Source organism: Rousettus aegyptiacus, unplaced genomic scaffold (assembly GCF_014176215.1).
Source record: "Rousettus aegyptiacus isolate mRouAeg1 unplaced genomic scaffold, mRouAeg1.p scaffold_m13_p_1, whole genome shotgun sequence".
In the NCBI taxonomy this organism is placed as follows: domain Eukaryota; kingdom Metazoa; phylum Chordata; class Mammalia; order Chiroptera; family Pteropodidae; genus Rousettus; species Rousettus aegyptiacus.
Window position 1 is genome coordinate 78,722,383 of NW_023416284.1, and position 72,089 is coordinate 78,794,471.

The window sequence follows — 72,089 nt, forward strand, 5'->3', positions numbered from 1 at the left end:
TTGCAAATATATTTTCCCATGGAGATGGTTGCCTCTTTACCTTGCTGACAATTTCTTTTGCTGAGCAGAAGCTTTTAAGTTTGATATGGTCCCAATCATTTATTGTAACTTTTACTTCCCTTGCTTTTGAGGTCAAGTTCATTAAATCTTCTTTAAGTCCGAGGTCCATGAGTTTAATTTCTATCTTTTCTTCTATGCACTTTATTGTTTCAGGTCTTATATTCAGGTCCATAATTCATTTTGAGTTAATTTTGGTGTGTGGTGATAGACAACAGTCTACTTTCACTTTTTTGCAGGTGACTTTCCAGTTTTCCCAGCACCATTTATTGAAGCGGCTTTCCTTTCTCCATTGTATGTTTTTGACTTTTTTGTTGAAAATTATTTGCCCATCTAAATAGGGTTTATTTCTGGACTCTCAAGTCTGTTCCACTATTCCATGTGTCTGTTTTGCTGCCAAAACCATGCCATTTTGATTACCGTCGCTTTGTAGTATAATTTGAAGTTGGGTAGAGTGATGCCTCCAGGCTCGTTCTTTTTTCTCAGGATGGCTTTGGCAATTTGGGGTCTTTTGTGCTTCCATACAAATCTGATAATTTTTTTAAAGAATGCCAATGGGACTTTGATGGAGATTGCATTAAATCTCTATGATGCTTTAGGTAACACAGTCATTTTAACTATGTTGATTCTTCCAATCCAAGAACATGGAATATTTTTCTATTTCTTTGTATCTTCTTTGATTTCTTTTAACAGGGTCTTATAATTTTCATTATATAGGTCCTTTACATGTTTCATTAGATTTATTCGTATTTTATTCTTTTTTTGCAATTGCAAAGGGAATTATTTTTTTCCACTTCTTTTTTTGACACTTCATTATTACAGTATAGGAACACTATGGATTTTTGAACACTTATTTTGTATCCAGAAATTTTATTGTATTTGCTCATTGTTTCTAGTAGTATTCTTATGGAGTGTTTAGAGTTTTTTTATATAGAAAATTATGTCATCTGCAGATAGTGACAGTTTGACTTCTTTGATTCCTATTTGGATGCTTTTTATATCTTTCTTTCGTCTGATTGCACTTGCTAGGATCTCCAATGTTATATTGAATAACAGTGGCGATAGTAGACAGCCTTGCCTTGTTTCTGATCTTAGAGGGAAAGTTTTTAGTTTTTCACCATTAAGTATAATGTTGGTTAAGGGTTGTCATAGATGGCCTTTATTATGTTAAGATACTTTCCTTCTATACTGATTTTGTTAAGTGTTTTGATCATAGATGGATGCCATATCTTGTCGAAGGCTTTTTCTGCATCTATTGACATGATCATATGTTTTTAATTTTTTAATCTGTTAATCAATTTGCATATGTTGAATCATCCCTGTACTTCTGGGATGAAGTCCACTTGATAGTGGTGTATAATCTTTTTAATATGTTGCTGTATTCGGTTTGCTAGTATCTTATTTAGGATTTTTGCATCTGTGTTTGTGAGAGATATTGGCCTACAGTTTTCTTTTATTGTGTTACCTTTACCAAGTTTTGATATCAGAGTAATATTGGACTCATAAAACGAGTTGAGAAGTTTGCCTCCTCTTAAATTTTTTGGAAGAATTTGAGGAGAATAGGTATTAAATCTTCTTTGAATGTTTGGTAGATTCATTTGTGAAGCCATCTGGTCCTGGACTTTTACTTTTCGGTATGTTTTTGGTGATTTTTTCAATTTCCATACTGATGATTGGTCTATTTAGATTTTCCAGTTCTTCTTGATTCAGTCTAGGAAGGTTCTATTTTTCCAAGTACTGCTCTATTTCTTCTAGGTTACTAATTTAGCGTTACATACTTTTTCATAGTATTTTTGAATGATCCTTTATATTTCTGTGGTATTAGTCATAATTTCCCCTCTTTCATTCCTGATTTTGTTTATTTGTGTTCTTTCTCTTTTCTTCTTTAGTGAGTCTAGCTAGGGATTTGTCAATTTTATTAACCTTTTCAAAGAACCGGTTCTTTGTTCCATTTACTTTTTTTCTATTTTTTTATTTGTTTTCAATTTCATTTATTTCTGCTCTAATTTTGATAATTTTTTTCCTTCTGCCAACTTTAGGTTTCATTTATTCTTCCTTTTCTAGTTTTTAAAGATGAAATGTTAGGTTGTTTATTTTGACTCATTTTTGTTTTTGGAGGTAGTCTTTTCCTCTTATGACTGCTTTTGCTGTGTCCCAAAAGTTTTGATATTTTACTATCATTATTATTCATTTCTGTGCATCTCTTTATCTCTTTATCTCTCTCTCTCTCTTTTTTTATTTCTTCTCTGACCTAGTTATTCTTCAGTAGCATGTTGTTTAATCTTCATGTATATGTGGTTCTTCCTGATTTCTTTCTGTGGTTGATCTCTAGTTTCAATGCATTATGAGCAGATTATATGGTTGGTATGATTTCAACCCTCTTAAATTAGTTGAGGCTATCTCCGTGTTCCAGTATGTGGTAGATTCTAGAAAATGTTTCATGTGCACTAGAGAAGAATGTATAAGCAATTGTTTGGGGATAAAAGGCTCTGTAAATGTTAATTATGTCCAGTTAGTCTAACGTGTCATTTAAAGATATTATTTCCTTATTGATCTTCTGTTTGGATGATCTGTCCATATCTGACTCTGGGGTATTTAGGTCCCCTACTAAGGTAGTGTTTGGTCTGTTTCTCCCTTTAGTTCTGTTAGTAACTGCTTTACACATTTTGGAGCTCCCTGATTGGGAGCATAGGTGTTAATTAAGTGTTATGTCTTCTTGGTGCATGATTTCCTTTATCATTATGAAGTGTCCCTCAGTATCTTTCTTTACGTTTTTTATTTTGAAATCTATTTTGTCTGATATTAGTACCACTGCTTTTCTCTGAATGTCATTTGCTTGAAATATCATTTTCCATCCTTTCACTTTGAGTCTATTTTTGTCTTTGGAGCTGAAGTGTGTCTCCTGAAGACAGCATATGGTTGTGTTTTTGTTTTTGTTTTTTGTTTTTGTTTTTGTTTTGTTTTGATCCATTTTGCTACTCTGTGTCTTTTCATTTATATTCAGGGTGATTATTGAAATGTGTGGTCTTATAGCCATTACATCTTTTGCTCTCTGGTAGCAGTGTTTCTATTGCTTCCTTGTCCTTGTGTTACTGTTTTCTTTATTTTTGTTGGCTTTTGTGGATTTTGCTTCTGGTTCTTCTTGTTTTATGTTACACACTTCAGTCCTGAATCTTTGGCGTGTGGTTACTATTACGAATATGTAGAAGATAGTTATATATATACAAATATATGTATATCTATACATATAGATATACATATATATGTATATATATATGCGTATATATATGTATATACACACACACACACACACACATATATATAGTTTTATATATATATATAAAAAACTATATTTTTTTTCTGCACGTGCCTTATCTCCATTCCTCTCTATGAATTTGGATCTTTGAATCGTCCCCTTTTCAGTCATTGTTATCTTAATTTGTCCTATGTATGCTGAACCTTCATTACTATTTTGCTATAGCAATTCTCTTCTTATTTTTAAAGATATAATACCCTATTTCTAGTAAGGGTCATACTCCTCAGCTTCTATCAGCCTGCTAGTCACCTTACTCCTAATTATATATTTTTATTTTTTATCATTATGTTTTAGGTGAGCTGAACCCTTTCAGTATTTCCTGTATTGCAGGCCTCATAGTGGAAAATTCCAATTTTTTGTATGGCTGGAAAGGTCTTAATTTCTCCTTCTTATCTAAAGGAGAGCTTAGTCAAATATATTATTCTATGTTGGTCGTTCTGTTTACTTAATAGTTTAGATATTTACTTCCATTGCTTTCTGGCTTGTGAGGCTTGTGCTGAGAAGTCCGATGATAACCTAATGGGTTTTCCTTTATAAGCTACTGTTTTCTTTTCCCTGGCTGCCCTGAGCATTTTGTATTAGTCTTTGATTTCTGATAATTTTAATACAATGTGTCTTGGTGAAGGCCTTTTTTGGATTGAGGTAATTGGATGTTCTGTTGACTTTTCGAATTTCAAGCTCCAGCTCATTCCTTAGATTCATGAAATTCTCGTCAACTATTTGTCTGAAAATGCTTTCTAGTCCCTGTGCCTTTTCCTCACCTTCAATAATTCCCATTATTCTTGTTTCCTTTCCTGATAGTATCATCTAGTTCTTGAATTTCTCTTTTATTATTTTTCATTCTTTGGTTTCTCTCTTCTTTCTTCTGATTTAGTTCTAGATTTCTGTCTTCGATATCATTGATTCTTTTCTCCATTTGGTTGACTCTATTTCCCAAGCTTGCTATTTCATTTTTCAACTCTTGCAGTGTGTTTTTATCTCCAGATCTATTTTGTTGTCTTCGAGGATTTCAATCTCCTTCCTCTGCTCATCTTGTTGTTTTTCAATTTCTGAAATTGTTTATATGACTCATTTTGGAACTCACTGAGTTCTTTCAGAAGTACCATCCTTAAGTATCTGTCATTTCAGTTGCATATTTCTAAGTCTTTAAGCTTATTTCTGGAGATTTTTCTCTTTCTTTCTGAGATGCCTTGTCACCTTGGTTGTTCATAGTATTTAATGGACTATTTCTCCACCGGGGCATTGATGGAAGTGTATTCTGATTTTTTTTTTTTTCAGAAAGAAGATTTATTATATAAAGGTCTCTCTTTAGCCTACTGCAAAGAAGGTGCTTTTCTTTTGTTTTCCAGTAGGTGGCATCTAAGCCTCATGCTTTATAAAAAGCCTTACGAATGCCTTTTTATTTTCTAATAGATATTTAATCATGGTCACTACCCTCAATTTCAGTCCTTGTCAGTGTTAGCAATAGTTTCGGTAGCATTTGGTCACAGTCCCCTGGGGTTCTGCTGTATTCAGTCTTAGAGTGTATGGTAGGAGAGGCCCTCTGGATTAGGGGATGGGTGCCGCGACTCAGTCTCCATTTTGCAACCGAGGCTGGTAAAAATCAACGGTTGTTTCTCTACTGTCCCACTTCTCTGCTTTCTGCCCTGATGATGAGCCCTGCCGCTAGCTGCATGGAACTCATAATTCTCCCAGTCAGAGCTGATCAGGGAACTCACCGCAGGAACTCACGCACTTTCTTCCCTTACCTTCCTCCTCTAGGAAGCTCTGGTGGCTGCTAGATACAACTTCTTTATTTCTCCCAGTTCACTATCCAACCCTCAGGCTTCTGACTTGTGGTAGTTTTTATGTGCAGATTTCATGCTCATATGTGCTGCTGTGCAGTTTGGGTGGTTTTTGTTGAGTTTTAGAAAATCAGCTTATTGTTTCAAGGGGAGAGATCTGTGGACATCTCTCACTCCACCATGTTTCTGAAGAAAAAAAAAAAAACAGTAATTACTTTAAATATAAGTGGATTAAATCCGCCAATCAAAAGATGAAACTCAGACACAGGTTTTTTTCTCCGCAAATTCTTACCCTCACTTCTCTTTTCTCCACGCAACTCTGTCTCCCTTCATTGCTAAATAGATATATTTTAAATTGTCTGTTCAGACCATGATACATCTTATTTTTCTGAGAAATGCCTATCTGCTATAAGGACTAACCTGTGGCAGCTATCTATGGTTTTACTATAATCCTTGGCTGTAGGTGATTGGGAAAGAGATGAGCAATGCCTGACCAGTGTTGTACACCCAAAAGTCTATCCCTTGGAGTATTTTATTTGAGATGAGTTGAGACAATAGTTGAGAGCTATGTCAAATGAAGTGCAGAATGATAACATAATGGTTAATAAATTTTTGTTATCCAGGTTTGTCCTGGTTCCCACACTATTTGATGTCTGATGGGATTTTTATTAACTAATTTGCAATAATTTGTTTAACTAGCAGCTAGATGCTCTAATCTCATATATTAGAAGCCTGACTTTCAGACATTTACCAGCAAAAAAAAAAAACCCTGTACACTGTGAGTTTATATATAGAATGTATAAATAACTTCTATAAGTCAATAAGAAAAAGAAACATTAATGGAAATATGGCCAAAAGATTTGATCAGGATGATGATAAGGTGGTTATATTCAATTTGCAAAAATTTATCAAGATGGATCCTGTGATTTATGTATTTTGTTTCTATAGACTGTACTTAAATACAAAAATGTTCTTTCAAGAGTTATTAGTACTTTCTAATGGACTTTAAATATTTAGAATCATTTAAAATTATATAACCTAACTCATTTAAAAAATTATCATTATAAACATAAAGAATACTTCAGTGAAACTTGGAGCTTTATATATCACCTCCTAGTGAAAATTAATTTAGGAGAGTTATAAGATTTATGCTGTTTATTCTAAATGCACAATTCAGAACCAAGCCAGATATGCTCTAAAGTAACCCTTACATAAGCCTTGTAGCTCATAATTTTTAAAAACTAATTTTCTCCTTTTAGTGGCAGGACTTGTGGGTTGCTTTGATCAAGAGAATATGGCAAAGATAATGAAATGTCACTTCTGTGATTATGTTGCATTTTATCAGATTCTACTTTGCTAGTAAACATGTTCTGAGATTTTCTTCATTCCTGGCTTTGAAAAAGTAAGTGCCCATGTTGGGAAGTCCATGTGTTATGAAGCTGAGTGTGGCCTCTAAATGCTGAAAGTCTCCAGCCAAAAGCCAGAAAGAAGGTGGGACCTCAATCCTAAAGTAGGAAAGAAATGAATTCTGTCAACAACTGGACTGAGCTTGTATGCAGACCCTTCTCCAGCCAAGCCTCCAGGTAAGAAAATAATCCTAGCCAACACTGTAAAAGGAAACTTTAGAAGACAGCTAAGCTGTGCCCAGTCTTGTGGCCTACAGAAAATATGAGATAATAGGTATGTTTTGTTCTAAGCTGCTACATTTGTAATATTTGTTATAAAGAAATATATGACTAATGTAAAACCCAACTTCAAGTTTGTATTTACTGGTTCATTAGCCTTGAGAACTCTAAGTACTTTATCTTCTTGTTTTTTTTAGTGTCGAATTAAATAAAATGATACAATACTATATATATATATATATATTCTTTTATATTTAAACCCTCCACCAAAAAGTTTACAATAGTGATATAATAGTTACTGCTAATGCGCTAAAATAACCACTGATGAATTAAATAATATATATTTATCATGAACATTTAAGCCAATTAAAAATCGAAAACCTGGTATATAACCCCTTGGTGACATGACGAATTTTTTTTCACATCCTTATTACCTAAGCAAGAATTTTTCATTTTTCTCTGCCATGCCTATGTTTGAGCAATGAGCCAAATTCTGGCTTTAGCTTATTTAAATAGCTACATTATAGATACATATTGAAAGTGACAATTAATGCTCTGTACAGAAAAAAATCATTTATTAATGAATTATTTTAAAAAATTTTACTGTTATTGCTAGTTTACTTTTCTAAATAAAAATAAGATGTATATTTCTTAGATGTGAACCAAAGTCTGAAATGGAGTTCAAGTCATGGAGACATGAACTTAGTCATATTTCAGGTACGGCTTTAGATGAACCACAGCTTCCGGACTGCAGTTCTTGAAAATGGAATTGTTCTCTGTAACTGTATCTTCCTATATTGAAGGAAAGCCCTCAGGACATTAGGTAGACTTCTAGAGTAAAGTACTGACTAATTCCAGACTTTTCTGTAGCACTTCCTGCTGGTGGATGCATATATGTCCTCAGGTGCACAGCTGAATTAATTACACCCATCCATTCCTGGCAACCCATCATCACTTGAACATGCTAAGCCCCTCTCTTGTTTGAATAATTTTTACCCCTCATCTGTATACTCTACTACTATTCTGTTTTCCTTCCCACATGCATCCATTTTAATGTGTTTGATGTGTGTTAAACCACAGACTCTACGTTTCTTCCTTTTTGCACTACATACCACAATAAACAGCACTGTGATGAGCTTGCACCCTTAATCACAACAAAATTCAGTACAAATTTGATTAAGCATTTGACAAATAGGAATTGGTGGAAACTTCTTTAATATTATAAAATATATGTGCAAAAGTTCTAAAGCAATGATCTTAATGGGAGAAATTAAAGGCATCTTTTTAAATATAAAAACAGGCAAAATACCAAATTCATCTAATACTACTTAATACTATATACTGGTGAATTCCAGTGCAATGTGAGAAAAAAAGTACAATGGTAGGAACTGGAAAAAAAAGAAGCGGAAACATCTGTATTTATAAATTATAAAACATTACTCATCATCGATAAAGAACTAGTCTAATATGTAAAGTATTTTTTAACAATGAGGTAAAAAAATCTAAAAGCTAAGAAAAAAAGTGGACAAAAATCATAGGTACAGTCTAAGGGGAATATGCACATATTTATAGTAAGTGGAATTAAAACAAAACTATTGCTTCTCTCTTATCAGATATTCAACACCTGACACTCATTCTGTTGAGGATATAAGAAAATAGTAATTTTCATTTATTAGTGATGGGAGCCCTAAATTACACAATCCATATAAAGAGGAAATTTGGCAAAACAGTGTTCATTTATCTTTTAATTTATAAATCCCATTTGAAAAATGTAACTAAATGTAAAGTTCTAAATTATGAAACAACATATGCACAAGAATTATTCGCTGTGGTAATAGTAAAACATCAGAAGCATCTTAAATGTTCAATAGTAAATTGTTGGAATAAGCCAATGAAGCACTATGTAGAGAGAAAACAAATGAGGAAAACAATGTGAACTGAAATGAATTGAATTTTACAACATAGTATTAGAATAAAAATTTCATATATAGTAAGCAACTTTTTTGTGTAACAAAAATAGTGTAATTTTTTTCTATTTTTTAAAGAAACCTAAAAAGAATACACAATTTAATAAAAATGATTTCCTATAGGGCGGAGATGCAGAGGAAGTGTTCAGAATAGACATAAATTTTCTATCAATATGTGTTTACATAGTTTTAACTTTTGAAATATAAAAATTTTCTTCATGTTAAAAAATAAAATTGAGGATGTAAAAATAAAATCTTAAAACTAAATAAAACAGAGAAAGAAATGAATCTATCAAATTAATAAAATAAATATAAAGAAAAATAATTGCTCAAGTATGATTTGAACTCCTTACTCTGACTATACTCAACTAATAGGATACATTTTGAAGATAAAAGGAACTACAAAGAAAATCAGAATTTTGTTATTGATAATGGTATTGGAGTAATAATTCTAAATCCACATTTTGATAGATCTAAATTAAAAATATGTTGACATAGTTAGGGTCACTATTCTCACTGTAAAAAGGGAGGATAAAATATTTAAAAATATGAAATGAGAAAGGGAAGAAGAACCTAGTGATGTTGGATTAGAATTGAAAATATCGGTTTAATCACGAAGTGTTTTTTTTAAAAAAATACTACTCATTTCTAACCACGGAAAGGGAGCCAATAATACTTTAGTACCGATGGGCACACCTAGTCCTAAATTCTTGCTTTCAAAATACCATTCCATGCTTAAGGAATGAAGGGCTCCGGGAGATTAACTGACTCCAGAAAAAGTAGTAGGTAAGCCTGGAATTTTATTGCTAGAAAGCAAGAGAATGCTCAAAAGTTACTGAGGACATGCAAAAACAGCTTGAACTGATTCCCGCTAGCTAAATTTGCGATATTTTGAGCAAAAAGAATAAAATAATAGGCTATAACACATTAAGTAAAAGGTATTCTTCAAATTGTGTCTATATCAATGCCAAAAGGGGGAGATGGTGAGAAAAGAAAACCTCTTCTTTAAAGAAATATGCCAGCCAACAAATACAGAAGACAGATAGAATAAGAGAATAAATCGCTATTTTGTAATCATAATATATATAATTATTGTTAGGCAAGGATAATCAATGGATAGTTTCTTCATTAGGAGAAATGTTGTTGTGAAATATAGTCTCAAAATTTAACACAGAGATTTTTATTTTCAAAATGGGGAGAGGTATCTTCACAATGGGGAGATATGTTTGTCATCACATGTAGTAGATGCTATTGGTGCTCCACCAAATTATGCACTTTTTTCCCCCTAAAAATACTTAACTTGAATCTATGAAGAACCAATCAGACAAATTCAAATTGTGGGAGATGACTGAACTAGATTGTTAAAAATAATGCCTGTAATGGATGACCAAAAGAAACAAAAAAACATTGGGGAACTATTCTAGATTATAGAAAACTAAAAATTGTGCTAACAAAACACTGTATTTAATCTTTTGGATTTTAAAAAACAAACTTTAAGAGATATTTTAGGAATAGTTGGGGATATTAAAAACTGACTTAATAATAGATACTTTTATATCAAAGTTGAACAGCATGGATGACAAAATGGTATTGAGATTGTGTGAGAAAAGGTTTCTTAGGAGAAACATGCTGAAACTTAATGGGAGGTGTTATGATGTCTGCAGCTTTTAAAGGTTTCAGGAAAAATTATACATAGATAATATGTAATATATATACAGATATATATATATTTCCAAATGTATGGGTTAATTGAAACAAACAGAAATAAAATTATAAATTTTTAACAATTAGTGAATGGTATACAAATATTTACTATATTATTCTTTCAATTCCTCTCTAGTATCGGAAAATGTCACATAAAAAGTTTGGGAGGGGGAAGCTGGAATAATTTGACCAATAAATAAATATTGATAGTGCTGGATATAACCTCAACAATAAAATAAATGTGCATGAATACATATTGGTATATTAAATGAAGGAACAAATAAGTAAATGGAGGAAAAGGGATAACTAACAATGCAGAAGGGACAAATCACTATTAGGACCCCCCAGTAATAATTTTTGCAGAAAATTAACTGCTAAAATTTGTAGGCAAAATTTTTAACACCAATGAGATATTTGCATGGCATTCAAGTATCTCTAATAAAATATTTATTAATTACTGTGATGTTTTTAACCAATGTCCACAAACTTTTTGATATTCCTTTTTCTAAGAGATAGATAGATTGTAATTCCCATGTCATTGAGAATGGATTGGATTTAGTGACTCATTTATAACAAACTAAATATAGAAAGAAAAAAATAGTAATATCTGTGAGGAAACTTGTTGTCACCAGCTGAATCAAATGACCAAGGTTCATGTTACAAGCAATAATACATAATGAATGTAACTCACCTAATCTGACGCAATGAGAAGGCCATATCACTATGTGATATTCTTCCCCGTTGGACAAACCCAAAATGAGGGAAATTTTACAAAATATCTGTCCAGTGCTGTTCAAAAGTGTCAAGGTTATGAGAAACAAAGAAAAAGTAGGAGCAATCACAGACAGGAGGAGATGAAGACAACTAAATAACTAAATGTAATATGACATCCTGGACTGGATTCTAGAACAGAAAAAGAAATTGGTGAAAACATGGATACCTAATGTTAATTTCTGTTTTGATAACTAAACAATGGTTATATATGTTGTTAACATTAAAGAGAGCTGAGTAAAGGACATACAGAAACTCTGGACTTTTCTTTTAACTCCTCTTGAAAGTCTAAAATTATTTCAAAATAAGAGTTTTTTTAATTGGGAAAAATTTTAGTATAAAATATGAGTAAAATCATGTAGACCAGCGGCTTTTAAGAGGAGTGATGTTTCAGTTCTTTCATGTTAATTGGCCTACACCAGTGTTTCTTCTTTTATTTTCGTATTTTTTTTCCAAATTTATAAAATTATATACATTTTCCAATTTTTTATAATACTCATGTTAAATTTCTATTGTTTTTATAACTATTTCCCCCTGTCATTCTTTATTTCTTTACATCTTCTATTTCTATTTTTTTAACCATCATGCTAGGTGTCCACTTCTCTTATTAACCTTTAGAATGAAAGTTTTTGATTTGTCAAATCTCTGTATTGTTACTTTTTCTATTTCACTGATTTATTTTTGTCTTTATTATTACATTTTTCTCATTTATTATTGTTCTTTAATATTATCATTAATAATATAGCCTATAGATCAGTATGCATTTTTAAAATAGCATATTAAATAATATATCATATTTAACTTATAGCATATTAAATAAATATTTAAAATTATTAATTATTAAAAGAGCAATTTCCCAAAAGATGAGAAAATGTAATAATGCAAACATGAGAAAGGCTATACCTTTCCTCATGTTTTGGGAAGTTTTTCCTTTGATCTTCTAACATCTTAATTGGAAACTTAATTCATAGATTTTCAGACTTAGTTGTTTCCTAAAAAATATTGTATAGATTATTTGTGAAGGACCTTGTAACTGCAATATTTCTATTACAGAATTCAAAACAGCTCCTATTTTTGCTTTCTCAAAAAAAAAAAAAAAGTTTTTTTAAGCAACCTGGATTCTTGGCAATCTCTTTACACTGTCAGGTTATATGTTATTCTGCCTGACCTCTCTACTCATATATTATAATACCTCCATAGAAGGTTCCATTTCTGTCTCTTTTTGAATTGTTTTTTTAAAAAGGAGGGCCATTAACTTTCTCTTGAGTCTCCTCACCAAACTCCATATGAGTTTCTAAGATACAAGTCTTTATTTTTTTATTCTTAGATAGTTCTGGCCATCTTGAAATAGTATTTGGTATTAATATTGAAATATAGGACATGGGTCTCTCCCAGATCTTTTAAAATAGAGGTCTCCTTCATATGCCTGTGACACTGATGAACTGATAGTGTTCTATGAGGGAGGAGTAAGACATTTAGAAACTACCCCTGGGCAGCTCTACTAATCATCTGTCACAGAGAAAGTATTGAAAGAATGAAAGAAACTGACTTTTCCCACTCAAATGTCCCTGTAATCTTTTTTCTCCAATGTCATTAAGTATTTAATAAATATTAAATAGAAGTTAACTTTTAAATAGAAATTTAAATAGTGAAATTTCTACAAAGTGAAACAAGCTTTGAGTCATTAATCATTTAGAAGAATAAACATAAGACACACAAAGAAAATGCATATTTCTCTAGAACATTGACCACCAGCTAGAACTGAATTGTCCAAAAGCTCTGTTTTAAATCAAGTGAATCTGAGTGGGTGTTCTTTAACAGCAAAGTGAGGGTATTAAAAGAAAGAGAAATAAAGAAAAAGAAGAGAGAAAGAGAGAGAGAGAGAGAGAGAGAGAGAGAGAGAGAGAGAAGAAAGAGGCCTCCTTGAAAATTCATTATATTGATACAATCCCAGCAGAATCCTAATAATGAGTTTATGGAGTGAAACCTTTTAGCAGACTCTGAACATTTTTTTTCGTGTAATTTTTTTCAATTTTATTTCTGAAGGGTTTAAGATCAAGCACAACTCTTGTGGACAATAAAGCATAACTAAATAGATTCAGATGAAGTAAATTAATTACTGCCTAAATTTCAATGAACAATTAACTCCTTTTTAAAATTTTATTTTTTAATTAGAGTCAACATGCAATATTATTTTCTATTAATTTCAGGTTTACAACATAGTGATTGGACATTTATATAATTTATTTGGTGATCCCCCAATTAGTCTAGTACCCACCTGTCATGGTACATAGGTATTACCACATTATTGACTATATTTCCTATGCTATAATATGCATTCCTTTGACTATTTTGTAACTACCAATTTGTATTTCTTAATCCCTTTACTTTTTTCACCCAGTCCCTCAAATCCCTTCCCAACTGGCAATCACCAGTTTATTCACCACTGTATCTGTGAGTCTGTTTTCATTTTGTTTATTTTTGTTCCTTGAATTCCACACATAAGTGAAATTAATGCATTTGTCTTTCTCTGTCTGACTTATTTGACTTAGCATGATACCCTCTAGCTCTATCCATATCATTGCAAATAGTAAGATTTTATTTTATTTTTTTATGGCTGAGTAATATTCTATTGTATATATGTACTACCTCTTCTTTACCTATTCCTCTATTAATATGCACTTAGGTTGCTTCCATACCTTGATTATTGTAAATAGTGCTGCATTCAACATAGGGGTGCATATGTCTTTTCTTTTTTATTAAAATTATTGGGATGATGTTGTTAGTAAAATAAAACACATCTCAAGTTTATAATTCAATAATATATCATATGTATATTGCACTGTATGTTTACCGCCCAAAGTTAAATTTTCTTCCATCACCAAATATTTGACCCTCTTACCCCTATTTACCTCCCTTCACCCCTCTGATAATCACTAATCCACTGTAGGTGTTCATGAGTCTCTGTTTCTTTGTTGTTTGTTTGTTGCTTCTGTCTTTTTGAATTAGTGTTTTGGATTTCCTCAGATAAATAACCAGAAGTAGAATTGCTGGGTAGTAAAGTAGTTCTATTTCTAATTTCCTGAGGAACCTCCAAACTTTTTCACAGTGGTTGTAATAATTTGCAATTCCTTGTCTCCACATCCTTGCCAATGTTTGCTTTTTGATTTTTTGATGATAACCATTTTGACAGGTGTGAGCTGATACTTTATTGTGGTTTTAAGTTGCATTTTTGCATTTCTCTGATCATTAGTGATGTTGAACATCTCTTCATTTGTCTGTTGGCCATAGGTATGTCCTCTTGGGAGAAATGTCTATTCTAATCTTCTCCCCATTTTTTAATTGAATTGTTTGCTTTTTGGTGCTGAGGTGTATGAGTTCTTTATAATTTTGGATATTAATTCCCTTATCAGATGTATCATTGGCAAATATCTTTTCCCATTTATTAGGTTGTCTTCTAATTTTGTTGATGATTTCCTTTAGTTTTCAAAACTTTTTAGTTTGATATAGTCCCCCCTCCCTTTTTAAAAACATTTTCTTATATATCCACTTTTCCCCTTACAAAGTCCTCACAAGTTCTCAAAATATTAAAATTAATAATTTTTGAGAGACTGAAATAGTACCTCAAATTTGAATGTACATTAAACTAGTTAATGCACAAATCCATCTTGTTAAAGAAAAATGTCCAATGAAAGCCCCAAAACCAAGCACCTTCCTCAATAGCTTGTACAGTTCTTGCCATTCTGAATCTTGACAGTAGTACCTATTTTTTTTTAACCAAAGAAAACTACAATATATCTCAAGGTTTGTTTTTTATTCTCTCTTCATTCCTTCTCTTCCTATTGGTGTATATCACAGCACTGTAACATTTGAATGTCATCATTTGCCAACATTTTACAAATGACTGTGAATGAGAATTTTCTCAGAGTATTTAAAATAATGAGTAGTGCTTCTAATTCATGGATTCAAGAGTAGTCTTCTATGAACAGGTAGAAGAGTTTGTTTCTTTATTTATATAATGTAAAAAAAGCTCTTATACATCTATGTATGAACAGAATAAGATTGTATAATTTAGTCATTTATTCAACAAGTATTTGTTGTCTTTATTATATTCCAGGTGTTACGACATAATACACGTCCCACACTCTTAATGGAGATAAAGTCTAGCACTGCATATTTCTCTATAGATTTTTCAGGGTTTCATAGCAAAAATGAGTAAGGTGCAGTGGCTCAGAGGAAGGCCAAGGATTACCTAAGGAACAACTACGTCATATTCTTACAGTTGTACAATTATCAATCCTATCCCATGATACCCTTTGAGGCTATTTCAGAGGAATGTAATATTAATCACAGTAGATATTTATCACATGGCAATGCTATGCCAGATTCTGGGAAAATGCTTCCATTTACAGTATTTTATTTCTCCATACTGCAGCCAGGGAAGTTTAGAAGATGGTGTGAATAAAATTCAGAAAGTGACATTAGCTTGCTAATGTTCACATAGATAATAAGAGATGAAACTGATATTCAAATTTGAGTCAGGTGACTGTAGGGCCAAAATGTTGCATTTACAGAATTCTGTTCTTTTGTTGCCATAGCAACCAATGGGTCATTTATTTTGCGGGCCTATTATTTAGTCCAATTTCAGTTAATTAAAACAACAACAGCAATGACTTATTTATTAAACAAAACGTAAGGTATAAATGAAAGGGACTAACTGGTGCTACTTGGGTGAGGCAAAGCTTTGCTCTTTCTCCAGCTGTCAAGATTATTTTACTGTTGCTTAAAATCATATTGAAGGATGCATGAACAGAGTTTCCCTCTGATCCATTTTGCTCATTTGCCCTACGTCAAAACAAATTCCTGACTGTGCTGTGGTCTTTGCTTTTGTGACTTTATAGCCACTATCTGGGAATCAAAATTAATTAACAGAGACTTTCTTGGAAAAAAGAGTTACCTGGGAATTTAAAAATAGTGCTGAACACCTTTAAAAAAATGACTTTGTAGATGACCATGTTAAACATTTTAAAAAATAAAAATAAAACATATTCATGAAATTTAAAGAAATGCAAATAACAATAAAAATAGTCAAGAAATTTGGCTAATGGTCAAAAATAATAATGGGTTAAAAAAATACTCTATTAAGAACTCTGTGATTATGACATGGGAAGGTAACTGGGCTGGCGTAATATAATGAACACATCATTCAACCTTTCCTAGTCTCATATTCTTCACAAAATAAAAAAAAAAGATCAGGGTGGAATGGAGACTAGTTGATCTCTAAAGTTCTTTTAGTGCCAGCCTTCTCTCTGAATGTAGCAGGAAATAAAGAAGAATGTGAAACGAAACCAACCCTCCAGTGAATTAAGCTATAATTTGGGAAAATGAACGTGACTACTGAAATCTGTGTTTCATGGGACGTTTTATAAAAATTGCATTGGACTCTTAAACAAAAGAATGTGAAAATGACCAAAACAAAAAGGTGAGAATAAATAACACAATCGTGCAAAAATGTTTTTAGAAAGTATAAGACAATTATACAAAAAGCAAGAAAAATTTTTAATTTTAAACGTGTTAGCTTAAATTGGAAGAGGAAGGGACAGCTTTGCTTCTTGATAGGAAAGAAAACTATTTCAAGGTAGATGAAGAGATCAGACCCCCTAATTGTCTATAGTAACTCTGGAGAGCAATTGAAAAATTGGAAGATATTAGATCAGATTAAAGATATAATTAAAGAGTTCAAGATAAAATGTAAACATTTTAACAATCTGACACCTGGGACATTTTGATAGTGAGTACACTTTACTGAGAGGCTCCTAGTCACAGTTTTCAATTAAAAAATATTATATATACTGAAACATGGCTGTGGTTGAAATCCATGTTTCAGAGGGATGAAAAAAATGAAATATAGTCTCTAATTATATTCTTTTCAGTTAAATAACTACATCTAAAAAAGTTTTATAGAATAAAGTATGAGTAATTCTCTAAGTAATAAGATAACAACTATTTAGAATAATAAAAATACATAAAATATTAGAGAGCCTCTGATGAAATCCCTTTAGGTGAAATAGAAAACAGACTCAGTTATTTTTTAAGACAAAGGTTCTATTGTATCATCTTAGTTTCCATAGTGTCTATAACCATGAATTAAAAAAACAAAATAATTTTTAATTCTATATACATTTATTTTGTATTTGGAACAAATTAATATTGAACAAATTTAATGAGAAGAAATATAGTAGATAGCAGCAAATTTATGTGTCTTTGAGCCATATTGACTGAGGTTTAAATTCTAATCCAATTATTTACCAACTATATGACTTTGGGCAAAGAAAATCTTTGGTGGGCTTCAGTTTCTTCCTTTGTAAAATGATGGAGATCATTTTGTGATTGTTATTTGCACCTAAGAAAGCTTTCATAAAAATAGCAATTATCTTTATCATCAAAATAATAGGACAAATTTTAGAGTCTTGTACCAGGGACACTACAAAATTTCTGGTTATTTTCTAAGTAAATTGTTCTTTTGTCAGATTTTATTGGAGAAGTTTTTTAACTTACACTGACCATGTGCTTTTCCAGTCAATGCACAAAAAACTCTAAGAAACAATTTACTTTTTTAGAAAAGAAAAGCCTTACATAATGTACATACTATTATATATGGGGTATTTTATTATTCTCATAACTCCTAATTACCTTTTAGCTAGAAATCACAGTAAAAATTAAAAAAGGCTAAATTGAAATTACACATTCATGACATTTTATAATTTGAATATAATGTCTGTAACTGATGCAACACAGTACTGCTATTCATTGGCTATTAGTAATAGCATAGCATCTTAAGTATCTTTCTGGCTTCAGTACTTGAATTACCAGACTGTTTTATGCTTGATCATTTTATAAACAAAACAAAATATTTTTCCTCCATATTTAAAGTAATTATTTTCCCAGTGTGTGAGATTCCACTGGTAGAATGTACTCAATTGTGACCCTGAGTGAGTTTTCCTTCAGTATATAATGGCAAAACTTAGGCAGAGACTTCTTTGTAAGTAAAGAAACAAGATTGTTGGATCACAGAAAGACCTTATAGATTTCCCCACCAGAGGCCTTTAATGAAATGGAATAAATAATGGACAAGCAGCCCGGGATGCAGTCTATGACAGCTAGAACACTCTAGATTCATCACTCAACCATTTTCAGCCTTAAACTCTTCTTTCATGACATTGTCATATTGACTGTGTGACCTCTAAGAGTTTCATAAGGCTTCATATAATTTATGATTCATAATAGGACCCTACTAGGATGAAAGAGTTAATTTTTATTTTTAACCCCTGACTTGAATATTTCAACCACGAACATCAATTTCTTAACCAATGTGGTTACATGAGTGTTTGTTTTATAATTATTCACTAAAATCTACATTGATGTTTCATATATTTTATATATAATATATGTATACCTCATATATATAAATATAAATTACTCCAACTTAATAACATGTGTATAGGAATATATGTTACAAATCAATTTATAAAAGTTTAAAAAGAAAAGATAAGTACAGGAATATAAAAAATTAAAATACACAGGATGCTGCAAAACACAAATATTTTTTAAATGTTTACTTTTTTCTATGCTGTTCCCTTGCCATTCTTGTGATATCTCTATTTTCCTAACCTGACGTCCCTAAAACTAGTAACAAATGCATTATTGGTTTACTATAAACTAATTAGGCACAGAGATTTAGAAAGAAGTTTGTCTTTTTGGAAATCAATGTTATTACCAATGTATGTTGTCCAAAGGACAGATTCTTATAGCTTATCTAGCTCATTTGCTCATTAATACCTGTTTTGATTAAAATGTGTTTATATTTACACCTCTCACTGCACATACAGTATTTCTTTTTGCATTGGAAATAAAGTGACCAGAAAAAGTCTTTTTAAATCCCCATTAACAAAGAAGCAATTTAGATTGTGTTCTAGGTGTCTTCTTTTTTTGTTGTTCATTTGTTCCATTTAGCTGAGGTCACAAATCTATTTGGGTTCATATAATATGAAACCAAATCCTCAAACACTTCAAAGTCACCCAAATGTTCATGAACTTTGACCGTTTTTGTCTTCACCACATGGTTTATCAGCAAATGTAGGTTTATTCTTAGTTATAGAGCCTTTCATCCTACTTAATGAGAAGAGTAGAGAAGCCACTAGGGAAAAATAGGGTCTAAGAATTTATGCTTTATGGAAAGCAAGCAGGACTGGATGGCATTATTTGAGATATCAAATAATAATCTTTGATTTCTTATTATCTTTTGCTAATAAAGAGTATCTTTAAGATGTAGAAGAGGAAGATTTCTCTGCTCATTCTATTATTTCTATCCTTTTCTACTGCCAAGTTTGCGCGCGCGCGCACACACACACACACACACACACACATTTATATCTATACATATATATTTTTCCTCGCGCTAAACATTAAGCTCATTGATTACAAAGATGGCACAAAGTGACCTAATGATGGGTCAGTCCAAATGAGAAAAGCGGCTGCCTGTGATGTGGCTTAGCTTGGCCACCCCCTGCTGTGTCCAGCATGTCAGATTTAGTCTCCTTTAAAAGACTAGAGCATGGAAAATCAACAGAGACCCGCTCAGTGCCTTTTTACAGAATTGACCATGTGCATGGCTATTTAGCCCTATAAAAGAGGGTGCATTTGCACAAATGGGAGTGAACATAAGGAGTCCTTCAGAAAAGAATGGGGCCTTGGCAAATTTATAGACTCCCCTGAAAGAAAGTGATTACAGATCATTATCCAATTGAGGCAGATTGATGAGCTGGGGTCAAAGTAATATTGCAGATCTCACCAAGGGGACAATGGCTGCTTGTCAGAATGAAAGAAAAGAAAGAGAAGGAAAACTGCCACACAGAGAGGCAAGGCTTAAGCTTTACCAACTGCTATGAAAGGGCCTGGATGTATTTGTCACTACTTTTCTTGAGCACCATGTTTTATTTTATGTTACAAAGGATATGCCATTGAGATCAAATTGGGCATTCACACATACCCCAATCAAGAACATTCAAATGACCTAAATACAGACTGCAGCTCTCAATTCTCTTTTTCTTCCAAAAGGCAATAAGGCATGTAGATAGGGAAGAGGATAGACCACAGAAAATTGCTTAGTTCTCTCTCTCTCTCTCTCTCTCTCTCTCTCTCTCTCTCTCTCTCCCCACCCTCTCTCGCTCTCTCCCCCCACCGCATCTATCTCTTAAATGGAATTATTTTATAAGATACAAATATGCAAATATATATAACAGTAGATTGAAGGTTTTAATGTTTATAGGTAAAGCACCCTTTAGCTGACAGCTGAGGGATGAACAGATTAGACTTTGAAACTGCAACATCTGGTCAAGCAAAACTCAGCAGCACTAAAATAGAATAAAAAAGGAACAAATGTGCTCCTGCCGCTTCCTTTGTATTGATTCCTGAATGTTTAAAAGTGTTTTGCATTCATATATTTTACAAAAAGCAATACAAAAAGCAAAAAAGTAGCCTATATGCTCATGTGCACTTGCCTTTTATTTTGCAATAGGCCTTTGGTATCTAGAGATTTAGAAATACCAGACAAACATTTATTCAGAGAAGATCTGATTTTTATCTACTTTGTTTGGATCCAGAGAGTATTAGCAAGTAAAAAGAAATTAATTTACATTCTGAACATATTTTGCCACGAAAAAGCACAGTCGATTTTTTCCACATATAGACTATTCTTAAACAACAAGACTTCCTTTCCAGCACTGCTTTTTTTATTATTTTTCCATTTTCCCTGATCACAGGGTCTTCACTATTTCCTAATGAGCTCCTAATGAGCTGTCAATTGCTTATGCAAATAGAGAAAGAAACAGACACTGAGGGGTTGCTAGATAGTCAGTTAAAATATGACACTGCCTAACCTTTCGAAGTTATTAAAAATGTAAATTACTCCAACTTAATAACTGGCCTTGACTTTCTTTTTCTTTCTTCTCTACTTTCTTTGGGTGTGCGATTTGAAAGAATCAGAAATATTATCACTATACTTCAAGAGTACTAGTTCTATGTTTGAAAATACTGTATACAGTTAAGGTTTTACACTGAATGTCCTGTACAGGTCTTAAATTAAAAAAGAGAAAAAAATTGAATGAAAATTGTTCGATCTTATTTGTGATAAGATCTAGGGGAAAGGAAAATAAATTGAAACTGTTAGCAGGACTTTTCTGTTTTTTAAAAAATGTGTACCTTTTGCTTAAATAAATTAGTAAGAAAGTAAAATGAAAATGCTTTTTTAAAAAAAATATCTGGACTTCATAAACATTTACAGAGAAATGGAATTCTTATTTTCATCATATAGTTTACTCAAATTTCATTTCCAAGCTACTAATGTATTAGTCTGTTTTATTTTTCTTCTTAAATGCGTTGTAACCATGCACATATTGAGACTTAGAGAAATTCTAAGTAACTCCTTAGGAACTAAAGATCCTTCAGTGAAGTAAAATATTTTATTATACTCCAGAAATGACACTTCATAACTGATATTTTGAGAATTTCCTGTACATGATAGACAGAAAATGTGGCATCCTTTCCAGAATGTCCAGACAATTGGAGTTTTCTAAGGGTACTGGTTTTATTCAATATTGAAGGAGAGGAAGTTCTGAGGAAATAAAGATCCAGGAAAGAGGATACATGGGAGTTCACAAAAGGAAACTGATCTACTTTTCCATTTACATAGGATGGATCCTGCCTTGAAATGAAGAACATAAAAATCCTTGACACCCCTTCCGGGGCAAAAGTCTACCTGACAGTACACAACCGTTAAGCAAGTTAATTGTGATTGTAAATGAGATGTACCTGATTTTGTTTTTCACTATATTATGAATTGGTAATTCAGAAGATAACCGAGCTAGTGTCATTGTCAGTCTGAATCCTGTCAGTGTTCTTACACTATGTTCAGCAGGAAGTAAGCTCACTTTAGGTATCTTGGCACAAAAAGATTGGCACATTTCTTTATAGCCTTATATCAACTTGGCAAGATAATCTTCTTTGTATAGGGGACCTTTTATACACTGTGAGGTTCTGACATAAATCCAGAAATTATGAGACTTTCTGTGAAAGATAGGCTAAATTTGGATGTGAGTACATAGTTTCCCCAAATTCTCATTTCCCAATGATGTTCTTTTGCTGCTCTGCACTGCATGTATGGGTCGAAAATTGGGACAATAAGCCATCTTAATTCTCTTCAGCCATACAAATACTCGGTAAATCCTTCATATATCTCAGGCAATAAACAGATAGAGATATGTTTAATGCTTTGAATTTTCCAAAATGCATATTTTATATCCTCAGATGCAATGCAAACATTCCAAGAAATAATTTTTAAAAGCAGTCATTCAACACTCAACAATATAAAAACAAAAAATCTGATTCAAAAATTGGTCAAAGACCTGATCAGATGATTCACTGAAGAAGAGATACAGAAAGTAAAAAGCACCTGAAAAGAGGCTTCACGTTATATGTTATCAGGGCAATTCAAATTACAACAACACTTAAATGCCATTGTACATGTATTAGAATAGCCAAAATATAGAACAATGAAATATCAAACACAGTTAAGGATGTGGAGCAACAGGAACTCTCATTCCTCACTGGGAAGAATGCAAAATAGTATAACCACTTGGGAAGATAGTTCGGTGGTTTCTTAGAAAACTAAGTATTCTCTTACCATAGGAGCAAGCAGTTGTGGTCTTTATTAGTTACTCAAAGATGTTGAAAATATGTCCACACAAAAACTGGCACATGATGTTTATAGCAGCTTACTTTGTCATTGCCAAAGTTTGGAAGCAACCAAGGTGTCCTTCAGTAAGTAGATGGATAAATAAAGTGTGGTACATCCAGAAAATGGAAGATCATTCAGCAGTAAAAATAAAAGGGGCTATCAAGCCATAAAATGGCATTGAGGATACTTAAATATAATTCACCAAGTGAAAGAAGTCAATCTGAAAAGGATACATACTATATGATTCCAACTATAGAATATTATGGAAAAGGCAAAACTATGGAGATAGTAACAAAATCAATAGTGTCCAAGAGTTGGAGGTAGAAGGAAAGACGGATAGGAAGAGCACAGAGGATTTTTAGGGCAGTGAAAATACTTCATATGTATTCTGTATGATACTGTAATGATAGATTACATACCATTGAAAATTTGTCCAATCTCATAGAATATATAACATCAAGAGTGTCCTCTGAGGTAACCTATGGACTCTGACTGATAATGATATGTCATTTTAAGTTCATCAGTTATAACAAATGTATAATTCTGATGGAGATATTGATAATAAGGGAGGCTGTGCCTGTTTGAGAAATCTCTGTCTGTGAACCAAAACTATTATTTAAAAAAAAAAAAAAGTATTTTAAGAAAAATGGCAGTAATTCAAGTGACTTGGAATTGAATATCTTGACCATGTAGTCAACCTAGGATCTCACTATATAGAAATCAAAATGTAGATAAAATTACCAATTTGAACATTTTTAACTTTATTTTTAGCTTTTAAAGATACCCATTTAACCAAAATAGTTGCTATATTTATATGTACACTGTAAGCCTTCTCATGAAAAGAGAAAAATTAAGACTTGTACACAATTTTCTAGTGTGAGCAACAAAATACTTTGAGAGAACTGTAGTTAAATTCTTAGAGACAGATTTATGTATGTTCAACTCAGTTAAGGTAAGGTTTTGATACTGCTTTGGCAGAAAGAATAATTGTTTTGATAAGGCAATAATGTATCTATGTATATACATATTCTGTAAAGAAAACAGAAGCAAACTTTTGGAAGGCTGTGGTTGCTTATGACAAAGTAGAAAAAGTTATGACGTATTTCTATAACTAATCTGTGTCATTACAGTCTATAAAGGGAATTTAGGGCCTGATTGGTTCTTTTTTCTAAAATCACCCATCATTGCCTAAAATATTGAATGCTTTAAAAATTTTTGGAAAAATAGAAAAAAAGTGATGAATCCTTATATATTTAGAGTTATTAATCTGAATTAAATGGAAATAAGTAACTCGTTTTCATATTGTAATATTTGCTTACATTTTTATTAAAATAGATTAAAAACAAAATAGATTACCTTCCCTACTCAAAGTATTTTAGAAAAATTTCAGCAGTTAAAATTAAATATCTACCTAATGTGAGACTCTCCTTAACTTTAGTTGACTCATAAATTTAGGGGCTTATTATAGCATTGTTATTAATTCTTACAAGTGTCAGAAAACTTTAATAATTATAACAGCTATATTTTAAAGTGTAATTTTAAATACTATTTTGATTCATCATTTTATTTAATACTAATTGAATGTTATTGATAAATTTGAGCCTAGGAAATGTTAAGCAATTTCCCAAGGAAACACAGATGCTAAAGGGAAAATAGACTTAATACTATACACATTATTCAAAACCTAGCTGAATCTGCTGCATTTTTGAATGAAAGAACACATTCTTGGGATGACTTCTTGACTTTTAAATTTAAATGTGATTATAAAACCTCAGAGCTGCCTATAATAGTCCTGTTATGTTTTAGCCATTAGACGTCTCAGTGGTTTCTAAGGTAAGGATGAAGAACAACAGTTCCACGTCTAGGCTCTTGTTTACATAGTATCATTGAAGACAACACACAGAGAATTGGATGGAGGAAAAGAACCAATCTACATTTTTTGACTCAGCGCTTAGTCCTTCCCTATAAGTAAACTAGGTATCAAGACAAATTTGACCTTGTTGAATCCAATGGAAGGTCACTTAATGCATTTTTATTAGTCTAATAAAGTATTTCTTAAATATTGATTGTGTATAGAGCAATGGTAGGCAATTTGAAAGAAATTTACAACTTCATAAGCTATTTGGCCTGAAAGAATTTATGTATCATCCAAGAAGTGAATAATTTGTTCCACAGGAGCATTTTGGCACATTGAAAAATGTGGTTCAGTGTTAGTGATAGAACAAAGTAGAATTTCTCAGACTTAGTTCCCACATAATATGGGGAAATATTAATTGTTTAATTGTTCCAATTCTCCTCATCATGAAACATCAGTATCATATATCTCTTCACAGCTGTAACATATTTATTTTTACATCAATCCTAATGGATATGTTTTTTCATAAACTTGGCAAAAATGTTTTTCCCCCAAAATAAGTGCCTACAATAGAACATCAATTTTACTCATATAAGAAATGATATTTTTTAGACATGAAAACTGTTTTGCTTTACAAAGTCTTACATTAAACTTCAAAGTATAACCACAAAATCTTTCACAATTTGCAACACTACCAAACTTAGATTACCCTCAGCCCCACATTTTGCCAAAAAATAGAATTTTTTGTACCAGAATTCTTTTCTCTAAGAAAGAAGTCTCCCCAGAGATTCAAGAATAAATTTTTAAGAAACACTAATCAATTTTAATATTGTACACAAGACAGCCTAACACAATCAACATGTATTAAAGACAACCTGTGTCAATTTATTGTGCAAAATTGATTATGCCAGATCCCATCACAAGATATGAGATTGTTATAGCAAAACAAACAAAGACACCTTTATTAAATTGACTCGTCTTAGACCAGAGTAAATGCATTAACCACCCTTTGCCAGAAGGGCTTTGTTGCAGATTCACCATAAGAAGGCCATTCTCATTGAGTTACTTCCCCTTCAGTGTTGGTGAGTTTGGCCAAATTTAAATAGGATGGTTCTGGGTCCACCTATAATTCCAACAACAGGGTAAAAAAGATATTAGATATTATGAGTACAATCTTACAAAAGGTAATATATTGTAAAAACTGCTGTATTGTTCTCTTTAGTGATCCAAATGGTAAATACTCTTGGGAATAAAATGCTTTTTTTCCTAATTAATAAGTATCCATTCCAGTATAATTTTTCAATATCATGAATGTTTATTTGTATCACAATACAATGTCTTTCATTTGTACAGCAGATTATACTTTTCAAAGTGCTTTCATGTATGTTTCCCCATTTGATGTTCACTCTACTAATCAGTAAACTAAGATTTTAAATGATTTATTCCAGATTATATTATGGTAAAAGGAAGATCTAATACTAAAGTTTAGATATCTTTACTCCTTTAAAGGTATCATATTATTCTATTGTGTTAGGTGCATATTTTAAAGACATTTACCTAGATTTCAATTGCATAATATGCCTGATAATGCCCTCCATTTCAGAAGAATAAGACCTCTTGTTTATGTCTATTAAAAACAAAACTTTCTTGCTTGTGTCACGGGAATAAAACTGAAAAGATTTCCCCAAATCATATTGGAAAAATCATTTTGAATGCTCTGTGTATGCTATGATTCTGGCTCATGATGAACAGGATTGATATTTTTAATCCATTATTAAGGTAATTTTAGTCCTTATTTTAATAACTATGTATGGTATCAGATGGGTACTAGACTCACCAGGGTGATCGCTTTGTAAGGTATATAAATGTTTAATCACTATATTGTATACCAAATATGAATATAATATTATATGTCAACTGCAATTGAAAAATTTTTTTAAAGAACTATAGTCTTCTCATACACTAGTGAATTCTATTAAATGATATAATCACTAGTGAATGCATGAATTAAATGTCTCTCCTGGTTATTCCTAAATAATGACAGGTGAGAAATATATTGGAAAAAATTTCAAAGTTTTCAAAATAAAATTAAATCAATTAGTAACACCTATAAATCTCTGTCTATAACTTAAGATAAAAAGCAGTTGTTTTGATAAATAATATTGATAAAAGTGATTATATCATTTAATAGAATTCTTTGGCATCATAAAACAACCAACCTGTATTAATAAGGGTATGCTTGGTGACCTAACAAGGATTTGAAATCAAGGGCCTGTTCATTTGTCGAGGTAGATGAATTCCCCCGTGGCTACCAGTGTTATGAACCTCCTTCTAGATGACAACCTGTTTTAGTCCTCTCCATTGACTTCTGCAGAATGTAGGTGAGATTAAAAAAAAAAAAAAAAACATGACTTGTTATTATTCCCAAGCTTATGGTAACATAATAAAACTGTAGAAATCCAGAGCAGAAAGGGACATCAGACATTATTTAGCCCAAACTATGTCTTGCTGGTGAAGAAAAGACCCTAGGTGTAATATGTTCAAAGTCACAGAGCTAGATGGCAGCAGTCATTCTCAAATATAGTACTGGGCTCTTAAAATTCCATTGTGCTTATCTAAGAAGTCCTATTGATCTCAGAGAGAGAAAGGGTAGAGAGAGATCTGTAGCAAGAAGGGCAGAGATGAAAGAAATTAGTCATTATTCATTTTTTTTGTTTGTTTTCTTCTGAGCTCTCTCTAAATTTGTAGGTTATATATTGTTACTGAGATCACTATGTAAACATTTCTCTCAAAATTGGTGGATAAAAAATATATTGTACTAATACTTAGCAAAACATATAAAATGGGAAACTTTTGTAGGTTGAAGTTATTTCTATATTAACAGAGGCCATTTAATTAGACAAGCACTACATTAAATTGAAAATATTTACTCTTCTTCTATTATCTTTTTAGCCAACCTAATGAACATACATTTTATTAAGTATTTAAAAGAAAAAAAAACCTGGGAAAATTATTTCAAATATATCAAACCATTTATTAGGGTCCGCATTCACCATTTAATTACATGATATTTATTGGACAGGTAGTCATTGCCTCTTTAGGAAATGCTCTACCCCAAACTTAAGAATCAATAAGTCACAGGTAATTCAAGGTCGGAACAGGGCTGGTTGCTCATCTGCTTAACTGAAGATCTAAATTTAAATCTTTCAGAAAGACAACTAGACTTCGAACTGTGGCATTTTCATTGCTCTGGATCTCTCTGCAGCCTTCGGCAATGCTGGTGTCCTGCTATTTTGACCCTGGCTAATTGGCTGCATTTCCTGCAAGTCTAAGAAGCCCTCTACATATTAGTATATCTTTGAATTGTACTAACTCCAGTTAATAATTGTGTTACATTGATTCTCAAACATATTTTCCTGTGACCAAAAAAAAATTGCCTCATTTTCTCATTTGGTATTTGGTCACATTATTCAGAGTTATGCTAAGTCACTTATTATGAGGGAAAAGGAGGTGAGAGATACACTGCATTGTGAGTTAGAATGTCATCTACCTGATGAAAATGGTCAAAAAAGCCACCTAGAGATTTCATTTGATTAACAACCAAATATATATATATATATTATATATATGTATATAATGTATGTATATATGTATATACACACACATATATGTATATATAATTTTGCTCTTGGATAAACCCAGTTTCTACATAATGGACAGTGTCTCTTCATCTTCTGCTATTGTAGGCCATGGCATTCGCTCCCAATTATTTTTTCTCAGTAGCAACTTTTGCTTTCTAATGCATGTTCTTAAGTATTTTCAAATAGATAGATGGCAGCTGATAACTGCCACTGGCACCATAAAAAATAAAATCATTTTCTAGTAATTGTGTTTGTACATAAGAAAAATAAATTAAATCTGATTTTTTAAATTAAAATTTTGATATCAAGAATAATTTTTAAAAAATATAATAAGGCTATTAGACCTGAAAAAAAAAACTAGGAGGGTAATGATATATCTTTAATATCCTCAAGGAAATGTAAACTAAGTCACTCAAATTATCTTGACCATAAAGACTTCACTGGGCCATTTCATTAGTTTTTTAGGTAAAATTAAATTTAAAAAAAAAAAAAGGACCTTAAATGAATTATATCCAGCTTGTGGAATAACAAATATATTGTGTATGAGAAAATTAGCTCCATGTGACATCCACAGTCACCATATGTAAACCGCCTATTATTTGTCCTGTCTCTTTGAAAATCATTTTATTGGAATGTATCAGTTAAACTAAAACACATGACCATCCTTCTTGAGACATGAAAGAAACCACTGACAAAAAGTTCCTGCCCAGCCCCCACTCCCTAGCATGTGAACACTCTGGGAAAGCAGCCTGAAGGTTTTTTTGTTTGTTTGTTTTGTTTTGTTTTTTAATCAATGACTATGTAAGAGCAAGTGCATTGCATGAATCCTGAGCCATTAGCTGCTTCTATCTAAAACTATTTGGTCAACATTTAGGAATTTACTTAATGAAAGGCTAGCCTATTAAAGCTCTGTTGGCCAGAGCAGCAGATTGCGTCTTTCTTTCCAGCTTCCTGGATCACTGTAAGTGATGCTCGACAGTTCCTTTATGTGATGTAGCCCAGGCCCAGGACAACAAGCCAGCATTGTGACTTTAGAACCTGCACCCCTTTGCTATGGTTTCCAGACAAGAAGCCATGTATTTTGCACATTGCATCATTAGATTGCACATTTTATTTAATGTATAATATGAAGTTGCATCTGTAAAATACTCTCAGGGGGTATACTATGAAAGAAGTACAGCTATGACAAAGCAAAGTGTCCAGGTCACCGATGAGCAGCCTCATCAGAGCCAACGTACCTTGAATCTTTGTGAAAGACTACCTCCTGTAGCATAATGTTAAATGACTATTTCACCAGGACTTGCTTTTGAGAGTTGATTGAATAGAAAGATGAATCCAACATAAAAGAGGCCCTTTGACCAAAGAAGCTACATAAAATTATATAAATGGGTGTTTCCATAGCACTGAGTGTGGCATGAAAGTTTTCTCAAATGCTGCATTCTTACTTGTATTTTTTGTTTTTACTGGTAAGTACTTTTATTATTTTTAAACCATATAAATTATTACAGAAAGTGACATTGAGAAAGAATAATATACTTTTTAATGAATTTAATAGTTAAAACAAGAGCAACAAACCCTAATGTACACTATTTATAAATTGGCTACTTATAAATAACATTCTAAAAATTTCACACGTGTAATTTTATTTAATATTTCCAATAAACCAATAGAATAAATACTATTTTTATCTCATTTTACAGTTAGGAAAAAAGGTATAAAAACATTTGTTCACAGTCACAGAGAACTGTCTAATTTTAAAGTCTTTATACTTAATAACTGCACCAGCTCTCTCTGATATCTTCAAAGAGATCTTTTATCTGAATGACGGAACTTGTAAACAATCAATAATTATTCTATTAAAGATGATAATAACATCTTTGACATAAATATCATTTTATCCCAGCCTTTAATTCTAAGAATCCAAAGAGGAAGTTTCTTTTATGATGATTCTATGCATATTAGGTGAGCAACAAAATTTTATTAAGTAAAAACACCCATTACTGCTGACTTGCATCATAGGAAAAGACCTAGAAGAGAGAAAAAGTCATGGATGATGTGTTAGGGGACTAGTATGATTTCTGTTCTTGTTCAGATAGATAGCAATGTCTCTAAGAGACATCGATATGTTTAGTATGGAAAATGCTAGTACGGATGATAGTTAAAATCAAGGCCCAAAATACAAAAATGTGAAAAGTCATGGAGTTCTATGACCATGAAAGAACAGTTATAGAGTTGAGATAACTTTGAAATGAAAGTTTGAGGTTTAGAACTGTCTTTAAGGATGATCAAAAACAGTCTTATTTTTTATATGAGAATCAAACACTCAGAGATGTGATATTATTTACCCAACCACACAGATTTTTAATGGCAAAGACCAATCCGAACCTCAATCAATTTTTATGAAATAAAAATAAATGAGAATATTTGTTTTTAAAAAAGCTTCACACGGTGACTAGTGCTGAAAAATATATTCAATAAATATTGTCCTCATCCTTTCTGATCTTCCAAATTACAATCCAGTACCCACTAGTTCAATCTGTGACTGATGTTAATAAACAATAATTAATCACTTAATAAATACATTCTCTGCATAGAATAGAATAATACCGAATCATTTTTAAGTAAAATTGTTCCAGAGTCCCTAAATATAGAACTAGATACTACTCTCAGCTCTGCCAGAATCCTTAAGTCAAAGACATCAAAAATTGTCTATCTATATGGAATATGTAAAGGAATAAGATAATTGTTTGATAATGGCACAGAAATCAAAACAAGAGTTCATACTTTTGGGGAATGATTTCATGGTTTAAATTGTTTAGTTTAAATTTCTCAAAATTTGGATTCCGTTTCTAGCTTTATTTTAGACTTGTAATTATAGTTTATCTATGAATTATCAAGGCTTTCAAGATAATATTACTCAGCAGCAGTAGACTGACAACTCCTAAATCTCAAATTATTTATAGATTTAGAACAAATCTTAATGGAAAATAGTAACTTCTTCTGCCTTGGACAAGAATTTTTGTCACATTCGTTTGGTACCACAGACTTTATAAAACAGCCGATGCTCCGTTAACAAAATTAAATCTTTCCAGGAATAACATTGTCCACATTACAAATTTCATAAGCTATCACCATGAAAGTTTGTTTTGTTCTATTGATTGATCACGGCAATTCAGACTCCAAATAATTAACCTGATCAACTTTAACCTGTTGCTATTGAGTTGAATTCATGTTAAAAATATGTAGCCATTTGGTGATGTCCTTGTCATGATTGTTTTTTTTTTAATATTAGAAAACTCAAATACTTCACCTCCAGGGATAAATAAAAATTATACTAGTTCTCATCACTTGTATTTCTCAATATCTTTCATCTGGGTTTCACAAAGTTTGTTATAAATATGGAAGAATAGAACCTATTACAGTCTTACATTGAAGAGAAGTTGAACTTCGACCATTTCATAGTAGATGAATATAGATAAAGAGTATTGTGATTCTCTAATGGTTTCTCAACAACTCAGAACAGAATGGATGTAGTTAAACTTGTTTCTCATTTGTGTGTGTGTGTGTGTGTGTGTGTGTGTGTGTGTGATTACAGCTGCATAGATAATTCAATTTATTTTCTACATAATTTAAAAAAATAAAGTGAAAGGAAAAGCTCTGTTCATTTCTTATTTTTCATATAAAGTAAGTGTAAGTGGAGAAACAAAGAATTAGATCTCCTTATGATAGAAATTGTAATTGTTAAAATAAGAGTCATCTGGGAGCCATCAATATCTTTTCCCACACACCTCTTCTCATGAACATGCACATATAGACACCCGCATATTTACATATCAGAAGGCATGAGTAGCAACTTCCCTCATTGGAAATTACAAGTGGAGACTTGTAAACAGAAGAATCAAGCTTTATGTACCCAAACAAAACTATTCCACATCCAAGATAAGTGGGATAAAACGATACTCACCTCTTTGAGTTAATTAATGGAGACCATTCAGATTATTAAAGCCTGCTTAAACATAAGCAATCAATGCTGATGCTTTTACACAATTTGTGAAGATATATAGGCTCTCCTTATGCTGAATTGAGCTACTCTTTCTAGAACAAGAAAACCCTAAATTATAATTTCCCGATGAATTAAATATCAATATAAATACATAAATTCATTATTCATAACATTCATAATGATAGTATCTTTAGTCATAGAAGTTTATTTATCCATCTTTATTATATAGATTATCTAAACACTAACTCCCCATAATTAACATGGCTTGCTAAGGTATGATACATATTTCAGCAAAATCTTGATATTTTTCTTTATTGCATATAGCTGCCAAATCTATTTTCGTGTTTTAGTAGTTTAATTTCTCTTAATATTTCCATGGAAATAGCATTAATAAGATGATATATTAGAGGTAATAACATGATATTCCTAACATGCAGTAGAATTTATCTTCATCTCATGTCTGATAAGATCCTCTTATTGTGTAATGAACCCTGCTATTTGTATCTATCATACTTTTACTCATTTATCTTCTTATCTACTAAAGATAGAATTCTCATCCAGAATTTCTGTTATGGATGCAAATTCATACTCCTCTGTGTGCCCTTCATTATATCTGATCATCTAATAAATTGGCTCTTCATATACCACTTCGAGTAGCATTAATTGGAATGCATATGGTAATATAAAAACTTTTTATGTATCAGTAATCCCAGCTGCAAGAAAAATTATTGTAATTAATCTTTTTGGCATGTCTACAAAATGTTAAGAATTGCAAACACGTTTTTACTAAAAACATGAGCAAGGTAAAAACATTAAGAGAAGCATGAGAATAGAATGGAAGCTCTGCTGTCTATTTAATACCCAGAAGGTTTCTGAGTGAACAATTTATTTTGAAAACTCTCCTTTTCCTTTTCTCTCCCTTTTTTATTTAAACATTTACTATATTTATTCTAGTCTTGCTCTTTTCTGGCAAAAATGTAGAAGAAAGCAGGGAACACATGTATGTATATGCTTCTTAGAATTTCAGAGATATAAATTATGGTTCTAAGTTTATCCCTAGTTAACATAGATTTGTTGTCTATGTCATTTACTCTCAATGGTGCACTGTTCCTCCATCTTTCAAAGAAAGAACAAAACTCCAATTAGATATACATAAAGGGCTTACTATGCTACAAAAAATATACAAGTCTCTTTGGATATAATAATAAAAATACTTGACTCCCAATTTTCATAGAGATTAGATTCTGGATAAGGAACCAAAAAATAATTTTTATCAATGCTGTAAGTTATGTGAGTTTAATTTTACACTAGTTACACTTAAGACCTGTGATGCACAATCAGAGTTTACAATATACCAGGGACAAGTAAGAGTTAAGAAAATGATCACATTAAAATGTATTAAGCACTATGAGCATTAGAACAGCTATCCCTTCTGATAAAGGAATGACTAATAAAGGAATAGCTAATTTTGTTGGCATTGGTGGCAGATCAAAAAAGATTCCCAGAGGAGACATTTCAATATAAATATGTGTTTACCAGCAGAAAATGGGAGAGAAGAAAAAAAACATATACAAAGTTAGGAGAGCTTAGAAAAGTTTTCAGAATAGGTGCAAGGTAGGGGTAAACTGAGATAAAGGGCAGAAAGAAGGTTGACTTTTTTTTTAAGGAAATACTCAAAATGAGTCATTTATTTTGATATATTAAAAATAGATCAGTTTTGTATAGCTTATGTAAGTAGAAAGTTGGTGATGGGATTATTCATGACATACTACAGAAAGAACCAGATTTGAGAAAAAAAAAAGACACCATGTTGAAGTTAAAAAAAGTACTGCAAAAAACTTCCAAAAATTGGGTAGGAAAATAATGGCAGCTTGAGTTTAGTTCATCCTATTTTTTTTCCTAGAAACTATACAAAGCACAATAGAGAACAACAACAATGAGTCAGTTACTTAAAACAAATTTATAGTGGAATAGGAGACAAAAACTGCAAATTCAGTAGACTCTGCACAAAATTCTGAGACAAAGGGTTTATATGCAGGAGAAATAGATGGGCACAGAGTCGGCCCAGTGGGGGATGGAATTGGGATTGCCATAAATTAGATGGAAATGAAATATGGATAAATAACTGGGGAAAAGAAGTAAACAATGCTGCAAATGGTAAATTCAAGGATATAGGTGGGGGAACAGTTGACCAGTGATGACATAACCTTAGAAAATAGGCTGTATCACCTCTTAACAACAGCCAATAAAGCAGCCTGGGAAACTCAGGACTGGTGATAGAAGCCTTCTCAAAAATATTAGTTTCTGAGAGGCAATGGTGGCCTCAATGCACATCAATGATATGCTGCTAAAATACTCAATCCCTTTAGCAGTAGAGCAGCCCATGAATAGAAAACACCTGGAAAAGTACCATTATTTCTTCCTTCGTGTCACATTAAATTTTTGTTGAGCTATAAAATTTAACTTATTCAACTATAAGTAATTCTTAGATCATTTGGGCTACTATAGCAAAAAGTTTAGACTGAGTGGCTTAAACAACAAACATTTACTTCTCATAGTTCTGGGCTGGGAAATCTTCTAGCAGATTTGGTATCTGGGGAGAAACTGCTTCATGGTTCACAGGTGGCTATCTTTCCACTGTGCTTTCACATGATGAAATGGGCCAAAGAGCTTTCTGGGTCACTTTTATAAGGGGACTAATCCCTCGTTCATGAGGGTTACACCCTGATGACTTTATCACCTCTCAAAGTCCCGCCTCCAAATACCTTGTGGGTTTGGTTCGAACATAACGATTTTGGTGGGGCAGAAGCATTTAGTTTATAGCAATAAACAAAAATAAGTCAACCCAAAAAAGCAAACAAAGATATATTTTTAAAAGTTCAAAATGGAAACATTTTTACCAATGAAGAAAATTCAGCAGAAAAAATGTTGCCACAAGACATATGAAATTTGCAGTTCAATATCTTAATATAAAATTTTAATTGCTGGGACAATGCTGATATAAGATATGAACACAAAACAGAAATGCAAGATTTAAGAAAATTAGAGGTATTACAATAAGAGAACATGGTCAAACAGTGAGGGAAAGTCAAATGAAAGCAAGAAGAACTTGGTAAAAAAAACTCAAAAATGCAAAGTTTTTTCAAAAAAATAAAACCACAAGTTGCACACAGATGAGCATACCAAAAGAAAATACATCAAGGAATAGAGAGAATGAAAATAAAAATAAAGAAAGAAAATTAAAGTGAAATAATAAATAATAAAGATTTAGAGAGAAAATAATAGATATAAAAGAAAACAAAAAGAGAGCTAACATAACACATGCATAATGGAGTCACTGAAAAAAAAACCCTTAAAATAATAAAATTTTAAAATATTTTTAAATGAAGAAGAAAAGAATTTTTAAACAAAAGAATACTTGGATTTTCAAAGAAAAAGAGTATCCCACAGTCCAGTGAAAATTTACCCAAAAAACTAAAATTTAGGGAACGTCTTAGTAAACTTATTTAAAAGAACATGAAGAAATAGTTCAGACTGACAAAGAAAAGAATGCATACCTTGTAAAAAAAAAAAAAGAAATTGCATGAGATTCCTCCAAAACATCACTCTTCAGAAAAGATTGAATCGAAATGTACAGAATACTTTAAAATATATATAAGCCAGGAATTTTATATACAACTAAGATCTTCAAATATAAAGTCTATAGACTAAGGTTTTGAACACAAGAAACGAGGGGGATATGTTTAACATCATCAAATGTACGTATCTACTGAGAAATAAAACCTAACCCAGCAAGACATTACAGGCTAAACTTAACCATTAAATATATATTTCTATATATCTCAGGCAAAAACAAAGATGGGGATAAGACTGACCAAGTGGAATATAAGTGCTATCACAATATAGAAATAATACAACTAACAAAATACTACAAGAAAGGTGAGAAAAAGTAGAAAAAGAAATCAATAGTGTAGATACTTTTTTAGATAAATGAATCAAGCATAAAAAGAAAAAAACATAAATATATAAAATAAGAAATAACAAAGGTTAAATAATTTTAGAATTAGTTTCAAGAGAATTCATTTTACATAACTTAATGCAAATTAAATTTAAGCCATGGGTAAAATGAGTATTTTTGAGGACAAAATAACATACCAATTTGACTTCAGAAGACAAAAAACTTTAAACAGGCCAGTTTTCTCTAGAAGAAATAGAGAAAGTTTTACAAGACCAACCTCTGTCTTCATAAAAATCACTAAGACAAGCTTTTATCATGTCACAACGAGTTTAATCTAGTAATAAAAGATATTTGATTTTTAGGGAATTTATTAATATAATTAACATATCAAAAGGTCAAAGAATAACAGTTACAATCGATACCACTGATGTTAAAAGTCACAATGTCTGTGCTCTGTTTGTACTTGCTCAGAGATCATTTAACCATTTCTAAGCCCACCCCCATCACCCCCAGGGGCGCTTTTAACAACCAAGAAATTCTGTAGATCTTCAGAGAGCTATCTTTGGCTCTACTGGAGTCACTTTGAACAGATATACAGAGCACTGAAAGTATCTGTGAGTTGATACTCCCCTCCCCCAACCCTGTGACCATTAACCAATTATTGTAAAGTTTGAGAATATGAAAGTCAGTTTCCTGCTTCAGATTGGGACAACTCTGAGGCATAATTTACATTCCCGAGTTACCCTGCTGGAAACAGCTGAAGCCTACCCTCTGCAGGACTGTTGCCTGCAATTACACTCTGGCTTGCTTTATTCTCCTTCTCTGCCCTGCTTTCCCCACTCCTTTACCATTCTGACCTGGGATCATTTACTTAATAAATGACTTACACATAAGTACTTTCCTTAAGGTCAGCTTCTGGAGAATTCAATCGAAGTAGATGCTGAAAGCTCATTCAACATTTCTTGTTTGATCTTTTAAAAATAGTCAATAAAATAAAAACAAGAGCAAAGTCTCTTATCATTATAAAATATAACTATCCTAGTTAAAAGCCAGAATCATAATGGGAAATAGAAAAGCTGTTTCTATTAAAGGCAGGATTTAGACAATGATATTCATAATTACTGATATTATTTGATAGTGTACTGAAAGTATTAGCCGACATTATACAAAAGAACAAAATTAGTGATATACAAATTGAAAGGAGAAGATAAAACAGCTACTCTTCACAAATGAGTTTATTGATCTGAAAAACCTAACAGAATCAACTGAAAACCTACTGCAAACAGCAGGAGAATCAATAAGATTTAAAACAAATTATATAGAAATACTATATAGAAATCAAAGCATTTTATTATTAAACAACTAGTTAGAAAAAACATATGTATGTACACACACACAAATCTAGAGAGAGAGAGAGAGAGAGAGAGAGAGAGAATAAAAGAGATGAAATATCTAAGAATTAACTTTATAATAAATGTATAAAAGCTATGTAAAGAATAAAAAAAAATCAAACTATACTAAAAGACTCATAAATAAATTGTACAAGTAGAATGTTCTTAAATAGAAAGATTCAACATCATAAATGTGTTGATTCTCATTAGATCAGCTTAGGCATATAATGTGTTCCCATTAAATATACCAGTAAAGACCAAGTGGAAAATAAATAGGCCCAGACTAGCAAGGAAAATCCTGAAAATGATGAGCTTTGAAAATGGGCAATCTTACCAGATATTCAAACACCAAAAGTTTTCAACAATTTTGACAATGTGCTAGTTACATAAGAGTAGACGGAGAGACCTATGGAACTAAATAGAAAATCCAGGAGTAGACCCACACACTCAAGACAATACAACATACAATAAAGGAGGGATTTCCCATTAGTAAAGTACAAACGGAACTTTAAATAATTGGTGTTGGGAGAAGTAGGTTATCATGTGGAAAGCAAGATAAAATTGGAATCATATTTCATTTTGAGGAGGATAAACGCCAAATGGATTACAATTTAAAATGTAAAAATAAGACCATACAGGTTTTAGAAGATGTAGGTGAAGACTTTCATTACCTGAATATAAGAAAAGTCCAACTACATTTTTAAAAGGTTCCAAGAAGGAAGATAGACCATAAGTCACTTCAAAATTAAATATAAAAAAAAAAAATTGCAAAAAAAGATAGAGGGCTAATCTTTCTAATAAATAAAGAGAATTTCTAGAAATGTAGAAGGAAAAGGAGCTGAAGAGAGAATTCACGAAAATAGCATCAAATATTAAATAGCCTTTAAACATGTGGAAATGTGATCATATTCACTCATAAAGAGAGAAATATAAATAAAATATCACTAAAATAATCTTTTCTCACTAATAAGATGATAAAATTCCAAAAATTTGTAATACTATTTTTAGAAGGGATGTGGAAATATAGGCACTACCCACTTCGTTAGTGGAAAGGTGAAGTAGAGAGTAACTGTAAACTTACTATGGAAGAAAAAAGGGATTTAGGAATCATGTTGCCACAGTGTCCATTAAAAATAAAATTTTTAATTAAAGAAAGGAAATAAATTCATAAGTCATCTTCACATATTCACTGTGTGATTTAAATAGACTGCTTAACTTCTGAGCTATATTTTCTTCATATGTAATACAAATATAGTAGGAATACTGACCATTTGGGATTGTTGTGAAATTCAAAGTTAGGAACTGTAGTTACACAATGCAAAAGCATCAAAGGTTGTTGTTATTTATAAGTAATTTACTTGAGGTCAAAAGCTTTGTTTTAGAATTAGCACCAGAATGTGGATTTCTGCTCTAAGCACAGTATATACTTGTTTTATACAATATGGTCATCTTTTCTTTGGGCTGCAAAGTAATATACATTGATTTTTCTTTAGGAATGTCATTGGGTAAGATAAAGAGAATTGGAAATAAACGAGGTTCCGAAAGCATATTGTCTCTATCGTGGCTTTCATTTAATTTGCTTACATTTCTGGCTGACTAAAAACACTTGAAAGTTATTGCCCAAGAGCAAAGGTTGTCCAAGTCTATTCCCTGGACCACATGTAGCATAATCAATTGGGGAAGCTTATTAAAAATATACAGATATTTAGGCTCAACCTCAGACTTACCATCAGACTCTGGTGACAAAGAACAGATATTGCGCATTAAGAAACACAGGAGTAAAAGAGGAATTTGTTAGAGTAGACTCTAAGCTTCGTGAAGACCAGAGATTATATTTTTCAAATGTATTGTAGTATCAACAGGGCTTAACATAACTTCTGGAAAAGAGGAGGTCTTTATTTAATGCTAGATAAATAAACAATTGAATTAAAAATGACAAAAGGAATATTGTGCTGCAAACTTCAGAGTTAGTATAGAAGAACATGTTAGTCATTGTTTTTAACTTTTAGTAGAATTAGACTGTTTCTCAAGGGCAAGGGCCAATGATTGTTTTGGATGATAAAATGAAGAAAATGAAACCCAGTTATTTACACTGTGACCTTAAAGGATTGCCAATATATGGATACAGGTGTGTGTTCAAGTGGACATGTGAAGCTCTAATTCATAGTCATATCTCCAAATTAGACAATTTGGTAGATTCACATAGAATCAGAACCTGTTTGGATATGAATTTTGAGCCCTAAATTTGCCAGGATAGATGTCCAAGTTGGACATATTCTGGTAACCTAAAAACATCTAGGTTTTGAGTCCTCCTTTATGGTTACAAAATACATGCCTATCTATTCTATAGTGTTCACAATAACCTTACTGGCTTAATTCTCTTATGATAAGGCATAGGTATGTATGTCAAGAAGACACAGCAATGTTAACTCTGAAGAGATTTCAACATATACTAAATAGGCCTTCTATTTGGGGAAGACAGAGGAGAAGTATTTTTGCATATTAATCTTGCTAAGTACAACTAAAATCTATGGTCATTACATAGAGAACAAACATAAGAAGACACTGCAAGTTGAAGAAGAGTGTAGAATAGCTAAGGACTTCAGGATATAAGAAGATGATTTCAATGGAAATCACTCATCATTCCAAAAAACAGAAAGAACTCAAATTGAATGAAAAAAAAATTATATAGATGCCAATAGCAAGAGGATACAGATGTTGAAATTATCTGGCAAGGATTTTAAAGAAGCCACCATAAAATTGTTTCAATGAGAAATTACGAGCATGCTTAAACAAGTAAAAAAAAAAATACTCAGCAGAGAAATAGAAAGTCTTAGCAAATAAATGGAAAATATAAAGAAGAACCAAATGGAAGTTTTAGAACTAATAAAAAAATAACTGAAATAAAAACAGATTGAGTCAACAACAGAATTCAGAGGACAGAGGAAAGAATGAGGGGATTTTAAGCTTGAACAATAAAAATTACTTAATCCAGACAATGGAGAGGAAACAGACTAATAAAAATAAACAGCACAGAATATTGGGAACATGTGCAACTATAACAAAAGACCTAACACTTGTGTCATTGTTATCCCACAATGAAGAGTGGAGCTGAAAATACATTTAAGTGAATAATGGTTGAAACTTCCCCAAATTTGGCTAAATAGATAATTAAATAACTAAAGCTACAGATTCAAGAAACTGAAAAATAAAATCTCAAACAGGATAAAGCCAAAGAAATCTACACCAAGATAAATCATAGTCAAACTTTTTAAACTAAAAGGGGAAAAAAATGAGGGCAGTGAAAGAGAAATGACACATTACCTAAAAGGGAGGAAAGGGAAGGAAGAAAATTGAAAAATGACAGACAGACTGCAGACATCGCATCAGAAACCATGGAGGCCAGAATAAATGTGGCACATTTTGCAAGTGCCTTAAGAAAAGAATTGTCTATTCAGAATTCTACATTTTTTTGAAAATATCCTTTAGGAATAAAAAAGAAATCATCAATACATTTTGATATGAAGGAAAACTGAAAAAACTGTTGCCAGCGCATTTACCTAAGGGAAGTCTTCTAAACAGAAAGAAAATTATTATTGAAGAAATGTTAGAATATTAGGAGGAATAAAGAACATAGCAAAAGCAAAATATAGGTAAATACATATCTCTTTTCTTTCTAAATTTTTAAAATTATGTTTGATGGTCAAAGCAAAAATTATAGCATTCTCTTATATGCTTCTTAATGTATGGAAGAAATGTTTAAGCTAGTTATGCTATAAATAGAGGTAGGCAAAAATACAAAAAAAAAATAAGGAGTTAAATGTTTTAGACTTATCTCATACTTGGAAATATCACAGTCAACTTTGATAAATTATGTATATATAATATAATATCTAGAGAAAGCACCAAATAAAAATATATGAAATAATATAGCTAAAAACAATAAATAAATAAAAATGGAATTCTAAAAAAATGTTCAAATAACTTACAATTAGCAGGGAAAAAATGTAAAAGAAACAGAGAGAACAAACAAAATCAAAACAAAAATAACAGCCAACTTAAGCAACCAAAATATATAAATAATGATGTTAAATGCTAATGGTCTAAATCCATCCATTAAAAGGCAAAGATAGGGAGAGCAGAAAAAATATATATATACTGTCTTTGTGAAATTACTTTTATTATAATGATAGGTAAATGTTAAAAGTAAAAGAATAGAAAAGATATACCATGCAAAAATTATTCAGAATAATTAAGGAATGATTACATTAATATCAGATAAAATAGACTTCGGAGCAAAGAAAATTACATGGGTCAAAGGAAGACAAAAAAAAAAAAGACATTGCATAATGATAAAAAATTATCCAACAGGAAGAAATAGCATTTATCAATATATATGTACCAAGTAACAGAGTAATAATGTATGTAAAATAAAATCAGAACTGCAAATAAAAATAGTTACAATCACATTTGAAGACTTTATACTTCTCTTTAAACAATCTGTAGAACAACTAGACAGGAAATCAGCAGCAACATAGAACTTAACTCAATCAGCCTATGAAATCTAATCATTTATAAAACACTTTTTCAAGGTAATATCAAAACCAAAGGTAGCACACATGCACACACACACAACTATACAAATGCCCCTCATAAATATAAACAAACACATTTAAAGAAATATCAGGAAATAAAACTCAACAATATCAGATCATCATGGTAGCATCTGTACTATTTCTCAGACTATCTCTCTCATAAAAGAAAGCCATAGTGTACACACCATGTCTACGTTGGTAATACTATAACTGAGGAGAAAACAGGAAAATGAAGAGAAGTTAAACTTCTAAAGAAATCTGATGGACAATCTTCACAACAGCCTTGCCTACCATATCAATGAGAAACTCATGTCCAGTTCAAGATGATAACATAGGAGCCTCCTGAATTCACTTCTTCTTCCCTTAGACTCACAAAGTCTACAACCACACATGAAACTATTTCCTCTGAAAGATATCCAGAAACTAGCTAGAAAACTCCTACACATTGGCTAAATAAGAAAATACCCATATTACCTGGATAGAAAACGTTGAGCCACACTCTTACCATAAACCTCACTCCCAGCATAGCTTGTGTCCATAAGAAGAGTAAGAGCTTAGAAAATGAACAGATCTTAATGGGCTCATGAGAACTACCCTTGGCTCTCCCTCCCAGAGCTCATCCTTCAGCACTTTCCTGTGAGAGACCTATTTGTACTTCTTCAAGCTGAAACAAAAGGTGGTTATTTAGTAACAGTAAAACATATGAAGGTATAAAACTGATGGTAAAGATAAATATATAGTTAAATTCAGAATACTCTAATGTTGTAATGGCGATGAGTAAATCACATAACTCTAGTATGAAGGTTAAAAGGCAAAGGATTAAAACATAACTATAAGTAAAATAATGTGCTAATGGATACACAACATAAAAGGATGCAAATTATGATTTAAAAACATAAAATGGTGGAGGTAAAGAGTTTTATCATGTGTTCAAAGTTAGGGTATTATCAGCTTAAAAGACTTATAACTCTAAGATGTTTTATAACTCTAAAATGTTTTGTTTTGTTAATTACAAAGAAAAAACCTATAATAAATATCCAAAAGATAAAGTGAAAGTAATCTAAGCATACCACCACAGAAAATCAAATTACAAAGAAAAAAAAAAAGAGAGAAAGAAAAAGAAAGAAATAATGGAATTACAAAATAGTCAGAAAACAAGAAAATGGCAAGAGTACTTTAAATGTAAATGGACTAAAACCTTTATTGGGACATACTGCATATAAGAGTTATAAGTTTAAGGTAGACATATAATGATGTGTATAAGTAAATATTATAAAATGATTACAATAAGATAGTTCATCATATGTAGTTAATTTTTTTTTCTTGTGAGGAAAACTTTTAAGATTTACTCTCTTAGCAACTTTCAAATACACAGTACACTATAATCATTATGCTGTATACTCTATTCTCAGAACTTATTTATATAACTAGAAGTTTATATCTTTTAACCACTTTCGCCCATTTCCTCAACTCTCCAAACTACTATTTCTGGCAACCATCAATTTGTACTCTCTTTAGAGTCTACATGTAAGTGAAATCATACAGTATTTACCTTTCTTTGTCTGATATTTTACTTAATGCCCTCAGTAACGCCCTCAAGGTCCATTTGCATAGTCACAGATTTCCTTCTTTTTATGGCTAGAATACTCACAAATGCACACACACATTTATTTATATACACACATATATATGTACACACACACACATATGCACGTGTGTGTTGTGTGTGTGTGTACACATTTCTGTTATCCATTATTCATTGATGGACATTTAGGATGTGTCTGTGACTTGGCGTTTTCAAATTATGCTGCAATGAACATGTGCAGTACAGGTGACTCTGAAATAGTGATTTCTTTAAGATATGTACCAAAAGTAGAACTGTTGAATTATATGATAATTCATTTTTTAATTTTTTTGAGGAATTTCCACAGTGCTTTCTATAGTGGCTGCATCAATTTATATGTCCACCAACAGTTTAGAAGTGTTTCCTTTCTTTCATATCCTCATCAACACTTGTTAGCTCATCTCTTTAATGATAGCCATTCTAACTGGTTTAAGATAATATCTCATTGTGATTTTAATTTGCATGTTCCTGATGATTAGTGATGTTTTGCAGCTTTTTGTGTACCTGTTGGCCATTTAAATATCTTCTTTGGAAAAATGTCTGTTCAGGTTTTTTGACCATTTTTCAAATCGAATTATTTTTATTATTATATGTTATATAAGTTTTTTAATATATTTTGGATATTAATCCTTTATCAGATAGGTGGTTTGCAAATATTTTCTTCCATTCTGGAGGGCGACTTTTCATTTAGTTGATCATTTCTTTTGTTCTGCAGAAGCTTTTTAATTTGATGTACTTGCACTTGTTTATTTTTGCTTTTGTTTCTTGTGCTTTGAGTGGCATATCTATAAAATTTTTGTTAAGATTGATGTCAAGGACCTTTTTCTCAGTGTTTTCTCCTAGGATTTTTATGGTTTCAGGTCTTAAATTTAAGTCTTTAATTAATTTTGAGTTGATTTTCATGCAAAGTGTGTAAGAGTGCAATTTTATTATTTTATATGGGGCTGTCCAGTTTTCCTAGTGCCATTTTTAAAACAGACTATCCTTTCCCCAGTGTATGTTCTTAGCTCCTCTGTAATAAATTAATTGCCCATATATTGATATGTTTATTTCTAGGCTCTGTTCCATTCTGTTCCATTAATGTATGTCTGTTTTTATGACAATATTATATTGTTTTATAACTATAATTTAGTAGAACTTTATATCAAGAAGTATGATCTATCTAACTTTATTTAAATGCCAATTGAGTTTTGATAGTGATGGCACTGATCCTATAGAGTGCTTTGAATTGTATGGAAATTTGAACAATATTAATTATTTCAATCCATGAACATGGAATATATTTTTATTTATTTATGTTTTCATTAAGAAAACATAATTCAATTTATTTATGTTTTCAAAATAGATTAAAGTCTATTTTGTCTAAATATGACTGACTACTGCTTTCTGTGGGTTACATTTGAAGCATATCTTTTCCATTTCTTCATTCTCAGTGAATCTCAGTCTGCGTGTATTTAAAGGTAAAGTGAATCTCTTGTAGACAGCATATCAGTGTATCTGGATCTGTTTTTTTTTTTTTTTTTTTTTAAATCCGTTCAGCCATTCTTTGTCCTTTGATTGGAGAATTTAATTTGTTTTAATTTAAAGTAATTACTGATATATAAGGAATTACTATTGCCACTTTGTTTATTATTTTCTGAGTATCTTAGAGATCCTTAGTTCCTTGTTTCTTATCTTGCTGTCTTCTTCTATGATTTGTTGACTTTTTGTGGTGACTTTTGATTTGTTTACTTTTACTCCATTATCACAATCTTTTGTGTAACTACTAATGTATTTTATTTTGTGGTTATCATGAGGCTTATACAATATATTTTATTTATAATATCCTATTTTAAGCTGATAACAACAAAACTTTAATAAGCATACATAAACTTTACATTTTTACTTCTTCCCTTTCTCTTTTTAAACTATTAATGTTAAATTTACATATTTTATATTGTGTAAAAATAGATCATAGTTTTTTATGTAAAATATAAAATCATAAGACTTTAGGAAAAAAATTAGTGGAAAATCTTCAGGGCTTAGAACTTTTAAGAGTTCTAAACATTATCTCAAAAACATGATATAATCTATAAATTTGACTGTTGACAAATTAGACTTTCTCAAAATTAAAAATTTTGGTCTGTGAAACATAGGAAGATAAAAGAACTAACTATATAGACTGGAATACAATATTTAAAAATTACATATCTAATAATAAACTATCATGTAAAATATAAAAGAATTCTCAAAAGTCATTAGTAAATAAACAATTCAATTAAGAAATAACAAAAGGCAAAAATAAATATTTCACTGAAGAAAAAATATAGATAGTAAATAAGCATATTAAAAAATGCTCACCATCATTAACCACTAGAGCAAAACAAATTGAAACCAAAATACGCACTTATCAGAATGGCTAAAACATATAAATAGTGACACTATCAAAGAGTTGTGAAGAAGCAGATCAATTGGATCTGTCATATATTGCTGGTAGAAATGTAAAATTTACAACTATTCTAAGATATAGGTATTTTCTTTAAAAAACTAAACATACTTTTTTTGTATGAACAGTATTTGCATTACTAACCATTTATCTCACAGAAATTAAACTTTATGTTCACATAAAAACCTATATGCAAATTTTTGTAACAGCTCAATTAGCAGCAGCTAAAACCTGGAAACAATAAAGATGTCCATAATAGGTAAATAGTTAAACAAACTGTGAAATGTAATGGAATACTACTATTCAGCCTCAAAGGAGCAAACTATTAAACGGGCAACAACTTGGTTGACTCTCAAGGTCAATACACTAACTGTAAAAAAGGCAATCTCGAAAAGTCACATACTCTATGATTTCTTTTGTATAACATTCTTGAAATAACAAAATTATAAATATGGAAAGTAGATTAGTGGTTGACAGGGTTTAGGGAAGTTGGGGAATGAAGACTGAATAAAAATGTGTAGAACAAGAGAAATCTTTGTGGTAATGGAATAATTCAGTATGTTCATTGTGGTAGTTGTTACACAAATCTACACATGTAATAATGCTGATATAGAACTATACACATGTGTGCTGCCACTGTCAATTTCCTACTTTTGATATTGCATTTGCATAATAAATCATGTAAGATCTACCCATGGGTTATTATTAAAACAACAATTTTTTCCAAACTGAGAAACATTTTTGATGAAATCCTTATCAAAATCACAACTAGTTTTTTTTTGCAGAAATTGAAAAGTTGATTCTAAAAGTCATATGAAATTCAAAGGATGCAGAATAGCCAAACAATCTTAAAAGTTTTTTAAGAAGTTTTTTAATATTTCCTAATTTCAAAACATCCTACATAGTTACACTAAGCAAGCCAGTGTAGCACTAGCTTAAATATAAACATATAGATCAATGGAATAGAATTGAGAGTCCAAAAATAACTTTCACATCATGATTAACTGATTTTCAGTAGGGTGACAATGTGAAAATGTTTTTTTTCAACTAATCACTAAATTTTCATGACATTGGATCATGATTTCTTAGATATAACACCAAAAACATGTGACAAAAAATAGATAAATAAGATTTCATCCCAATGTTTAAAAAAGTTATGCTAGCACAAAAATGAAAAGACGGCTCACAAAATAAAAGTACATATCAGTAAACTATATAACTGACAAAAGATTTTTTGAGAATATATAAATAACTCCTAACCCTCAATAATAAAAAGACAAATAACCCAAAAATAAATGGGCAAATGACTTGAATAGATATTTCTCAAAAGAAGACATACAGATGTCCAAAAAGCACATGAAAAGATGTTCAACATTAATAATCATCAGGGAAATGCAAATCAAAAACACAATAAGATATCATTTCACACCAATTAGGATGGCTATACTAAAACCCAGTAAATAATAACTGTTGGTAAGGATGTGGAGAAATTGGAATATTCACATGTTGCTAGTAGGAATCTAAAATGGTACAGTTCTTTTGGAAATCATTTTGAAGTCTCTCAAAATAATAAACATGGAATTTCCTTATGAACCAGATAATATATACCAAACAAAATGAAAACATATTTCTCCACAAAAACTTGTGCATGAATGTTCATAGCAGTATTATTTTTAATAGCCTCAAAGTCAAAACAACCTAAACATCAATTAATAAATAGATGAACAAATGTGGTATATCCATACGATGGTATAGTATTCAGCAATAGACAAGAATTAATGCTACACACTACAACATGATTGAATCTTAAAAAAGTTATGCTAAGGGAACAAAATATTATAAGTTGTATGTCTCATATACATGAAATGTCCAGAACAGACAAATCTACAGACTCAGACATTAAATTGATGGTTGCCTAGAGCTGGCAGTAGGGATGAATGGGGATGAATACAATTAAATACAGTATTTCTTTTGGGGATAATGAAAATATTCTAAGATTAATTGTATTGATGATTGGCAACTCTGAATTTAATAAAAATCAGTGTACTAGACATTAAATAGGTGAATCTTAGTTATGAGAGTAATATCTTAATAAAACTATAAATAAAGAAAGAAAAGGTATTTTTGTTTATAGGACATAAAATATTACCTATAATTGTCTATTTGAACATATTTAGTTTGGAATGTATGCTAGTTGATATAAATATTAGAATTAAAATGTGTCTGTGGAATACCTGAATATTTACATAATAAGTATATGTCTTTTTGGTTCAGCAGTCATGTAATACATTTACATTAAGTGATAATTTTCAGATGAAAAATGATGTAACCATTGGGTGAAACTGAGTGAAAGGTACATAGACTCCTCTGTGCTATCCTAGCTAGCTCTTGTAAATCTATATTTATTTCAGAATCAAACATTTTTAAAAGCACATATGAAGTAAAAATTGATAATAATCCACCATTAGAGTTGGTATAACACCGCATCTCAGTAATTAACAGAATAACTAGAAATAAAATCAGAATCAATAAAGTAGATTTGAACCAAACTTGAAATACCTTGATTTAATTGACATTTACAGAACAGTACACCCAAAAACTGCAGAATGTTTTTATGCATGTATATTCACATAAAATCACTTCATAGTTTTATTTTTAAAGAGTAAACTAGTTATCAAGTAAGGCATGATAATAATGGGTATTTTTGCTTTTATTTTTATCATGATGATTCATTGCCAAACAGAATTTTTTGCACATTACAACATGTATTGTATCACTTTCTTTCTGGCAAAAAAAAAAAAAAAAATCACTTTCTCTCTCATTGCTATGTATATGAAACTAGTTGTCAAGGTATCCATCATTAGGATCTTTAGCAAAATTTGCTCCTGCTCTAGTTTCCAGATCCCACTTGTGCTATACCACAATTAATCCCAATGCCGACCATGCCTGAGGTGACTTAATTGTCCCAAAATTGTTCTTTAGTAAGAAATAAATAACCCAATTGTACTGTATAATGGTGCATTTCTCAATTTATGTTGCAAAATATACTAAAATGTAGCATAGAAAGGGTTTTGTTCAAATAAATAAATGACATTTTCTTGGACTGCCTCCTCTTTATGTGGGATTCTTAAAGCCTAACAAGAAAGCCCAACTATCCTGTGTGCCTACAACAGTGAGAAGACTGGAAGAAGCTTATAATTGGAAATTATTGAGAAAAATGTTGCTACTAAAATTCCTTTTAAATAGCCTGTAAGTTATTTGTCAACACACACACACACACACACACAGGTTGGGAGAACTGAAGTCATCATTCAGATAATGAAAGCTCTAAAGTTTACCTTCAACAAAATGATGTATTTTAGAATTTTACCATTCACATTTTTAGTGTTCAGTCTTTAAGTTATCAACATACTGAATCTGCTTTCCATTTCCCTTGACTGTACTATATAGCTAGAAGAACTCATTGTCCTGGTTTTTCTGGAATTGTAGAGATATTTTGAATTTCAAATGAAATACATGAAGGCTTTTCTTCTTAAATGTTTTTTTTTTTTTTCTGGAAACTTTTTTTAAAGCAGACCACCCTTAAGTAAATCATAGGACCTAGGAATTGTAAAATTATTTTTTATAAATTAAAAATATTTGGTAGATAAGATTTAAAAAAAACAATTGTTTGTGGTTGACTATTGTCTTTTGTAGAACTGAAATTAGTGGATGAAGAATTTACTGATTTCAGAAATGAAACAGATTTAAAAACTGAATAATCTCATTTTGTTCCCTTGAACATCAATTTACCAAAGGACCATATCAGGGTTATGTTTTCTGTTGTGTCACCATCTAACTCTCCTACCATACCTGCAGAAATTAATGATACCTCTACCTTTTGGTTGTCCCAGGACAATTCACCAAGGAAAACTCAACTGTGGCCAGAACTACAAGAGGCACTCCTGAAACTGACATATAAGAAATGTCTTCATTAAAGCAGAGAGGACACCTCTCTGGGTCCTTTAGTCTGGGACTACAATCTTCCTCACTACTGAACTTGAGGGAGCCCAGGAGTGGCAGACAAATAGTGAATCATAAATATTCATAATTGATCGAAAGAGAAACTATCGCTATAGAATGCTTTGTTAAAAAAAGAAAAAAAAAAAAAGGAAAGCCTAAAGACATCTGACATCAGTGGATCAGTGGCATGAAACGTGTTTTGAAATTGGGCCTTGAGAACTTGTGATTTGCATTCATGTAAACATACATTTTTTCGTTAACTGAACTGATTTAACTGCTAATTAAAAGTATTCAGTAAGCGCAATGCAAAATTAATTAAACCATTTGGTAGATAGATGCAAATTAGGCAAAGCAATGTATTAGACTCTATCAAAGTAAGTGCAACTGCTATTTGTCATGAGGCAAAATAGTTCTTAGGGTAAGTACTTTCCTTGGGGAGCAATGTGAAGAAATAAAAATCATTTTGTTGATTGTATTATCTTTTATTAAGCAAATGTGTGGGAATTCAGCTTATCTTTTTAATGAAAAAACAAACTGGGCCTCATAGATGTTTAATAATCGCTAAAAAATTTGTGAAATCAGTATAGTATTTACAATAAAATCTGTCACTTTTTATGAAGGCAAAATTTTAAGCTACATGATTGATATAAGAATATTGTTTTTCTCACCTAAAGAAAAAGGTCAACCAGACTATCTATTCCTCATTCTTTCAATTCCAGATAGTCTTTTATCTAACGATAGTCTTCTGTTTAAAAGTGGTTGCTTCCTTTGTCAATAAATACATCATTCTGGTACTCTAGGAGTTCTTCATTGTAACATTTTTTTTTTCTGACTTTGGATTATATTCTTCTTTGAGTAGTTTTCTACAAAGCATATGGGATAGTCATCAAGGGGAAAATGAACACTTTGCCCTTAATTCTCAAAAATACAAAGAGGGAGAATGTCCACGTATATGAATACTTGTGATTGTGTCTACTACAGACATTTCTTACATGTCACTTTCTGTCATCTCTTTATATACTTAGGATAATTATACCTCCATGGTTTTGGATGCTAGCTACTATGTAGGCACAATTTGTGTTCAAAACTGAGATAATCAAACACTAGCTAAATTGCTGAAATGGCATGTGTTATGTTATCCTACATTTTCCTAAGACAGAATACACACACATATATACACACAGATATACACACACTTTATTTTGTTTTGAGTATATTGCTAACATATTTCATATAATTAAAAATATTTTCTGACTATTATTTTAAAATAATACTGAATAAGATTTACCATAACCGAAACAAAATTACCTTTTTAAAATAAATTAATCTTGATTTAGGTTCTACAGTTTATGTTTTGCACACTTCTGATAGGATCTCTTGGATTAGTCAAAGATTTTGAATACACTTTCATAAAACTGGAGTTAAAATAAAAGGACCATAGGGAAACCTTGGAAAAAGAATCAGAATCAGTGATATCAACATAATTAAATGCTAAGAAAAAGAAATTTTGAATTTATAACTATAATAAGTTTATCAAGAACCAACTCATTTTGTGAAAATGAAACCTCGTACGTGATTTCCTTAGCCAGAGAAGAAAATACTCTTTGGTAAGTCACAACTTAATCATTGGCAGATTTCCTTGCTACGCATATTATTGGCCATGGAATCTTGCCATCTAAATGTGGTTTCCTCCTGACCATGAGATGGATGTTAAACATTTCAACTACACAAGGTAAACCTTGGTCCCGAAGTTTATCCCCCATCTTTTGCAACACAGCTAATTACCTTGACTTTTGTCATACTTGATTTATACCATGGGAATAACCTCTAAGTGTAGATTTATAGGAACCTATAATAACTTTTAGTCCACATATACAAGATCTACTAATTCTGAAATTTTGTTTCAAGTAGGATATGGAGAAAGTGAAGTCAATATATTAGTTTTTAAACTGAGTTACCCAGACATATGTATCTATTAGATCCCTCTAAAAAAAATATTAATTATAGCACAAGGACCAAAAGGTTGTGATATCATTAAATAAGTTTTAAAACTGCAACATTTATTGGAGAAGTAAGCCTATTCTCTTTTCTATCCTAATAAAGTATTAAATGTTGATTGAAGTTAAGTTTTCCGCAATAATGAAAAATTACTTAAAATAATAATCTTCAAGGAAATTTGGATATAGATAAATTGGAAGTTCTCTAATTATATATTTAAAGAAGCACTCTATTGTGTCTATGTAGGCAATAATTATAGTGGCTCGATCCTAAATGTACTCAGTAGGTTATCACCCTTCCTTACCAAGTAGAACTATTTGTTCATTCAAGGAATAAAACTCAGAGTTAAGAGATGTTGACTTCTTCTTGAGCAATGTGCCTGACCTAGTAGAATATGACTGAAACTGACTTTCTTTATCTAGAGCAAATTTTTTTTTAGTAGTGTGATAATTCTTTTTCTTTTGCAAGTGGCAGAAAGCTAACTTAAATAAAAAGAGATCCACCATGTTACTAACTAAAAATTACAGAAGCAGCATATACTTTAGGCCCTGCTGGATCCAGTCTCAAAGAGCATAATCAGATGTTTATATCCTGTCTTCTCTCTCTCTCTTAGGTCTCGTTTCCTCTTTTTCAGTTAGGATCTTTCTCCTTTTGTTCCAAGGCTCATATACACCTCAAGGGACATAATTTCTGAATGAAGGACACCTAGCATTAATTTCCGAATGAAGGACTCCTAGCATTAATGTCAGTTCTTTCAAGAGTTTTTTGATCAAAAAAACCTGAGTAATGTGCCCGTCTCCATGGTGAGGAAGACAGGGACCCTGGATTGATTGAACAACCCCTTAACAGGTCGGTAGGAGAATTTTCTTAAGCCAAATAAAGGTCTGATATTGAATAAAGGGAAAGGAATGTCAGGTAAAAATAAAACAGTAGATGTTTATTGCAAAAGGATTATGATAACCAAAGAATTTAATCATTAAAGAAATGAAGAATTTGGAGTTAATTCCACACAGAGAACATAAAGTAAGACAGAAAAATAGTTGTCTTAGGACTTAGATACTGGTTTTGATTCTGCTATTAATTACAGTTACAAAATATTTGTCCTCTCTGTCTTTGTTTCCTTAGGTGACATGAAGACAAAGAGATAGGTCAGCCCCTATTTGCTGTTCTGTTCATACTACCTGTGCATACTTCATTCACATTCTTGTTTTTCTTACAATATTTTAATTGCATTGTAGACCCAGCTTTGAAAATGTTAAGCTGTATTCCAAGTTCACTCGACTCTCTCCCTAAGTCTTTCAAAAGTATCAATAAGTCATATATAATTATTGTTGTTCTCACTTTTTTGCTATAGTTCTCTGCCTTAAGCTGATAAAACAGACAGACGCACACATAACCACTTATACATGAGGACTCCATTCTCATAGAAACTCACAGCACTGTTTAGAAAACTTAGGTGACAAAATTCACGAATGTTAGTTCATTCTTTGATTTTCAAGCACATTTAATTTCATGCCATTTTACGGGCTCAATGTTCTTCCCCTACAAATACATATGTGGAAGTTCTATACCCTAGTACCTCAGATCATGACAGTATTTAGATATAGGGTCTTTAAAGAGGTAATTAAGGTTCAGTGAGGTCATTTTGGGTGACCTTTAATATAATATGACTGGTGTACTTCTAAGAAGAGAATATTAGATCACAAACACTAAAAGAGGGATGACCATGGGAGACATAGGGAGAAGATGGCCATCTGCAAGCCAAGGAGAGAAGCCTCAAAAGAAACCAACCCTGCCAACACCTTGATCTTGAACTTCCAGCCTCCAGAACTGTGAGAAATAAATATTTGGACTTTAAGTCACCTGGTCTGTGATAACTTTATGGCAGCTCTGGCAAACTACTACAGCCAGTAACTGTAACAATGATAAATTATTTTCAAACTTAGAAAAAATTTCTTGTAATGCATGCCTCAGGTCTCATTTTTTATTGGCTTGGAAAGTTAATTCTATTACAAAAAAGAAAGTGCTTGGAGTCATATAAGGAGAGCATATATGTGGAATGATCAACACAAATAACCATAGCTCAAGTAACATGGAATAAACTTATGAAGCCAATATTGCCTACAGAAAACTGATTTCTCATTAGTGATTTGTTATGGGTATATTTGTACCTAACTAATAAAATTCTCTCTACACTAACTGCAATAGTTCATCCAAAGGAGGTGTTGTGCTTCATAAATTCTTTGGATAAGTGTTGCAAAACTATACAAGTCCATAATCTTAAAACTTTTCCTCACAATGATCTGGATTAAGAATGAATAAAAAACAGTATTTTAACTAAGTCATAATTTTCTTTCTAATCCTTTTTCTTTTTCCTGTCTGTAGTCCTTTACATGTCAGATGATTTCACAATTATATCTAAAGAATTTTTCTTTTTTATAGATTAGTGAATAATGCATATATCTTAATATTCTATACCTCATTCTTAGGAGGATTTGATCTTCCTACTCTGTATTCTTAGAAAAATGTGTATCTAACATAATTTGCTATGACAATTTTGAAAAATCATTATAGCATTACTATGGCTTTGTCCATAGCCAACAGAGAGAAAGCAGGGCAACATGGAACTAGAATATAAATGTTTCTAACTGGATGATGATTGTGTTGGAAATAGATTATTTTCCATACCCATGGCAATTTTTATATGGGGAAACCAACTTGAAAGACTTCAGATGCCTTATTAAAGTTCTCGTAATTAAAAGTATTAAAAAAAAAAACAAACAATGATGTTTGGAGATGTTCCAAATTCTAACAAGTCAGAAAAAAGTTGTGAAATAAATTAGCTATCCTTACCACACATACTCATATATAGACACAAAAACTGTGGTAAACATTAGCCATATTTTATTCTGAACCCCCCCCCCAAAAAAAAATGCTTATGGAATTATTTTGAATGGGTAGATTTTTGAAGATGATATTTTAAAATAATTGTACAATTATGCTTATGCAATGTTTCCATTAGGAAAGATTGAATAGTGTATAAAATAAAATCTACAATACTGAGATATATGCCAAAAAAAATCATTAATTTTATAAACCATTGATTTTAGACTGGTAAGTCACTGAATGAAATCCCAGAGCAGGTAAACAATAGGATTTTAAACTGCTTCTGACTACAGGATACTGATATGACTGAACGATATTTTAATAATCCAACCAAAGACTGTATTTACATTTTATGTGTTGAAAGCAAAGCTTTCATTTGGTTTAGTTGGTTTAGTTTGGTATGTTGGATTTTGTTAATGAAATTGGTGAGTAGGCATAGTTTTATATAAACAAACTTCTTATTTCTGCCTCCTAATTCTGGGGCTTCTGCCATCAAAAACTGAGACCCAAAAGTCTCTGTTTTTGGGAAAGAGCAGTATCTTCTTGCCCTAAAGGTATATGTAGGTCCTTAGTGAATCATGGTAACCATAGTTATAACAGTGGGGAGAGGGGGAAACAGTCAAACAGGGTCCTTACCAGGACCTCTGCAATGCACGTACCTTTCATAGATGAGCCCAGATTGTCTTCTATCCTGTCATGCCCATAAATAAGCATCTACCAAACATACAACTTAAAGCCCTTTATACTGAAAAATAGCTCTCCTACATTGACTAAAACCTATGGTTTTATCCTCTTTCTGAAAATTTTCATGGATTGGTTAACAAACATGTTAGTAATTTAGTTTAGATTGTGGAAAGGAGATATGACCTAAGAATCAAAATTCCTGGTACTAAGAAAGAAGAAAAGTCAGGTAAGTTTTACTACAGGGCTTCAGACATACTGACAACACGTAACTTAATTAAATTATTAAGTTTGAAGATGTAAGGGAAAAATTAGTTTTTCATCTATCTTTTTGAGTTATTAGCTGAGATAAAGAAAGATTTACATGTATGACATGTACATATATACTAACATGTTTACCTCATGTGTATGTATCCAGGGAAAAATTAATTACTCAAAAATGTAGCTTCAGAATTCAGGATTAAATACTATCTTAATAGGGAAAGGGGAGATGAAATATAGGCCTCATAGAGGAGATTCAGTGACTTTCAGGGAGGATTAATAGACCCTCAGAAGAATAAGTGGAAGGTATAATAGTTTGTGACCAAGTTTGTCTGGGTGTGGTATGGACTTCTGATTTCTTTTCTAGGTGACAAGAGTAAGTCTTCCCTGAAGAACTCCCAAAGAAGGGATCTATGACAATTGAGCTCCTTTTGGAGGATCTGTCATTAGGCAGATAAGAAGAGTTCAGAAAAAACCTCTTTCTGCATTCATTGTTTTAAGTGCTTACAGCTCAAATTATACCAAAGTGTCATATTTGGAGGTGGCATATTCATTCTATTGCCCTTTAAAGTCCACATGAGTAAGAGAGGAACTGTAGATTTGTTTTAATAAATATATTCATTTATTTTTTTCTTAAATTTTATGTATCTTTTAGTCAGTTGTAATATCTATTAAGATAATCCTTTCTGATGAAAGTCTACCTCATATTTATGTAGTGTTATAAACAATATTTACAATGACTATTTAAATAGATGTAACAGTTATTACATAGGTCTATAGTGACAGATCTGAAATTTTAAAGTCCAAAAATTTCTGGAAATCTGAAATACTGTCATTACTAATTTTGTGGGAAACTTGACCTAAACTGACACAAGATCACTTATGTTCCTTTTTTATCCCGCTGAATAAAAATATTCATACATTTTGCAGCAAAAATATTGTGTGTGTGTGTGTGTGTGTGTGTGTGTGTGCTTTAAAAGGCATTTATATTGCCTGCTAGTTTAGCTCAGACATAACAGTTATTTCAATATGTAAATACACACACATATTAAGGAGTTACATGTATTAACAAAGAGGTCATATTTTGTGTTACCCCAAGCTACTGTGTTTTATTGGAAAGCATGACCCAAGACTTTAAGTCTTACTAAAACATGCACTGTAGTAATCCACAGTTACCCTGTTAAATGCTGTCAGGGTTGTACACTTCTGGACTATGAAAGCAGTAACTTCCTAGGAGGTCTTTCTGCTTCTACTCTTTTCTCCCTTGCACAAGTCTATTTTCATATTCATTTTTTTTTTTTTAAGCCAAAGAAGTCTCCTCACTCTCTTACTCTCAACTCTCCACTAACAATTTTAAAGGTTCTGTCTGTGGATGACAGGGACCTTCAAGTGTTGCTTTGATTTCCTCTCATCTCTCCTCTCTTATCACAGCTCCATGGCTCATGATGCTTCCATTTCACTGGTCCTCTTTCTGTTCCTCACACAATCCCAGGCATATTCTCTTCCTAGGGCATCTGCACTTGCTGATACCTCTGCATGGGAAGTTCTTGCCCTAATATCAAGATGGCTTTTTCACTCCCCTGAATTACCATTGAAATTTCATTGGGTATCTTTCCCAAATCCACTTAAAATAGCCTTATCTAGCTCCCTTGGAGCCTCCATCTCCTTTATCCTGTGTCCTCGATCTTTATTGCTTATCGCTAACTGTCATCGTGTATATATGTATATGCCACTTCTTTTTTAGTGTTTCACTTCTTTTAACTAGGACATTAACTTCATGACCGTGGGAAATGTCTCTTTTGTTCAATTCTATATTCTCAAAGTCTATACTAGTGCCTGGAATATGGTAGGTATTAAATAAATGAATCAATAAATGAATCTAATGATGATTATTTTTCTGCTTTTTATGTTTATTTCTACATTTTTGCATATTGATTACTTTATTTATCAATGCAAACTATTGGTTTATTTATAGAGTACAAAGTTGTTCCTAAGTCAAAAATACGTCCCTTCTCAAATCCTATTCAACTGTCACGTTGTCAAAACTATCACAATTATCTAATGAAATAAAAATTAAACAATAATATTTATTTCAAATGTATAATGTTTTGGATAGAATCTAAAGGGCTAAGGACAGCAAAACTCATTCAAAGATATTTTCTGCAAAGAGGGCTATCAAGGTTAGCTTTATTCTTTGAAAATATTTTGTTAAGTTTTGTATTAATACTTCTAAAAAGTCTAATGTTATGCCATTATTGTCTCTTAAATATTTTTATCAAGCTGTCTTTTATTGTGAATTTACAAATCTATAATAAAATATTACTTTCCTTATAAGCAGTCTTCACCAATAACTAACTAGCATATGATCTTAATACCGAGGTGCACAGCTATCCAAAACTTCAATGCATCCTATCTCATAAAAGTGTCTGTCTTACACCCGCCGATAAAATCCTAGGCAACATAAACAATAACAAAGCAATAACAGGTGCTGCACCTAAGAAAAAGGATAAACACTTTGAAATAGATAAAACTTCTAGCTAAGCCATTTAAAATGTTTTTTTTTTTTTCCATTGAAGAATAAGCCAGATGAGCAAATAAGGCTGGAGAAATAAATAACTTACATGTGACAATTGCAGACATAGGTGACTCACCTTTTCACAAATGAGTATAAACTTATTGTAAGCATGTGGATGCATGTCAATAAAAACAAGTTGGTTTCTTTACTCTTTTGTTCTGAGTATCTCAAAGCAGGTAGAGCTCTTTGCCAAGGAGAGGGTAGGAAGATTTTTAAGATTTCCTTAAAAATACACAAAATTGGAAATAAAAAATCAGACAACAAGACTTGGTTAGAAGTCTGCACAGATCAAAAAAAGATACAATTAAACTACAGGCTAGTGAAATTAATCACTGCCAAATATAGTTCAGAAATATTGTTCTTTGCCTTAGTGCTTCACTGAATTCCTCACATAGGTAAAAACCTTTGTCAATCCTCATCTTGAATTTCAAGTTGATTCCTAAGGCAATCGCACAGTGAAGTGTAAAGGAAAACTTTAACTTTAAAGAAAACCCTGAGGCTTAACTCTTGGGGCTATACAATAAAACGAAACAAAGAAACATACAAAAAAATCATAAAAATTCCCTAAATAGTTCAAATGCAAGACTTTATTTCAGTGAAGTTATGATTGTTAAAATTAGATCCAATAAGTTCCAGAGTGTGTGTAAAAGACCGTATATAAAAAAAAGAAGAATGTGGGAAAAAAGATTAAAGAGATATCCCATAGAGTCATTCACATGTCTTAAGAGCTTTACAGAGATGTCTTGTGCTCTAGCAGCTACATTTGGGTTATTTTATCATTATTTAGTTCACAATGGATTGGAAAGGAGGTTATCAAGGACAAACATGTCATAGAAGTTCATCAGAATGTCCTGTATCTCAGAAGCATGTATTGCTTTAAAAAAGAAAGAAAGAAAGAAAGAGAGAGAGAGAGAGAGAGAGAGAGAGAGAGAGAGAGAGAGAGAGAGAGAGAGAGAGAGAGAGAGAGAGAGAGAGAGAGAGAAGGGAGGGAAAGAGGGAGGGAGGAGAAACTGTTACCTATAAATTTGGGTGGATAAAGCCACAATGCAATATTATTACCCTTGTCCAAATTCTGAAACTCACAACAAAATGTCATTTTCAAAGTTTAATCATGTGTTTAACTCAGTGATATCTAGAAACAAACAATAAAAACACAATTAAAATATAATATAGCCAAGTAGGGTTATAGTTAACAATCTCTATTTGTGATTAATTTATCATTCTGCTCATCAACATAGTGTGAATGAAAAGAATACTTGTCAGTTGTCACTCATACCCAGCCATTAAAGAGTTTAAACTTGGTTAGATGTATAATATTTACTTTCATTCATAAAACAACTAGGAAATAATTTATTTGGTTTATATAAGTAATGTTAAGTTGTATATTTTTAAGGAGAGATTTTAGAAATAAAGAACGAAAAGATCTCTGCTAGATTTCTCTCCACTCAACTGGTTTTTAAAAATATAGATTTTTCCCTGTTTTCCAACTATCTCTTTTTTGTCATATTTTTGTGTATTTAGCCTTTGTGTTCCATAAACTTGAAATATGTTTCCTATTATCCTAAAAAATGAGAAGCAAGTGTTTATTTAGAATAAAAAATAATTGTGATCTGGGGAGCACAGATTTAGTCAGAAACTCAGTTACTGTCCTGATTACAGGGTGAAGGCAAGAGTTTTTTTTTAATGAGAAAATGAAGGGAATACTTAAGTGAATAAAAAAATTGTTTTATTGGTGTTAATAAACTGAGTTACTCTTTAGCTATATATATGGCTAGCTACTGATTCTGTCTTCAAAAAGAGAGTTTACAATCACCAGTCCTTGCGGTCATGATGTCTGCTTTTCTGGTAACTTTGCAAAAAGTTGTCTTAAAACAATGTTGGTTTGGCCTAGCCCAACAGTTATTTTGCCCAGCACAAACATTCCAAAGGTTCAAGGACAAAGACATGCACAGTAGTTCCTCTGGAATGACTGTTATTGCTGCTTCTTAAAATGGCTCCAATTACCTCAACTTTCCACAGTTTCCCCTTTTGGTTAAGATCTTTCTTTGAAAGTATTGCAGATCAACCATCGAAAAGTAACATTGGTCAGTAATTAAAAGCATCATTGATATTCCATTGCCAGGAAGGTTCATTCTTAGTTATTATGCCATTGTTAGTCCCTCATAACCAGGAAGGCTCATTCTCAGTATGTTATATCCCACATAGAAGGCAAAGTGGTTTTCCTCAGGAGCCTTAGATCACATTTGAGTAACATCAATACCAGAATAAAGAAGGCTTTTTGAGGGTAAGTTCTTTGAGATTTCTGATACGGTGTTTCATAGTCCTTAGTGATCATCTCACCGTACAGGTATTAGAACAAGTGACTAGTAACAATTCAAGTAAGTGCAAAGATCTTTATATGGCGACTGTTTTCTATGTTTCTTTAAAAGTTGCTCTGAATTAATTTTTAAAGAATTAAATAGTTTAAAATGAATAATTAAATACTGGTAGAATTAAATCACAAAGAGCCAGGTTCAAAGAAAAAGGACAATTAATTAGACTATGCACTATATAGTTTAAAATAAGTTTATTTCACTTTTCATAGAAACCATAGTTATGTATCAATGTTTATTTTTATTGTATTTTTTATTATATTGAAACATTTTAAAGACTAATAGTATTTAGTGTTTGGGAGATTGTGAAAAAATGAGTGTAGACATATACTTGATGTAGCAGTATAACACCATGTAGCACAATTTTGCACTACTTATTAAAATTAAAATACATATTTACCCTTAAATAAAGTAATAACAGTTTTATTTGCCTTATAAGAATATTAGCATGTTGCAAAGATTTTTGCGAGTATGTTCATTGTGCATTGGATTGATAAGAAAAATCAGAAGCTACCTAAATACTAACATATAGGTTGAAATAAATATAGTGTATGGTGTATGTCCATAAAAGGAAACATTACGTAGCACTAAAAAATAACTTTGTACTCTGTATTTGAACTTCAAAATAGCTCTAAAAAATTGGGTAAAAACTTAAAAAGATACAATCAACATATATGTAATTTATATATGTAAAATAACAACAAAAATTATATTTATTTACATGCATAAATGTATTATAAAGATTATAATCCCCACAAAACTGTTAACAATGATTATATCCAGAGAAGGAGAGGCACAGAGGAAGAACTTTCACTTGATTTACACTGACTAAATTTTGTAAATAGGTCAATGCTTTCAATCATTGCATGTTTTTCTTAGAAATACTAACCGCCAAAAATAATCAATAGTACAAAAGGTAATCATCAAAAATGACATGTATCCTTTTCCCATTCCTTCAGACTTTTAGATAAAATCCCTTTTTAGAGCATCTATAAGTACAAAAATAACACTGTTTATTGTTGATAATTTCTCACTGAGAACAATGTGAAAATGATTTCCAGTCATGCTAAATAAACACAAGTCTTACCGTTTGCACTTAAACAAATAGCACATAAGTAAATACATAAAACAATTATTTTTAAATATTAGACAGCAGGAAATACAGGATGATCAAGCCCCTTTACCCTCCCCCCCCCAAAAAAAAAGGTGAACAGAAAGATTTCTCAGTTTTACCATCATGATACAGGTTGCAGATTATAATGTAGGAAACAAGAACTAGGATAGATGCCAGAAGTGTTGCCAAATTGAGAAGAAAAATTTGGGAAGGCCAATGTAGCTAAAGTTTGTATGACAAAATAGTGGAGAGGAGATTGGTGCTCACAGAGACTCTAAAGATCCCTTTTGTAGGGATTCTCTCATCTTTGACAGACTAGTAAACAACATGCATGAGAAAAAACTACCCAAAGATGGGGGAAAGAACCACGAGAAATCACTGGGCTGAAAATTTTATGGAACCCATAGGATGAAAATATTTGTTTTTTCCACCAGCCAGAATCAAGAGACAATTAAATAAAAGGGGCATCAGGTGGTGTTCTCCAAATGTTTTCACCTTAGTATTGGGACTTAATCAGTTCCAGACTAAAGTCTGCCCTGGACCACATTAAAAAAATCTTAACAGAGAAATCTTAGAAAAAATACAACTGATTTCAAGTAATTTTACTGTATGCAAGAACCAACTATAACACTACTTAAAGGAACACAGCAGAATCAAGCCTAAAATCATACAATGCCTGTCAAAAAAAAAAAAAAAAAGAAGAAGAAGAAGAAGAAAAGAAAAGAAAAGAAGAGAAAAGAAAAGAAAAGAAAACTAATCAGAAGTCAAAGAAGCAGAAAAGTATGATTCCACAGGAGGAGAAAATCAATTAATAAAAATAGACTTAGAAACAACAAAGATGTTGGAATCAGAAGACAAATGTAATAATTCAACAATTATAAATATGTACCATAGATAAATAATTATTTATCTAATCATATGATTAGATAAATAAAAAATATTTTTAAAAGGCCACATGGAACTTTTAGAGATTGAAAACTATATCTGTAATGAAAATATACTAGTTGGGACTAACAATAAATTATAAATTGCAGAAGAAAAGATTGATTAACTTGAAGACACAACAACAGAAACTATCAAAAATGAGAAACACAGAGAAAAAAATTCTTAAAAAATAAACATAACATCAGTGGGTTGTGTGACAATGGCCTAACATCATGTCATTGGAGTCTCATTAAGAAGTAATGGGGGTTGGGGGAGGGTGAAGTGGGTAAAGGGGATCAAATATATGGTAGCTAAAGGAAACTGAACTCTGGTAATCACACAATAAAATATATAGATGCCAAATTATAACGTACCCTTGAAAATTATATAATTGTATTAACCAGTTATTCCAATAAACTTAAAAAATAAAAAACCTAAAAAATAAGGTTTTTGACACCCCCTACCCCCCCAAAAAAAAGAAGTAATGGGAAAGTGAGAGGCAAAAATACTGAAAAAAAATTCCAAATTTTATGAAAGCTATCAATCTATATATTAAAGAAGCTTAAAGAGCTCAAAAAGAATTGAAGAAAAAACAGATAAAAAGACCTTATAATGAAATTCTGAAAACCAGTGATAAAGAAAAAAAAACAAAACTCATTACATTGAACAAAGATTAGAATGACATCAAATTTCTCACCAGATACTATGCGAAGATGAAACAATGGAGTGACATATTTATAGTACTGATCATGGAAAAACAGAAACACTGTTTAAACAGAAGTCTATACCTAGAGAAAATAATCTTCAGAAATAAAGGTGAAACAAAGAATTATTGTTAAACCCAAGAATTTAAGAAAATTAATCTGTATCAAACCTATACTACAACAAATATTAAAGAAAATTTTTTGTAGAAGAAAAATAATTCAGATAGAAATTTGGATTAAAAGGGAATAAAGAATGAAGAAAATTGTTAATATTTGAATAAATATATTTCTTTAAAGGTAACTTTTGACTACTTAAAGCAAAAACAAAGAATTTACTAAGGTATATAGCATATGTAGATTTAAAATACATGACAATAATACAAAGAACAAGAGAGGACCAGATTAGGAGTATACTGTTGTTATATCTTAGAACTACATGTTAAGTGATATAATATTATTTAAAGATAGATTATGATAAGTTAAAGATGCATGTTGAAATTCTAGAGCAAGCACAGACATATAAAAGTATCAGAATTTATTCAATAATAGAGATAAGATAAATCATAAAATTGTACTCAATTATTTGAAAAAAAGGCAGTACAAAACTAAGCAAGGAGCAAAGAACAGATAGAACAAATAAAATATAGCAACTACTAATTATTAATTATTAATTATTGAATTAAATATAAATGGTCTAAACATCAATTTTAAAAGACAAAGTTGTCAAAATGGACAAAAATGCAAAATCCAACTCTAAGAAAGCAACTTAATTAAAAGCAGCACACTTTAAATATAAAGATACATTTGTTGGTTTAAAATGAAAGTATGGAAAAATAGGTATATACTACATAAACATTAGTAAAAAAAAAAACTGTAGTGGCTATATTAAGATCGAACAAAATATTTTTGCTCCATTCCAAGAAAATAACTTAGAAAAAAGTTTTTAGAATAAAATCGTTTCAACAGTTAGAAAATACTTTCTCATGCTTTTTAGGTAAATTAGCCCTTCCTCAGTGGAAACCTTCCATTTGAAACTTCACACATTTCAATTTATTCTTTCAATAGCCTACATCACTGCCTAATTTTAATTTAGTCATTTAGCCACTAATAGGGATAATTTTCACTTAGTACATCAGAGCACCATTGTTGGTTAGTTGCCTTATACTAGTGGCCTGAATTTGAGATTTACTACTAGGAAACGATACAGTAACGGCGGCGGGGGTGCTGGGAGGGCATCTGGCCCTACTCTCTATTAGCAAAATACTGGGTCATAGGAATAGACATATACATGCACATTAATATCCATATAACAATAGACTGTCAATTTAAGGTCATTATCTAAAATAATTATGTAGAACTCCAAGTAATTTTTTAAAATCGTGTTCAAGAGATTGTAATGTTCACACGATACCCTCCAAAAAAGGTAACATTGAAAACTTTTTTTTTTAACTTTCAAAGACCAAAACAAAATGAAAAGGAAAAAGGGAATTAAAACCCCAGCCTGCAGAGAGACAGATGCAGAAATGAGGTTATTATCTCAAGTACTGAGTGGTTTTTAGCCAACAACAGACGCATCAGTATGGGATCTTGCAGAACAGGCACACATGTCATCACCGTTAAGTAAAGTAATTACAGATTTGGCACCAGTAAAGGCTTTTTATTTGCCAAAATGTAGTGGTTTAAGTAGCAAATGATTACCACCACTTTGAGCAGGTCTGATCATCCATCAGTTATTAATTCCCTTGGCACACCACTGCATAACGTGGCTGTTTCTGGGCAAATGAGCCAGCATGGCTCAGTTAAATTAAACTCACTTCTGTAGTCGAATCATTCTTTAAAATGGCAATTTGACTGTGAGATACAATGACTTACTTATACGATCATTTTTGGTGACTGTCGTACTTAAATATGTTTCTATCTTCAGTAATTGAAAAGATTGAAACTATTTTCAAAATTTTCTTATAGAGATCTATCAAAACATTAAAAAATATAATTCTCAATATGCGGCAGAAATAAACATAAACAGCAATTCCTCCATCTATTATCTTAGAGTAAATGCCTCAGGTAGACGTTATTACTAAGGTATATAAGATGTAATTATATACAATATTCTACACATGCTTAATCTTAGTTCTCAAATGAGAGTCTTGAGAAGCAGCCAAGAAACAGGTGCATGTATATTCTTCTAGACAAGCTTGTCAGTTTGGTTGCAAATAATTTTATGGTACAAAAATCAAATCTGCTAATTGGCTGCTTATATCTGTGACATAGATATATTTTCCAACTAACCTAAAAAATCCTCTATTTCCACCAAAGAGCTTTCCCTAAGATTTTGCTTAAAAATTAATAAAGACCTGGAGTTGGAGGGAAGAAATGCAAGGGAAGTTTATTCTTGTTCATGTAGAGGATTAATTCAGGGGTCCCATTTGAAGCAGATACAAAATGTTGAACTGCTTTCTTTTCAGTCTCCCTTTTTAAAATTTCCTCTCTGACTTCCTCTTTTCTGTTCTACTCTCATAAAAGGTATTTATTTGAGAAGTTCACGTCAAGGCTAAAAGAAAAGAAATAAAAGGAGGACTAATTAAGCCCACTTTACCAATGAGAAAGCAATTTTTAATAATTACACATCAGAAAACAATCTAGATACACAGAGCCTTCTCTATGGAAAAAAGTAATATATAGGTCCTTTGCCCATTTTTAATTGGATTGTTTCTTCGTTGTTGTTGAGTCGTATGAGTTCTTTTTATATTTTGAGTATTAGTCTCTTATCAGGGGTGTTGTTTGGATGATTGCCTCTTTGTTTCGTTGATGGTTTCTTTTGCTCTGCAGGAACTTTTTAGTTTGCTATAGTCCCATTCATTTATTTTCACTTTTACTTCTCTTGATTTGTGGTCAAATCCATAAAATTCTCCCTAAATCCAAGGTCCATAAGTTTAGTACCTATGTAAAAGTCTCGATTTTTCACATTTCTAACATTTACTATACTTTAATACTTTTAAAGCATTATAACAGTAAATAATGTTTCAAATTTTAGTTGAGTTATATAAAAGAAAAAATAATTAAATATACTTTAAATAATTTAAATTTCTTTTAACAGATAAGGAAAAGATTAAATACATATTAAAAATTCTAGCCTAGCATTAATTTTGTGCATAATTTAATGCATTAATATTAATATTGATATTAAGGTTATTAAATTAAGATACAAAAGTGGCTTTATTTTGGTTTCGATTTTTTAAAATTAACAACTATCGTTAAAGATTATAGCCACATATCCTAGGAAAAGTGATAGCACATTCTAGGGTCAAAGTAATTCAAGTCTTTGGAATAAATAATACTCTTTTTTCCTACTCTATATGTTTATAGATAAGAAAATTAGGAATTTGGAGGTTCAAATGGAGGTGTCATCCTCTATGATAAAGTTCTTCCACATAGCCTTCATATTGAATTGTTTAATTGATGGCTTTCTTTGATATATGAAGGAGGAGAAAATGGAAGAAATGGAAAAGGAAAGAGGAAAAAAGGGAGGACATAGAAAAAAATAAGAGAATGATAATGTAGTGAGCATGAAGATGTCCCATCTGAATCCCTTCAAGGAAGACTTGTTGTCCCAGTTTTCTGTGACAGGATTCACCTCCACCACAAAGGGCATACTTGTCATAAGCTTCCTAACACACCTCATGTTCAGTCACTAATCCAGGCAGATGTATAAAGGCTGGACCACTTAGGTCCAATGCAGGTTAAATTTAATATTTTATATATATATAATCATTCCAGAGATATCCAGAGGGTTGGCTGAGGCATCTTAGAATTGTATTTCAGTTCATGTTTTCCCTTTCTCCAGTCCTTCTTCCCATCCCCACTTTCTTCCACAGGTGATGATTCTAATGAAGACACTGCATTCCAAACACTAACCAAGATTCTGCAACCAGAAAACCCAACCTAAAACCTTCAGGGAGAAAAAAAGAGATGACAAGGTAATAAACGGAACTCACATTTCTTGACCACTAAATATATGCCAATCATTGATCTAATCACTTAACAGAAATATGTACTTTGAATATTTAACTTTCAATGAAAAATTTAATGAGGACATTATACTTATCCTCATTTCGTACATATGAAAGTATTACGCAAAGAAATTTAGCAACTCTTCTGCAGTTATACAGATAGTAAAGTGTACTACTAAGATTGAAATCCGAAGAGTTTTAAATCATTCCCCTTATACCATTACTTTTTTCCTTGAATATCCACTCTTTGTAAGATGGCTACATTGCTTGAAATATGTTATCTCGATTACAACTCTACATTATATGCATTTTTGAGTAGAGATGATGGCATTACCTTGATACTAAGTACAGACAAAAATATTGCAAAAAAAGATAATCATGAGTTAAACTTATTCATGAATATTCTTTTATTTAGTCAATGGTTTTTAAAATTTATTACCTATTTTTTCTCTGGTGTTTTTACTCTTTCTGCCATTTACATGTGTCCATCTGAGATCTTCTTCCATCTGAAGAATTCTCTTTATTATTTCTTCTGATATGGCTTTGCTTTGACTAGTACCTTAGTTTTTGTTTCTTTAACCATTTATAATTTACCTTCATTGTTGAACAGTATTTTCAATATAATAAAAGTCTGTTGATAGAAATTTTTTTCTTTAAAGGTATTATCTTGGCTTCTATTTTGTTGATTGAAAAGTGAGGTTTCTTTTTAACTTTTTAAAAGTTAAGTTTATTGGGATAACATTGGTTAATATAATTATATAATTTTCATGTGTACATTATAATTTGACATCTATATATTCTATTGTGTGTTTACTATAGATGATTAGCTAAAGAAGTTGTGGTACATATATACAATGGAATATTACTCAACCATAAAAAGAGATGAAATACTGCCATTTGTGACAACATGGAAAGTCAGTTTTAAGTCTTTATTTTTGCTCCTTTGACATCACCAAGTAATTTTAAAAGAAAATTTATAACAGGCATTATCAGAAAACTTTTAGAGCTTCCGAATGATGTTTATTCTCTTAAAGTGGGATTAATTTTTCTTAGCAAGCAGTTAGTGTAGGAGTATGTCATATTAATCCAATAGGTAATTGAAATGAACTGAGGTTGACCTGAGGTATTTTTAAGGTCTAATCTTTGTGTTGTTTCCCTTTATTCTTAAAGTATAGTCTTGCAGGAGTCACAGGTATAATGTAGGTTGTATACTAACGTCCTCCTTGGTGAACCCTGAATTTAACTTCTTAGACTCTCAGTTATCTGCTTTATGCATAAAATTTGAGATACTCAAAATGAAGAATCACTGAATAAATTGAGGAGAAAAGTTGTCAGAGAATTTTGGCCTTACTTAATCATGTTTTTCTTCCCTCTAAATCTGACCTTTTAATCCTGTTTGCCTTCTTTGCTTTATGTTGTCATAAACTACTAGTTGTTAGAGTTATTTTCAACTAGATATTTTGTCTAATACAAGCTCTTCCATTGTAGCCAGAAGACAGTCACCATTTGTTTTCTCATTAGATCTTATTATAACACTGTTTAGTTATTTTGATTTTAATTTTTGTAATATGCAACCATTTTGTGTAGAGAGATAATACTTTATGGTATTGGCTTTACTAATGTCTTTTTATTGACTTTTCTAACTTTCGAAGTGTTTCTGTTTACCTATCATAATGTATTGCTCCAAGCTGTGGTTGACTCTACTTGTGTATATCTTTCTACATGAATTCTCCTACTGTTATCTAAAAAGCACAACATGTCTCTTATTTTCTCTTTCTTTTCCATGTCTCTCTATTTTTTCCAAAAATTTATCTCTATTTCTAAAAAATTATCCAGGAAAAATTATGGCAGAGAGTAGTCTGAGATGAAATAAGAGAAGGGCAATGATAATTCTATTTCTAATTATTTGCAGGCATAAGACAGTGATGGAAATGTATTGTGAAAAGAGGACTAGTTCTCGCTTTTATGGATATCCAACAATATTATACTTTTTTTCTCAAGAAAACCTACATAATGTATACCTGGGCATGTTATAAGTTATATTTAGAAGTGCAGGCCATCATGTTAGTCATGAAGAAATACTGGTGTATAAAACTGTGTTAAAACGACCTGTTCACATACATGAGACATATGATTTTCTCATTCTTATTTCCATAGTGAGACTAACTCATATATTTTTATCTTTATATGCAAACACTTTTTTCAGATGTTTGCAAGTTAAAAGTTTTATATCCTATGCTTCCTACCCTTAGTAAGTTTTTTTTTACTCCTACTTCCCTGAAAGTAATATAAATCACCAACTTGTTTGAATAATAAACAAATAAAATGGTATATAAATTTTCATTCTCTTCTTAGAAACTTGAATCTTATTACTCTGAATGCAGAGATATAATCTAATATTATCAATACATACTGAGCAATTTCAGCTTTCTCAATCTGTTTGCATTTGTAATGTAATATTTCTTTTGAATTATTCTTTTAAACAGTTCAACTTATCTGTATCACCATGCAGTGATGTGTGGCTCTATTTTTTAAGGCTAATGAAATGTTGGATGAGTTGCTAAGATTCTTGAGCTCAGTAATGCATTTATTTCCTCTACCTTTTAAAGAGACTATGGCATGTAACAAACTAACTTCTATAATGCTATACTTTTATAAATGATAAAATTAAATAAATATTAATATTTTAAAAATATCAGATGACCACCAGTTATAAACTTTTAAAGCAATACTTTCATACAAAACATGAACAAAGGAATTTATAATTTACATATGTGAGATGAAGCAATACATTCCTTGTCTGAATATAGCAATAAGGAATTAGAGTCCGCTATTTTCACATCAGTCATTTTTACTTTGTGGTATTATGATTGACATAAATAAGACCACAGAATTGTTAATATAAGTGTTCTAAATTTACATGTTGGAAAACACTGAGACAATGGTTGATTTCCTATAGCTAGATACATTTGAAATATAGCAACTATGTTTCTTGTAAGAAAAAAGTGGTATACCTGACTGCTGAAACATAGAATAGAAAACATAGAGCTGAAGAGAACTCAGTTGGATTTTACAGAATCTGTCTAGACCCTGCCTCTTAAGAGTATGAATAGCTGTATGGCAGGACCCACTAGGCTTCCCTATAGAGAACACACAGCTTGCCCCTGAGGCTTTTCTTGAACCGATCCTTACCTCTTTGAAGACAGTCACTCAAGACACCTGCTTGTGGTGTGCAGCAATCTCCATTGATGGAAGACTTTTTTGTTGTTGTTTGTGGGGATTTTTTGTATCTGTTGTTTGGTTTATTTTTTATCACTAATGTGATAATGTAATATATGTGTACACTGTGATATAATTGCCACAATCAAGTTTATTAACAAATCCATCCCCTCACATAGTTACCATTTGGCAAGGGAAGGGAACACTTCAAATCTTTCTCAGCATCTTTCAGGTATACAATACAATCATGATAAATATGGTTACTATGCTGTACCTTAGATATCAAGAACTTAATGTTTTAACTAAAAGTTTGCATCCTGGAACCAAACTTTCCCTATTTTCCCCACCCACCAGTTCCTGACAACCAAAATCTATTGTCTTCCTCTATGAGTTCAAATTTTATTAGACTTCATATATAAGTAAGACAATTCAGTATTTGCTGTATGTTTGGCTTATTTTCACTTAGCATAATGTTCCACAGTTTTATTCATGTTGTCACAAACTCAGCCATAATAGAGGAAGTGTGTGTGTGTGTGTGTGTGTGTGTGTGTGTGTGTTCTTTTTCTATTCATCCCTCGATGGACACTTAGGTTTTTTCTAGACCTTATCTATTGTAAATAATGCTAGAGGGGGTGCAGATATCTCTTTGAGATATTGATTTTATTTCTTTTGGATTTACCCAGAAGTGGGAGTGCTGAATCATGTAGAAGTTCTATTTTTAATTTTTTCAGGAACTCCCATACTAATTTCCATAGTGGCTGTACCAATGTACATCTCCATCATTAGAAAAAGACCATCAAAGTTTCCTTTTTCTTCACATCTTCACCAACTCT